This window comes from Aquarana catesbeiana, linkage group LG11, assembly GCF_042186555.1.
Source record: "Aquarana catesbeiana isolate 2022-GZ linkage group LG11, ASM4218655v1, whole genome shotgun sequence".
NCBI classification, from domain to species: domain Eukaryota; kingdom Metazoa; phylum Chordata; class Amphibia; order Anura; family Ranidae; genus Aquarana; species Aquarana catesbeiana.
In genome coordinates, this window is record NC_133334.1 from 276925487 (window position 1) to 276986665 (window position 61179).

Here is a 61179-nt window from a genome sequence, read left to right on the forward strand (position 1 = left end):
TTATACATTGTATCCTTGTCTCTCTTTCCACCCCATGTGTTCTGCCTGCTCTCTGCCTTGGGTTTCATATCTGGCTGTGAACAGAGAAGACATTTTTTCTAGAATCCTCTAATAATGAATGGTTAGAGGAACCTGTCTGGTTGATCGTTGCCTATCATTTTCTGGGATGGGAAATGTTTGGCCTGGAGGGAGTGTCCTATTATCTACCGGTAAACCCAACGCTCCCTCACTTTTCACCTTGTCACGGTGAGAATTGCTCTTCAACATTTCCTATATAAAGCCCGTCAGCCTTCATTTTCACCATTCTTAGCAGCTGCAGAGAGGACATCCTGTAGGACACCTAAGAGGAAACCATGGCTGGTGAGTCCCGGGCAGAATCTGCCATTATTTCTGTAGGGTCTGGCTGTCCAGAGACAAATTGCTGCAAGTTCACCCCTTCACTAATTGTATGATGTCTGAGATTGCAGGTGACTGTGTGTAGGGTGGCCACCTTCAAACCCGAACACTTAAGCGGCACACAGCAATTTTTTTTTTTTATATATATAGTATAAACTATACATATATTTTGCTATTAAATAACATTTCTAATCATATGAAGTTAATAACAAGAGTCCCTCTTTACATCAGAGTCCACAGAGTTCCCCTTTTACATCTGAACTCGCAGAGTTGCCTTTACACTGTAAGGGGGGACTCTGCAGACTCTGATGTAAGGGAGAACTCTGGAGACTCTGACATAAGGGATGCTCTGGGTACCCTGATCTAAGGGGGAACAGTGAGAACTTTGATGTACAGAGAGGACTCTGATGTAAGGAGAAATGCTGTGGCCTCTGGTGTAAAGGGGAACTCTGATGTAAGGGGTGCTCTGAGAACCCTGAATTACCTTAGTGTACTCACTCAGAGGGGGGAGACTTCAGTCACAGACAGGGATGGATGGGGAGCTCACTCACCCCTTGGCAATTAGCACCTCTCATTCAGATGTATCTGAGGCTGCTGGATTTCAAATTTCTGGCCCCCACTTTCCTTTTCTGAGGCCCAGCGCTGGGGTTTGGAGTGTGAGCAGACACAGAGGGGTAGGGGCAGGAAGGAGAAGAGCAGATCGAGCCCTCTCTCCTCCCCCGTCTGTGTGTGTTTGAGGGGGTTGCTAGGTTGTTGCTGGCTTTGGGCAGTGTGAAAGAGAATGTAACAGACACTCTCAGCTTAGACAACTGCAACCAACATCCCTGCTGGGAAGCCATAGTCCAGTGTGAATCATGTGTCCGGGTTTCAGGCAGTCTGAAACCCAGACGCTGGTGTCAGTGGGGGGGAATTGTACCCCATTGTTGGTGTTAGTGGGGGGAATTGTACCCCATTGTTGGTGTCAGTGTGGGGGGGTTGTACCCCATTGTTGGTGTCAGTGGGGGGGAATTGTACCCCATTGTTGGTGTCAGTGGGGGGGGGTATTGTACCGCATTGTTGATGTCAGTGGGGGGGAATTGTACCCCATTGTTGGTGTCAGTGGGGGGGGGTATTGTACCGCATTGTTGATGTCAGTGGGGGGGGGAATTGTACCCCATTGTTGGTGTCAGTGGGGGGGGAATTGTACCCCATTGTTGATGTTTTACAATGTCGCAAGTATTAAGAACTAACTGAATCTGCCGCACATTTCAGGAAAAACTACACAAAATGGGCGGCGGGGATTTTTTAAAAATCTGGCTCAAGCCATTTTAAAGGGCCATACCACCAGAATTCCGGTTGTATTAAATTCCACACAATGTTTGCGGGGGGGGGGGGGGGGGGTTGCTTACTTCTGGAATTTACAAGGGCGGACAATAAACCAAGAGGTGACTCCACCTGCCATTCACCTGCCATTCAAATATTGCTTGTGAGTGGGCTGACCCATAAGAAAAAACGTTCTGTAGCTCTCCAGTTACCAATCATAAATCTCAGCACCAGACTTCACCTAATCATTAACAAGCAAGGTTTTTATTTCCCTTTGTGGATAGGGTAGGAGGGTTACAAAATGTGTTGGGTTTCTTTTTTTTTTTTTCTGTCTGTGTCCCCACTGGGGAGATTTCCCCCTACTTCCTCTCCCAGTGACACCCAAGTGAGGAAGAACAAGGGGCACCGGGACAGAAAGATACCGACAGCAAAAACATCCTGATCAAGGTTCCAACCTTTTCCCACTGTACTAATTAAAGGTATTTTCTTAGTAAAAAAGACCCTAAGGTCAACGCTGCACTCAATAATTAGCAAATAATAAAGAGTGTGAAGCGGCCAGCACCCAAAGTTCAATACCACAAAACTTCCAGTATAATAAATAATGCAATAAGTGCGGCGCTAAAAATTGAGAAAAATAATTGAACTAAAAAAATGATTGGGAAATACTACAAGATAATGAAATAAACCCCCCCCCCCCCCAAAAATTTGAAAGTTGGAATTGAATATTAAATTTGAGAAGAGTAAATCTAAAATACAGCAGCAAGCATAATAGTGAAATACTCAAATAGTGACAATTCTAATAATAAATGAAATAGAACATAACAGTTAACAAAAAAAAAAAAGAAAAAAAATCCAAAAAAGAAAAAATAGGAAAAAAGAAAACTAAAGCAATGTCCCAAAGTGATCATTAAGAAAATCCATAAGTAATCTGCCTCCACAGGAGAAAAAGTGAATTGCAGGAAAACAGAAGCTGTGACTCCAATCTTCCTAATACGAATTAACATGTGTTCAGGTCAACACCCAAAAGTGAGGTAGCTTGCTTACCAAAAAGCCATGACTGCTGCTAACAGTCTCTCCCAGCACAGGGAATTTTGAAAGTCTCCCCAGAACTTAATGTTCTCCAGATTAGCCGTTCTTTCTATTAATGCTCAGAAATAGAAAATCGAAACTTCCATAGTGCAGTATATCAATTCAATCTTATTTATTAAAAGAAAGATTTGCACTTACAAAAACGACGTGTCATCAAGAGCGGTTAAAATCTCGTGTAAAGCTGCGGTGTCTCTATTCGCTTCTCCCTATTCCCAAATCGTTCGTCTCACCACCGTCGCGGAAGGCTGGCGTGATGACGTCACCGTCCGAGGCTCCACCCTACGCGTTTCGTCACGAATGGACGTCTTCTGGGGATTGGCCGAATGGATGTGTCATCACTACGAAGGTGTATATATATATATATATATATATATATATATACCCCTAAGGCGCCATTTTTACTACTGGCGACCGGAGCAATATCATATACGAAAAAGTAACGAATCCATCTTAAAGTGGAGTTCCACTCAAAAGTGGTACTTCCACTCATCGGATTCCTCCCCCCCTCTGGTGTCACAGTTGAAACCTTTCAGGGGGGAGGGGGTGCAGATACCTGTATATTACAGGTATCTGTACCCACTTCCGGCATAGATAGCCGCAGAATCTGCGGTTATTTACGCCACTTCCTGTTCCCCCCAACTGTCTGCTGGAAAACACACGGGTCCCAGAGACAGCAGGAACCAGCCGTATTGCGCTGCGCGACTCGCGCATGCGCAGTAGGGAACCGGGAAGTGAAGACGCATGGCTTCACTTCCTGATTCCCTTACCGAAGATGGAGGCGGCAGCACCCGAGGACCGAGAGACGGCTTGGCCTCGGGTGCCGACATCGCGGGTGCCCTGGACAGGTAAGTGTCCATGTTTTAAAAGTCAGCAGCTGCAGTATTTGTAGCTGCTGACTTTTAAAAAAAAATAATTTCGGCGGAGCTCCGCTTTAAGTGTTGGCTACTAATAGGAATAGGGGAATAGAGACAATGGATATCATCGCCATCTAGTGGCGGAAAAGCAAAACCAAAGAGGAAATTATAAAAAGGTGGCTAATGAACGCAAAGGGAGGGGGGAAGTGATGGGATTTTAATAGTGACACCATCAGCTCGATATAAATGAGACTACATGGAATATATTCATTCAATAACATGAATATGTGCAAAAAATATTAATAATCATACAAAAAAATTATATGAAAAAAAAAAAAAATAAAAGGAATTTTATTTTATTTTATTAATTCAATAATATGAATATGTGCAAAAAATATTAATAGTCATACAAAAAAATTATATGAAAAAATAAAAAAATAAAAGGAATTTTATTTTATTTTATTAATTCAATAATATGAATATGTGCAAAAAATATTAATAATCTTACAAAAAAAAATGTATACAAATATTCATCCAGCTAACCTTCCCTTCCTCCCAATGCTGCTGTCCAAAGATGCCCCCTTTGCTCCTTCATCCAGAGTGGGTGCACTCTAATACAGGAGGTGGATTAACTGGCCAGATCACCAGGTGAAAACAGGGGGGAAAAAAGCCAAAAAAAAAAAAAAGAAAACGAATGCAGCCGCCACATCTAATGATTAGTAAGCTGCAATATATGACATTTTGTGGTTTTGGGTTTATTACTGCTTGAAAGCTACACAAGCAGTAAAACACAAATGTTTCCCAGGAGCCACCATGGTCTTGATCTTCAACTGTCCGCCTTGCTCGCTGAGCCTAGGACTACAAGGGAGCTGCAATTTTTTATTTCACACGATATCTGTGCGCATTTTCAGAAAAAAAAAAAAAAAACACACATTTTTTTTTTTTAAATGCTTTTTTATTGAAAAGTTATAAACTTTTATAAAAAAAACTCATAAAAAAAAAAAAAATGTATACATAGAATATCAGATCATAGAGGACTTCCACCAGTCTAATGTCTGAGAGATCACACAAATGGGTAGGAGACCTAGCAGCGGAAACAGGGATATCCCACATTACAATCAGCAAATAAGCCATAAGGACAGTTGTGGTAAGTCACGGCTTGTACTAAAATGAATTTTAGTGCACACAAACTCTACATAATACCCAATTTTTGGTAAAAAAACAGGACGGAGTTGCATCAAGTAAATAGATACCAAACATGTTAAGTCTGAAAATTGTGTGCGCCCATGAAATAGCAAAAAAACTATGGCACCTACATTTTTTTTTATATATAGGGGATGCTTTAAAAGCCATTAAAGGTGCGGGACCTATGCACACGATTGCATTCTCTTATATTGGGGGGGGGGGGTGCTTTTAATTTGTTTTTCATTTTATTTTTATTTTTTATTATTCTTATTATTTTATATTAATATTTTTTCTATTTTATTTATTTATTTATTTATTACAATCTAAGTTTTAAAAACGTTTTAAACATTTAACATGGGGGGGGGGGTGCTTTTAATTTTTTTTCATTTTATTTTTTATTATTTTTATTATTTTATTTATTATTATTTTTTTAATTTTATTTTATTTTTTTAATTTTATTTTTACAATCTAATTGTTAAAAACGTTTTAAAAATGTAACAGTATTGCTATCACAAGAGGGGCTAAAAAGTCCGCTATGTGATAGCAGGGGCAGTTGACAGATACTCTTTCAGTCATTGTTATGCCGCGTACACACGGTCGGACTTTTCGTCTACAAAAGTCCAACGGACGCTGACGGACTAAAGCTGGCTGGTAATCCGATCGTGTGTGGGCTTCTCCGGACTTTCAACTGACTTTTTTAGCCTCAAATCCGACGGACTTTAGATTTGAAACATGCTTCAAATCTTTACGTCGTAAGTACGACGGACCCCGAAATCCGCTCGTCTGTGTGCTAGTCCGACGGACAAAAACCCATGCTAGGGCAGCTATTGGCTACTGGCTATGAACTTCCTTATTTTAGTCCGGTGTACGTCATCACGTACGAATCCGTCGGACTTTTGTGTGGTCGTGTGTAGGCAAGTCCGTTCGTAAGAAAGTCTGCCGCAAGTCCGCCGAAGGTACGTCGGAAGTATGTCGGACAGGCTGTCGGACTTTTGTAGACGAAAAGTCCGACCGTGTGTACGCGGCATTAGTTTTTCATACAGACGGGGTTTAGGTTAGTCATTGTCTTCCTACTCTACAAAAGACTGGACAAACCTCCTCTGTGCTGCAATTATCTGATGTAGAATTGTGTCAGATACGACTTCTATAATCCCCATACACACCATTAGATTTTCTGCAGATTTTTGTCTTCAGAATTACCAAAAAACATGTAGTGCAAGGGCCTGCCTGATTGCATACAAATTGAAACTCTTATGCCGCGTACACACGGTCGGACTTTTCAGCTACAAAAGTCCAACGGACGCTGACGGACTAAAGCTGGCTGGTAATCCGATCGTGTGTGGGCTTCTTCGGACTTTCAGCTGACTTTTTCAGCCTCAAATCCGACGGACTTTAGATTTGAAACATGCTTCAAATCTTTACGTCGTAACTACGACGGACCCCGAAATCCGCTCGTCTGTGTGCTAGTCCGACGGACAAAAACCCATGCTAGGGCAGCTATTGGCTACTGGCTATCACCTTCCTTATTTTAGTACGGTGTACGTCATCACGTACGAATCCGTCGGACTTTTGTGTGGTCGTGTGTAGGCAAGTCCGTTCGTTAGAAAGTCTGCCGCAAGTCCGCCAAAAGTCCGCCGGAAGTCTGTCGGACAGGCTGTCGTACTTTTGTAGATGAAAAGTCCGACCGTGTGTACGCGGCATTAAGGTTTGACCTCATATTATATGGTTTTGGTAAATCTGAAGACAAAAATCTGCAGAAAATCTAATCTACTGTGTATGGGGCCTTTAGTCTTAGTGAAGAGTTAAGCGGCCTGTGGATGGTGCCAAGTAAGCAAGTAACCATACTGTCCAAACAGACTGGGTCTAAAGAGTTATGTCAATGCATAAATTTCATACAGAACTGTTATGTCCATCTGTTCCCAGGTAAAACGGCGCTGATTGTTTTAGCTCACCAGGAGCGCACATCTTTTAATTATGCCATGAAGGAGGCAGCAGTGAGCGCTCTGAAGAAGAAAGGATGGAAAGTGATCGAGTCTGACCTCTATGCCTTGAAATTTAATCCTGTGTCATCACGGGATGATATTACAGGTACATTATTTTACATTGGAAACAATCAACTGCTTTCTAATATTACTGATTCTATTTCATGGGTAGGAACATAGGTGCGAAAAGTGAGGGCGAGTTCCCGCTACCTGTGTGGGCAGCGGTGCCGGTGCATTGAAAATAAAATGCATTGTACTCTTTACTTTCTTTCAACTTTATTGTAGTTTTACAAAGTGGCAATTCATTCCTCTATAGGCCTCGTTTACACGAGATGTACTACCGGGAGGGGGGCAGCCTTAGGGCTGGTGGGGCAAGTCCAGTCAAGTGGTCCATTGAACCACAGAATCAGCTCACCATCCATGCCCACCTGGTTTTCAATGCAGCATCACCAGTGCCCATCGGTGCAGCCTCATCAGTGCCCATCAATGCAGCCTCCCCAGTGCCCATCGGCTCAGCCTCATCATTGCCCATCAATGCAGCCTCAACAGTGCCCATCAGTGCAGCCTGATCAGTGCCCATCAATACAGCCTCACCAGTGCCCATCAGTGCCCATCAATGCAGCCTCATTAGTGCCCATCAATGCAGCCTAAACAGTGCCCATCAATGCAGCCTCATAAGTGCCCATCAACGCAGCCTCATCAGTGCCCATCAACACAGCCTGATCAGCGCTCATCATTGCAGCTTCACCAGTGCCCATCCAATGCAGCTTCACCAGTGCCCATCAGTGCAGCCTCATCGGTGCCCATCAGTGCAGCCTCATCAGTGCCCATCAATGCAGCCTCATCAGTGCCCATCAATGCAGCCTCATCAGTGCCCATCAGTGCAGCCTCATTAGTGCCCATCAGTGCAGCCTCATTAGTGCCCATCAATGCAGCCTAAACAGTGCCCATCAATGCAGCCTCATAAGTGCTCATCAATGCAGCCTCACCAGCGCCCATCCAATGCAGCCTGATCAGGGTAAATGGGGTGTATGAGGGGGGAGATGGGATGTGGGGGTCAGCTGGGGGTGTCAGGGTCTCTCACCTGGCAGCTCAGCTCAGCAGGTCTTTGCACACCATGGCGCATCAATGCAGCCTGATCAGTGCCCATCCATGCAGCCTCACCAGTGCCCATCAATGCAGCCTCACCAGTGCCCATCAGTGCAGCCTCACCGGTGCCAATCAATGCAATCTCACCAGTGCCCATCAATGAAGCCTGATCACTGGGGCAGGGTAAGTGGGATGTATTGGGTGGGAAATGGGATGTGGGGGTCAGCTGGGGGTGTCAGAGTCTCTCACCTGGCAGCTCAGCAGGTCCTTGCACACCACGGCCTCCTGGGGGGTGATGCTCCTGGGGGCAAGTTGCAGCCAGCGCCCAGCCCTGCAGCCCAAGCCAGTCACATGCATCCCGACTCCCTGGCACACCCTGCCTCTAAGACTCTGGTCTCCGTGAGTTGTAGTTTCCTCTGCGCTTGAACGTGGACTATAACTCCCAGAATACAACAGTGGCCGTGACCCCTGCACGACTTCCTAAAGAAGAAAAAAAATGGCAGCGGCCAGCCACTGCCGGACGTTTTCAACATAAGTTAGGGCTGCCTGGGGGACAATTGCCTCCTTGCCCCTGGCCCAGCCGCCCCTGGGTACTACATTATAGATTTTGGAACGAATAGATTTTTCCAATGGAAAATCACATTCACCATTCGAAAATTGGTTTGTTCAAGAAAAATTCTCCATTCTGCTCCTTCAATTTTCCTATCGCTATGGTTGAAAACGAACACGAATGTGACCCCATCGACGGTTAGAAATCAAACTAATGTAAAGGTAAATTTAGATGGCTTCTCTATAATCAGTGGAGAGGGGTTTGATTACTAAGGGCTGCTCATAGTTTCACAGGTTGCTGCTCTGCTTCTTCCCCATGTGTTCTAGAGGATTCTAGAAGTATGGTGGGAGAAAAAACAGAGCAGGCAGTCTGAATATTTATGGAACTCCAGCCAATCCAGGGGAGGTGTGCCCAGAAGGTGGTGGTGAAAGCCCATAAATAGTCTTTAAATAGAGGCCTGAGCAGCAGCAACGGTGTTCCTGGGTCCATTTTTGCTGGAGGGGACCCCTGGTATAGCTTTCTGGAAAGATCGGTAGAAAGAAGACACGGAGGTCCCAGCTAGGTTTATCTGGGGGGCCTCTTCACAGCTAAAATCTGAAACTTAAATTAGGTCTGGAGAAGCTCCCTGGAGAGAGTCAGGAGGAAGTTGGTAGGAAAGAGTCCAGCTGTCCTATGATGGTGTGAGTCTACACCTCCCTCACTAGGAAGAGCCAGGTGGATATAATTAGCACACTCTAGCTGGCCCCTAGGGACAGCATCCCCTGGAGCCCTCCTAGCAGAAGAAGAACACTGTGGAAAGGTCTCCCAGCCACTTTCTTCCAGGGACTGGCTGGGGCATGATGAACATTCATACTGTTCTTTTGACTATGCCCTAAGTTCTGGAAGCTTCTCTCCGAAATAAGTGAGAGAAATCAAAAACACAGCTAGGAAACCCTGAATTCTAGCATCAATCTTTATAGTAGCAGGCATACATTAAAGTCCCAAACTCAGGTCTTACAATGTCCCAGGAGCTGACTGATACCCAGCTTCCACAGGTAGATCCTCGGTGAAAGATATAAGAGATCCTTCTCCAGACAAGGACTTCATGACATTGCCCTCCAGTAAATTATTCTTTAGCAATCATCTCCAGGCCCTCAACCCAGCACCTGCTGAGGCCCAAAATCAATTTTTAAGAATACTCTGGAAAGGCCCCCAAACAGTTATCACCTCCCAAGCCACCTTCTGGACACACACCTTCCAGGGACTGGCTGGGGCATAATGAATATTCATACTGGTCATTTGACTCTCCCTGCCCTAAGTTCTGGAAGCTTCTCCCAAAAACAGGAAAGAGAAATCAAAAACGTAGCTAGGAAACCCTGGCCAGACAAAAACAAGAGATCACTGCTTCACTGATTACAGTGAGGCCAAAAGTGAAATTTAGACAAACTCTCTAACTAGAGGAGGGCACTACATCTGTTAAAAAAGAAAAAAGTGGCACAGAGGGCTGGGGGTGGGGGGCGGGGCGTGGGGGCGGTGGTTGGTGGATGGGGGTTGGGAGGGAAGATTTTAAGAAAACAGAACATAATTATTTATTGCTTTATTGCTGATGGGTATAAATTGCCGAAGATGGCATGGCAAAAAATGTCTAGGGGTAGATAGAAGAGGGGAACAACCGAGAATAAACCATCAGAGGTTCTAGGCCTAGGGCTGGTCTTATTTACCTTCTATAGACTTGATTGTAACCTTTTCATTATTTCCACAGGTACACCCAAGGATCCAAAACATTTCAAATACGGAGCAGAGACTGCAGCAGCATTTAAGGAAGGCCGCCTTGCCAAAGACATCATTGAAGAACAGAAAAAGATTGAAAAGGCCGACCTTATCATTTTCCAGGTATGTCTATTGAAGTATGTCTATAATGTAGCGCTACTCCCATAGGAGTCTTACCCACAAGCTTCGCCCCACAGCCAGGCACACAGGCTCATTCACAGGTTTCTCCAATGAGCAGTCTAGGGGGTGTTGTTTTTATTTTTGGAGAACTTGGATAGGGTTGAGGGAATTAGGTGGGTTACTCCAAAAACAAAACTATGTACAACTTGCGGACTTAAGTATTCGTTCAGGACAAGCTATATTAAAGTCCATGCTTGTAGCAAACCGTAGACTTCAGCTTTAAGGTAGTAGTAATAGTAGTAGTTATCTGTAACCTCTTTTCTTAGAGCCACAAGAGAAGAGTCCCTTTAAGTAGCAGATTTCCTGGACAAAGCTCTTCAGGACACCAGGCAGTGTCCCCTTTAACTAGACCCAGAAATGACTCTCTAGCACCAGAGAGGTGTGCAGAAGCACAAAGCTCTCCAAGATCTCTCAGAAGCATCTGTACTCACACAAGGCCCAAGGACAGCGGGTTGCCTCCTTCCAACTTCCAAGCGACACCTTACTCCGGTGATACCAGACTAGATCTTCAGTGGACTACCCCTCTCAGTCAGCTTTCTTTCTAGCTCCAAGGTCTCAGCATCTCAGGCCCTCAGGTCGCCCACCTGAGGCCTCACGACAGCAGACATAGCAGCATTGTTTGGAAGGCCAGCGTGCCCTCCGGGCTGGACTAATGCTCTCCAGGAAAAGACCCCAAGCTCAGTGTGCTCACAGAATACACTATATTGTCAAAAGTATTGGGATGCCTGCCTTTACACACACATAAACTTTAATGGCATCCCAGTCTTAGTCCGTAGGGTTCAATATTGAGTTGGCCCACCCTTTGTAGCTATAACAGCTTCAACTCTTCTTGGAAGGCTGTCATCAAGGTTTAGGAGTGTGTCTATGTAAATGTTTGATCCCAAAGGTGATCTATCGGGTTCAGTTCAGGACTCTGTGTAAGCCAGTCAGGTTCCTCCACCCCAAACTCGCTCATCCATGTCTTTATGGACCTTGCATTGTGCACTGGTGGGCAGTCATGTTGGAACAGGAAGGGGCCATCCCCAAACTGTTTCCACAAAGTTGGGAGCATGAAATTGTCCAAAATGTCTTGGTATCCTGATGCCTTAAGAGTTCCCTTCACTGGGACTAAGGGGCCAAACCCGACCCCTGAAAAAATAAAAAAACTTGCTCCGTATTCCCCCCTCCACCAAATGATTTGGACCAGTGCAAAAAGCAAGGTGCTTGTTTTTGGATAGAGTAGGAAAAGAGTTAGAACCCCTGTCAGGTTGAATTTGCTGTCTGTGCCCTGCGCCTTCTCTGTTTGTCCTGGTGACCGTTATCACAGTGATGGGAAATCCAAAAATGTTACATTTGTTACCGAAATAGGAATAGAGGAGAAACCTTGTTCTGGTGACAACTGTCTAAGTGGGGTTTTCCTTCACTTTGAAGAATTTCCTCCCATGTCCGTTGTGTCTCTGGGACAAGAAGTAAAGGAAAATCTCCCCCATTAGACAACCAAAAAGGAAAAAACCTGAAAGGGATGGGCATAATTGTTGGGAAGTCTAAAGCTGGCCATGCACTAGTAAAATTTAGTTTGAAATAGTTAATTTTATGGTTAGTGGGGGTCAAATTGAAATTTGTTTTTGAGCTCAGTGACAAGAAAATTCAAAGGAGCAGGATGGAAATTTTTTATTAAAATTAACTCTTTTTTTACGCCTGTAGGTGTTTTTCATTTGGGAAAGTCCATTCATTCGAAAATCGAATGTGAAAAGCAAACTAAATTTTGAAGTACCTTTGAACAACATTTGTCAAGTCATTGAATGTACTGAGAATTTTCGCACAAATTTTCGTATGAATGTCTTTCCAAAATCTAGTAGTTTATGGCCTGGCCAGATTAAAGCAGAGCTCCACCCAAAAGGGGAAACTCCGCTTGTTTGCACCCTCCCCCTCTCCAGCGCCACATTTGGCTTTTTTTTGGGGGGGAGGGGGGATACGGTAGCTGGTTTTGACAGGTACCTGCTCCCACTTCCTGCTCAGATTGCCCCCCTCCCCCCCCTCCATCCTCCGCAGTCTTCTGGGACACATCACAGATCCCAGAAGACTACGGGACCTTTCACAAGGCTTTACTTCCTGTTTCCCTTACTTGCTATGAAATATCGGCTTGGATGACGACATTGTTGGAATCCTTGACAGGTAAGTATCCTTATATTAAAAGTCAGCAGCTACAGTATTTGTTTTAAATTTTTTGGTGGGAGCCTGGAGCTCCTCTTTAAGTAAGGTTGACAAAGCTGCTTCATGCTGCACGTTGGCTTTGGTCTCCTGAATCCCGAGCTGCTCTGTAATGTATTTACCAACCCGCACCTGACTCCCCCTATTGGTTCCTATTGGTTAGTCAGGCTTCCCATCAAAGTGATGGGCAGATGGTAGTGTGCATAAGACAGCCAGAGAAGCTTGTACCCAATGCTACCCCATCTATTAGATTGTTTGCTGGTCATCTTTTATCTTTCTGTACATGTTTATTTGTGGATATTTGTAGATATTTATTTATTTGCACTATATAATAATGAAAGCTATGTGTTATATGTTACAGTTTCCCCTGTATTGGTTTGGGATGCCCGCTATAATGAAAGGATGGTTTGAGCGAGTTTTCCTTTTGGGTTTTGCCTACAGTTTTCAGACCATGTACTCTGAAGGACCATTCAAGGTAAGAAAAAGTGAACATCGGCCATTGAAATTAATATAGGGAACCTGTCTGAGACTTCGTTTTAACTGTCCAAGTCTGGGGTGTCCAACCTGTGGCTCGAGGGCCGCACGCAGCCCCAGGCGCCCATGAATGCGGCCCGACACAAAATCGTAAACTTACTTAAAAGTGCTGATTTTTTGGAATTTACATTTACACTTAGCGAACACATGCAGCCGAAGAAAAATCTGACAGAATCTCTTTGTTGGACTTTTTGGAAGCTTTATCTTCCCATTGAAAAATCTCCCACTCTTCACAATCGCAGCTTATTCATGTCATCAGTTTTCAGCAGCACCTATATTTTTGAGAAACTATTTTCAAGGATGAATCACATGAAGGGCAAAATTAGAGCCAAAATATCTGATGAGAAGCTTGAGGATTTGTTTAGAATTGCTACTCCTTCCATCCAACCAGATATTGATGTGTTAGTTTATCAGAAACATTGTTAATTTTAAAATTAAGTTTTATTACTCAGACACATTATCTATATCAGGGATCATTAACTTGGGATCTGCTCATCAGCTCTCCTTATTATTAATGTATTTTATGGGATTGCACGCAACCCACGCCCAAATTTTTTTTTTATTCAACCAAAAATATTCAAGTAAATATTAATATCTATTAATTTAACAATGTTTCTGATAAACTAACACATCAATATCTGGTTGGATGGAAGGAGTAGCAATTCTCAACTAATGGTTTTACACCTTCATTTGAGTCCAGCTGTGTTTGATTATACTGATTGGACTTGATTGGGAAAGCCACACACCTGTCTATATAAGACCTTACAGCTCACAGTGCTTGTCAGAGCAAATGAGAATCATGAGGTCAAAGGAACTGCCTGAAGAGCTCAGAGACAGAATTGTGGCAAGGCACAGATCTGGCCAAGGTTACAAAAAAATTCTGCTGCACTTAAGGTTCCTAAGAGCACAGTGGCCTCCATAATCCTTAAATGGAAGACGTTTGGGACGACCAGAACCCTTCCTAGAGCTGGCCGTCCGGCCAAACTGAGCTATCCGGGGAAAAGAGCCTTGGAGAGAGAGGTAAAGAAGAACCCAAAGATCACTGTGGCTGAGCTCCAGAGATGCAGTCAGGAAATGGGAGAAAGTTGTAGAAAGTCAACCATCACTGCAGCCCTCCACCAGTCGGGGCTTTATGGCAGAGTGGCCCGACGGAAGTCTCTCCTTAGTGCAAGACACATGAAAGCCTGCATGGAATTTGCTAAAAAAACACCTGAAGGACTCCAAGATGGTGAAAAATAAGATTCTCTGGTCTGATGAGACAAAGATAAAACTTTTTGGCCTTAACCCTTAGCGGTATGTGTGGAGAAAACCAGGCACTGCTCATCACCTGTCCAATACAGTCCCAACAGTGCAGCATGGTGGTGGCAGCATCATGCTATGGGGGTGTTTTTTAGCTGCAGGGACAGGACGACTGGTTACAATCGAGGGAAAGATGAATGTGGGCAAGTACAGGGATATCCTGGACGAAAACCTTCTCCAGAGTGCTCAGGACCTCAGCCTGGGCCGAAGGTTTACCTTCCAACAAGACAATGACCCAGAGTGCTCAGGACCTCAGCCTGGGCCGAAGGTTTACCTTCCAACAAGACAATGATCCTAAGCACACAGCTAAAATAAGGAAGGAGTGGCTTCACAACAACTCCGTGACTGTTCTTGAATGGCCCAGCCAGAGCCCTGACTTAAACCCAATTGAGCATCTCTGGAGAGACCTAAAAATGGCCGTCCACCAACGTTTACCATCCAACCTGACAGAACTGGAGAGGATCTGCAAGGAGGAATGGCAGAGGATCCCCAAATCCAGGTGTGAAAAACTTGTTGCATCTCCCAAAAAGACTCATCAAAAGGGGCTTCTACTAAATACTGAGCAAAGGGTCTGAATACTTAGGACCATGTGATATTTCAGTTTTTCTTTTTTAATAAATCTGCAAAAATGTCAACAATTCTGTGTTTTTCTGTCAATATGGGGTGCTGTGTGTACAATATGAGGTGCTGTGTGTACAATATGGGGGGCTGTGTGTACAATATGGGGGGCTGTGTGTACAATATGGGGGGCTGTGTGTACAATATGGGGGGCTGTGTGTACAATATGGGGTGCTGTGTGTACATTAATGAGTAAAAAAAATAAACTTAAATGATTTTAGCAAATGGCTGCAATATAACAAAGAGTGAAAAATGTAAGGGGGTCTGAATACTTTCTGTCCCCACTGTAGTTACATAGTAAAAGAGGAAAAGAGATTTCTTCTCCAAATACGGAAAGGTTTCTTCACAGTAAGAGCTGTGAAAATGTGGAATAGACTCCCTCCAGAGGTGGTTCTGGCCAGCTCAGTAGATTGCTTTAAGAAAGGCCTGGATTATTTCCTAAATGTACATAATATAACTGGGTACTGACATTTATAGGTAAAGTTGATCCAGGGAAAATCCGATTGCCTCTCTGGGATCAGGAAGGAATTTTTTCTCCTGCTGGAGCAAATTGGATCAATTGGTTTTTTCGCCTTCCTCTGGATCAACTGTGTGTATAGGATTGGGTATATGGGATTGTAAGATATATATATATATTTTTTTTTTTATGGTTAAACTAGATGGACTTGTGTCTTTTTTCAACCTGACTAACTATGTAACTATAGTAGGTGAGGTTGAAAAAAGAAACAAGTCCATCAAGTCCAACCTATTTGTGCAATTATATGTCAGTATTACATTGTATATCCCTGTATGTTGTGGTCGTTCAGGTGTTTAGCTAATAGTTTCTTGAAACTATCGATGCTCCCCCCGCTGAGACCACCGCCTGTGGAAGGGAATTCCACATCCTTGCCGCCCTTACAGTAAAGAACCCTCTACGTAGTTTAAGGTTGAACCTCTTTTCTTCTAATTTTAATGTGACTTTGTGCAACTTGGGTCGCATCAGAAGTCGCACTAGTGTGAACCGGAGGCTTAAAAATTTTATGTTGCTAATATTTTGCTATTAAAATGTTGCTAATAAAACCTTCCTTTATATAAAGACACATACTTCAATAGAGGGTGCCCGATGAAGTACGATAGAGTCTGGTGTACATGGTTAGATGAAGTGGAAACAGCTTGCTGAGTCTCTAAAATAACATGATGGGGGTTGAGAATAATAAAAGTATTGGGGGGTTGGGGTTTTGTTTTTATATTGCTACAACTGGGATTGGGGACTTGACGTCTCAAGTGACCTCTAAAGAGATACAAGAAGCGAGCCATGGGTTTAGCTCAATCTATGATAAATACAAATTATAGTATTCAGCCATGTGATGTGTATGATACCTTGTATAGGCACCATAGTTTTTGAGTTGTGTATGTATTGTTTGTCTTGAAAAATGCAATAAAAATATTTAAAAAAAAATGTTGCTAATAAAGCAAAAAAAAAAAATATATGAATGTCCTTGAATTTTCTCTTGTTCATATACAAGTCCAAGCTTGGCTATATTGCATCAGTCCACCCCACTCTCTTTTGTTGATGTACAAAGCTGGTCCTATTATATTTAAACCTGTCCTGGACGTTTGATTTGGGTGATATGTGGCCAGATTTAGATGTGGTCATTTCCCAAAGAGAAGGGGACCTGGACAATGCAACACCACTAATAACAAGTATGGAAGCCTCATGTTTTATTGGACACTAGATGACCCCTCTATGTAGGATCTGGAACAGAGAATAGTGGACTGCATGGGGTACCCTGAGATTTGGTTTTCATTTTTCTCTTTTCATGTAATAATTACAGAATAAGAAAGCGTTGCTTTCATTCACAACTGGAGGGGCCCAATCAATGACCACAACTTCAGGGTTGAATGGAGACATAAATGTCAGTCTATGGCCACTCCAGGTAAGACATTGTCTTTTTTATGTTACACATAAGAACAATAACCCATCCTGATGTCCCGTCCTGTCCAGGGTTGGCGATGTATTGAAGGACTTGGGTTCTGTGGCTGGTTAGAGAATAATGGCTCAATCCAACTTGCCAATACAATCTTGCAAAGATTAATGGGAAATGGCAACATTCTAAGTGCAAAAATGTCTGATGTTGACCGATACCAATCACATACATCAGTCAAAATCCTTTTCCAGCTTAAAAATCATTCTCCATAGAAAGTCTTTTTTTTGTTTTTAAAGAAATCTAAATCAGTAAACTTGACTGCCTAAAGGGCAATGGCAATCCTAAAAAATATCTGTAACTGTTCAGTGTGCAAACCAGGGGCGGCCTATCCATGCGTCCGGCCCCTATGCAGGAGGCCGGATGCATGCATTTCAATGGGGGGGGGGGCTTGAAGCACTATATTAGAGCCAGAGGCTCTAATAGGCTTCAAAATAGGGTGGGATGGGGCGCAGAGAATGCCAACGAGCCCACCCAGGCTGTTTGTAACACTGGACCTCCTCCCGGCCAATCAGGAAGCAGGTCTTGAGACCCATTACCCGATTGGCTGAAAGAAAAGACGAGCTTATTGGATGCCTAGGAGGAGGGGAGGAGCCCCACAAGGAAGCCTGTGTGATGGAGAAGATGATGCAGGAGCCGCTGCCCGATGCCTGCCACCTAGATGGGTTAAGTGCTGGACTGACCGGTGTTCTGCCGAGAAAGTTCCGCTCGGCGGATAAGTTCCCCCCTCTACTGCGCCTGCGCAGTAGGATCCGGCGGAAATAGCCGAAGCGGAACAGCTGAAAATCAGCTGTACACAGCGCCTGTAAGAGGGCCCCTCGCGGGCTCGCTTCGCTCGCCACGCTTCGGGCACGACCCCGCTTCGCTCGGCTCTTTTAGATTCCCCCTCTAGGTCCACTTGGATGGTGGGGAAGGAACCTGGACCTAGGGCGCAGGCGCCGTGTACAGCTGATTGAAGCGTTTGAGCTTCGGCTATCTCCGGCGGCTGACAGTAGTTCGTACTGCGCAGGCGCTGCGCCTGCGCGGTACAGGGGGGGAACTTATCCGCCGAGGAAACTTTCTCGGCAAGACACCGGCAGGCAGCGGGTGGGCGGGGGAGGTGCCCCCAGGGGAGAGGGGGATGTTTGGGCCCCCCCTCCAAAAAAACACCAGCCGCCACTGGTGCAAACAATCAGGAACAAGACTCTAAACACATACATAAAACGGCTGCAAACTTGAAAGCCTAACTCCAGTGAGCTTTTTTTTCTTTTTTTTTTTTTTTTATAGTTTTAGGCCTCATGTACACTAGGATATTTTTACAGCTGCTCCAAGGGGTGTTTTTTTTACAGCTTAAAAATGCCTCTCCATGTTGTTCTATGTGTCCATGCACACAGTGGTGGCCCATCCATTAGGAGCGCAGGAGCGCCACCCCCCTAATCCATGCGCCCGGCCCCTAATCTACATGCAGGGCACCTGATGCATGGATTTCAATGATTTTCAATGATTTGGAAGCACATGATTAGAGCCAGAGGCTCTAGTTGGTTTACAAAAAAAGGGTGGGCTCGGGGCGCAGAGGTGATGAAAAGCCAAGCACATGTTTCCATTCAGATGTAACTCCTGACGCCCACCAGCTTTCTGCTCATCCATGCTGCCTTTGTCATTGCCTCCTCAGTGTGATCCTCCCTCATTCCTCTGGCCCCTGCCACCCAGTGTGTCTCTCCACTCACCCAGCTCGGCTTTCCCTGCAGCTACATTATGTGAGAGGGATGGATTGTTAGGATGTTGGGCCCCTCAACACTGACAGGGCCCTGGGCAGGTGCCCCTTTTGCCTTTCCTTAAAGATGGCCCTGTGTCAAACATTCCCATAGACACCCTCCTAAACCTTGTGGACGGCCTTCCCAGAAGAGTTGAAGCTGTTATAGCTGCAAAGGGCGGGCCAACTCAATATTGAACCCTACGGACTAAGACTGGGAGGCCATTAAAGTTCATGTGCGTGTAAAGGCAGGCGTCCCAATAGTTTTGGTAATATAGTGTAGATGGCCTTGTATGCAGAAGGCCATGCAATCACTCATAGCAAAGAAACGAGAACAAGGTGTTTTATACATATACCCATTACTGATGAGGGGGTAATTTATGTGAAAAAAATAATTAACCAAAAGATAATGTTGTCTCAGCCCAGTTGTGGCCAATGAAAAACAAAAGACAACATGCAGGTTGTTGGCCTCATTGGTTGGAGGTTTCACCCAGTCACCTACTTCTTCACCAGGGTAGTCGTTCATACTTTATTATACCATAGAAAGATATAACACATCAGACCACCATCCTTATGAACAGGCAGTTACGTTGAAATGCTTTATAACTGGGTCAAGTTATTGAGCTCCATCCAGACACTGTTCTAGGCAGCAGAAAAAAACAATAGGCAACCTCAAGATTTCATGCATCACATCTTCATGACCCAACAGTTATTGCTATAACTCACCATATTATCTCATTCTGTCTGCAGAACGGTATTCTGAATTTCTGTGGCTTTAAAGTCCTGGAGCCCCAAATCTCATACGGCGTGGCTCACGTGCCCCAGGAGGCCCGTGTGGAGATACTGAAGAGCTGGGAGAAGCGGCTGGAGACTATCTGGGATGAAAAGCCCATCAAATTCCTTCCACTTCAAGACTTTGAAGGCTTTTCTGGTGGATTTTCACTGAAGAAAGAAGTGGAGGAGTCGCTGAGGGAATCCAAGTATGCTCCAACGGTGGGGCAGAACCTGGGGAAGCCTCTACCGCCTGACAGCCAGGTGAAAGCATAATGCTCCAGGCTGTAAAAAGACTATATTATGGCACACTCAGGGGATGCGGTACTGTGCCACCAGTGGGACTGGGGTAATAGTACAAAGCTGTGACTATGTACTTTGTTTATGAGTGTCGGAAGGAAGGATGGTTCCTTAGCCAACAGCAACCAATCCCAATTTCCCTTTTCATGTTTCCAGTGCAAAATGAGAACATGAAATGGTGAATTTGATTGGTTGCTATGTGTAAAAGAAGACTTCCTCTGGACATTTATAAGCCTGAGAACTTTTACAATGGCCAACCTTGGCAGTTCTCTTACCATATCTTCTATATTTTCTACTGTATATCTGTATTGTGCAACCAAATATTTGTACAGCGATGCACCAGATTGTCCGAAATGTCAATACCTCATTGTATCTGTCCTCATAGATGTTACGTTTTTTAGGCGATGACAATAAAAAGAAATATTTCAACACAAAAAATGTTTTTATTTAATCAATAATACACGTTTTTCAGTTTTACAAAAATCCCACTACAGTAAAAAGGCATAATAAAAGGTTGAAGTGCAACTGGAATCTGCTGCATTCTGTATGCAGTATCTCACATAAGTGAGTACACCCCTCACCTTTTTGTAAATCTTTTCTTCTATCTTTTCATGTGACAACACTGAAGAAATGACACTTGTCTACAATGTAAAGTAGTGAGTGTACAGCTTGTATAACAGTGTAAATTTGCTGTCCCCTCAAAATAACTCAACACACAGCCATTAATGTCTAAACCGCTGGCAACAAAAGTGAGTACACCCCTAAGTGAAAATGTCCGAATTGGGCCAAATTAGCCATTTTCCCTCCCTGGTGTCATGTGACTCGTTAGTGTTACAAGGTCTCAGGTGTGAATGGGGAGCAGGTGTGTTAAATTTGGTGTTATCGCTCTCACTCTCTCATACTGGTCACTGGAAGTTCAACATGGCACCTCATGGCAAAGAACTCTCTGAGGATCTGAAAAAAAAAGAATTGTTCCTCTACATAAAGATGGCCTAGGCCAGTGATGGTGAACCTTGGCACCCCAGATGTTTTGGAACTACATTTCCCATGATGCTCATGCACTCTGCAGTGTAGCTGAGTATCATTGGAAATATAGTTCCAAAACATCTGGGGTGCCAAGGTTCACCATCACTGGCCTAGGCTATAAGAAGATTGCCAAGACCCTGAAATGAGCTGCAGAACGGTGGCCAAGACCATACAGCGGTATAACAGGACAGGTTCCACTCAGAACAGGCCTCACCATGGTCCACCAAAGAAGTTGGGGTCACGTGATCAGCGTCATATCCAGAGGTTGTCCCAGAAGGAAGCCTCTTCTAAAGATGGTGCACAAGCTGTACACTCACTACTTCACATTGTAGCAAAGTGTCATTTCTTCAGTGTTGTTACATGAAAAGAGAGAATAAAATATTTACAAAATCTGAGGGGTGTACTCACTTTTGTGACATACTGTATGACAAGAATACTTAACTAAAGATGCTGTTTCTGCCAAGGGTCCCGTTTGCTGTTACGCAACATGGCCAGAAGATCAGATCAGACGCTTGCATGGTTACAAGCTTTGGTAGGAGACAACCCTATTCCAGTTTGGCTGTGTTCTTTAGACTTGAATCTAAGGAAAAGACCACCCCCGGCCAACACCTTACCTGTATCTGTCATTACGTTTAATTAATGTTATACTTTTAAGTATTTGTGTTTTCTCTCTTTGCACATATCAAACACAACCCCAAAAAATGTGACAAAACACTTTGACATTTAAAGTCATGTTTTATATATATATACTATATATATATAGGCTTACCAGATCACCAGCGATCGTCCTTACTCAGGAAGCTTATTGGGATCTCTGATCCTCAGATGGAAATCCGGAAATGTTCTCCCGCCAGCCCCACTGTGTTCCCCTTATGGTGACAAGATGATCCAGCTCACTGTCTCCCATGGGATGGATCGATGAATCCTCAGAGTTTAAATGGGTAAAAAACAGGGAGACTCCTCATGGTGTAGTATGGTGTCAGCCTTTTTATTTTAAAATCAGTGGACTCACATATAAAACAAAAAATGCTGCTGGCTGTAAATCTCTCCACTATAGCCAGTGCTATCCTTCAAACAGTCATGTTGGCATGCATTAAAAACGGGATCAACTCCAGAGATAAAACGATAATTCTCCCGCTCTACAAGACTCTGGTCCGGCCACACCTGGAGTATACTGTCCAGTTCTGGGCACCAGTCCTCAGGAAGGATGTACTGGAAATGGAGTGAGTACAAAGAAGGGCAACAAAGCTAATAAAGGGTCTGGAGGATCTTAGTTATGAGGAAAGGTTGCGAGCTCTGAACATTTTCTCTGGAGAAGAGACGCCTGAGAGGGGATATGATTTCAATGTACAAATACCGGACTGGTGACCCCACAATAGAAATAAAACTTTTTCACAGAAGAGAGTTTAACAAGACACGTGGCCACTCATTAAAATTAGAAGAAAAGAGGTTTAACCTTAAACTACGTAGAGGGTTCTTTACTGTAAGAGCGGCAAGGATGTGGAATTCCCTTCCACAGGCGGTGGTCTCAGCGGGGAGCATCGATAGCTTCAAGAAACTATTAGATAAGCACCTGAATGACCGCAACATACAGGGATATACAATGTAATACTGACATATAATCACACACATAGGTTGGACTTGATGGACTTGTGTCTTTTTTCAACCTCACTTACTATGTAACTATATGTAATAAATTTTAAAAAAGCCTCCGTGCAGCAGCGTGTGCGCCAACGTCCCTACGATCGTTTCGTTATATGTAACATTATCAGGGGTACGCCCCAGTAGTTTTTTCAGGTTTTTTTCTGCCCTAGGCCTAACTAAACTCGTGTACCCCCTAATTTAAATATGACCCACCCCTTCCTGTCAAGGCCACACCCCTTGCTGTTTAAGAGCCGCCCTGAAATTTTCGAGTGGGGACACTAGTTCTGAGGGCCTGGGGGGGGGGACAATGGATTCCCTTAATTTGCATAGATTTCCTCTCACTTCCTGTTTGGCTATGGGGCAGGAAGTGAAGGGAAATCTCTGCAATGGGACAGGGAATGGTGAAAAATAAACAGCGCAAGCCGTCGGGGACTCTTTCCGTGCTGCCCCCCCTGCAAAGTGCTGCCCTAGGCCTGGGCCTTGTCGGCCTAGGCCAGGATACAGCGTTGGTGGGCCCACACGCTCGCGGCTGCACTTTAAATAATTCTCTTGGGAAAGGAAAAGCTCCACCATAGGTTAACTGAAAAAAAAATGGATGTAGGGGTGTTTTATACTAACCTGCTCTGTAATAGTTTTGCACAGAGCAGCCCCGATCCTCATCTTCCCGGGTCCCCCACTGACACTCCTGGCCCCTCCCTCCTGCCCCCATAGCAAGCAACTTGCTGTGGGGGGGCCACCTGAGCAGGCTCGCTCCGGAGCTGCTGCTCTGTCCATTCAGACACAGAGTGTGGCTTGGCCCTGCCCTTGCTCGCAGTCTCATTGGCTCACTGGCTGTGATTGATGGTAGCAGGAGGCAATGGCTCCCGCTGCTGTCTCAGCCAATGAGGAGTTGAGGAAAAGCTTAAAGATGACGCAGGTTTATTTTACTGGTATTGTTATCTTATGGTATTAATGTGTCGGTGTAAATCAGGGATTTGCAATTAGCGGACCTCCAGCTGTTGCAGAACTACAAGTCCCATGAGGCATAGCAAGACTCTGACAGCCACAAGCCATGGCACCCAGAGTCAGAGGCATGATGGGACTTGTAGTTTTGCTACAGCTGGAGGTCTGCTAATTGCATATCCCTGGTGTAAATGATCTGGTTCCTGGGCAGGCGGCTTCTACACCATATGGTAAGAATTACCCCTGAGCTTGTGAGAGTGTTTGCTGGGTAAATGGGTAGTATTGTAGATGGTGAAAGGTATGAAAAAGATGGTAATGCGCGTCCCGCTGCCTCAGCTGACCAGGGGTGGTCTGGAGAAGACTGTGTGGAAGGAGGTGGATGGAGGACACGTGATCAACCGCTTACATCAAAACATATTTGGTTTAATCATGTATAATGGCAGGGGCGTAACTAGAAATAGCAGGGCCCCATAGCAAAATGTTGTATGGGGCCCCCCTGCAAACAGCCCCCCCCCCCCCCCCCCAGCTGCCCTAATGTCAATGCAGCGTGACCTGTGCCACATATAGCGTGACCTGTGCACAATGCAGCGTGACCTGTGCCCAATGCAGTGTGACCTGTGCCCAATGCAGCATGACCTGTCCCCATACAATGTGACCCGTGCCCCATACAGCGTGACCTGTGCCCAATGCAGCATGACCTGTGCCCAATGCAGCATGACCTGTCCCCATACAGCGTGACCTGTGCCCCATACAACGTGACCTGTGCCCCATGCAGCGTGACCTGTGCCCCATACAGCGTAACCTGTGCCCCATACAGCGTAACCTGTGCCCCATGCAGCGTGACCTGTGCCCCATGCAGCGTGACCTGTGCCCAATGCAGTGTGACCTGTGCCCAATACAGCATTGCCTGTGCCCAATACAGCCTGGTCTGCCTGTGCCCCATACAGCCTCACCTGTGCAGAGGAAGAGGCAAGCCACCCGGATCAGCAGAGAGCGGGATTAGCTGTAATAGCTTTCATTTGAATTTCCCGTCTTCCCAGGGCTCATCGTCACATAGCCCCACCTCTTGGCCTGACGCCTTTGATGACGTCACATGTCCCGCATTTGATTGGCGTTCTGTCTATCAAAGGCGCCGGGCCAAGAGGTGGAGCTATGTGACGTGAGCCCCGGGAACACTGGAAGTTCTAATGAAAGCTATTACATCGGGCAATTCAGCTCTCTGCTGATCCGGGTGGCTTGCCTCTTCCTCTGCACAGGTGAGGCTGTATGGGGCACAGGCAGACTAGGCTGTGTTGGGCACAGGCAACGCTGTATTGGGCACAGGTCACGCTGTATTGGGCACAGGTCACGCTGCATGGGGCACAGGTCACAGCTTGCCTCTTACTCTCCTCTCTCTTCCCCTGGCTGGGAGACTGTGCCTGCGGTGCTCTCATCCTCACTGGGCCCCACTTGGCTGCGGGCCCCATAGCGCCCGCATGGGTCGATATGGTGGTAGTTACGCCCCTGTATAATGGGATACAAACAAACAAATATAACCATCTGAATAATACAAATATTACTTTCATAAAAACAGGTGACAAAATATACACTTAAAGGTTAAAATGGGGATATGCCCATGTAGAGGCAGATGTTTAAAAAAGGCTGACGCGTTTCGAGGGTGACCTCTTCATCAGGGCCTGAGAGAACGGGAACTCAGTCTGTGTGAGCCCAGTAGGCCGACATGTGTACATGGGGAGGAGTGGCTATCAGGAGGGTATATCCTGTGATGTATAGTTACTTATTCTGAACTCCATAACAGTCCACATCCAAACGTTCTAGGTGGAATATAGCTCAAAAACAGGATAGTGAGGAGCACATGGTAAGTGTGCGCTGTACACTACAGACTGGAGACATATACGTGTCGGCCTACTGGGCTCACACAGACTGTGTTCCCGATCTCTCAGGCTCTGATGAAGAGGTCACCCTCGAAATGCGTCAGCCTTTTTTAATCATCTGCCTCTACATGGGCATATCCCCATTTTAACCTTTAAGTGTATATTTTGTCACCTGTTTTTATGAAAGTAATATTTGTATTATTCGGATGGTTATATTTGTTTGTTTGTATTCCATTATACATGATTAAACCAAATATGTTTTGATGTAAGCGGTTGATCACGCGCCCTCCATCCACCTCCTACCACACAGGGTTCTACACCCCCGAGGATCTCCATGGTCTCCTTGGCTTGTAGTGTAATGTAAGAAGGGTTGAAATGTAAGCTCCACGCCACTGCTAAGAGGTCCAGATACATTCAAGAAATAGCCAATGCTTTATGGGGGGTCTATGTACCCCCTTCATGGGAGCTTGACTGGCAACCAAGTGAACAAACCAGTAGTGAACTGGACCTACAATGGTATTTATTCCAGTGTGAGTTGAAAGCAAAGGCTTTTGGTTTGTTCACTTGGTAGCCAGTCAAGCCCCGGTGAAGGGGACACATAAGATACAAGACCAATGACCCTACACAAGAAGAAAGAGCAGCAGTGAGTGGTCTGGAGATGTCTCACGCTGGATTGTTGTACTGATCTGAAAGAAATGAACTCAGGATACCACGAATCAGTACAATCCGTGACACACATTCACATCCACAAGCAACTTAGTGAAGCAGAAATCTCATTCTATATCTACTAACAATAGATGGAATCAGAAGCGTCATGTTGATAAATACATTCAGTAACACATGACAGGGGTCTACACTTGGGCCTGGAACAAGGGGTGGGCAGGAGGGACAGCTGCCCTGGGCGCTGGATGACTTTGTCCCTGCACTGCCTATACTGAACTGATAGGTGGTCTGAATGACTCCTTCAGCAGGAAAAAAAAAGTTATTTTTTCTGTTTATAAGTAAAAAAAAAAAAATGGTGACTGGCCTACACAGAGATGAAAGACATCCTCGTACACAGGTTGTGCCTGTTTATCTGCAGCCCTCTCTTCTCTACAGCCATTCAACATGTAGAATGTATACAGCTTATCTCTGCAGAGCTCAGTAAGGACTGCTTGGAGGGAAGGGACACCCCCCCCCTCTTCACACAGCACACAGGAACAGAGCTGAGGCTGCCAATCACAGGCGGTGTGCTGGAGCTCCCTCCCCTGTCACCTTTTTTCTCTTGGTGTCAGGAAAACTTCTCAGAAGTGACTCATGCAGATAGCAGAGGAAAGAGGCAGCAGACAGAAATGACACCTGCTCTGGGTTGAGACGACAAGTACACACTACAGAGCAGAGGTAGGCAACCCAGTGGCGTACTAAGTGGGGGGCGGGGGGGCGGGCCGCCCCGGGTGCCACACACTGGGGGGGTGTCAGGCCGGCGCCCCCCACTCTCCGCAACTGAAGCAGAGACAACGGGCGAATTTAAGCAGCGCAGCGGCACGGCGCGGTGACAGGCAGTGTCAGGTAAGAACACAATACACACATGGAGAACCTTTAGTGGCTTTGCAAATGTGGGGGGGGGTGTTTGCCGCACCCGACTGACACCCGTGTGACACCTGTTGGCGCACCCGGGACCTGCAATTATCCCCTTCTCTCATGGTCGCGCTGCGGCTCTGATCTGTCTCGGCTGTCTCACACAGCTGAGCAGAGTGAAGCCGCCAGCGCCGCCTCCCCCCTCCTCGGTGTAGTCTACACGTGTCTGTGCATCATGTCCCAGGCTGATCATCTGAGCCGAGGCCCAAAGTACAATATTGTTGAAATGGGGGCGTGTCCAGGACAACCTGAGTTCAGATGAAGTTGGATGAACGATGTGGGCCATCAGACTGAGGACCTCTAGTGGTAGGAAAAAAAAACTGTGGGAAAAATCCCTGGATTGAAGGTGAATATCGCAGCAGAGTTGATTTTTTTTTCTATCTTTTAACCACTTCCGGACCGTCTCATTCACGCCGATATACGCCGGCACTTTAAAGAGGAATATCATTGTTATGGCAGCAGCTAGCTACCACAACCCCGGTATCCTCTTCTTCGGTGAGCGGTCCAGTTTCAGATAAAAGTGGTCTCTGCGGCGCGGATTTGCCGCAAAATCACTTTTATCATTGGTGGGACAGGCCCCCCCCCCTCCCTAACAGGGAGAAGGATCCGATCGCCTCCGCCGCTGCCGGTGGCTCCGGTAAGCGGCGGAGGCGATCGGATCATTCTCCCTGTTAGGTATGGGAGAAGGGCGGAAGTGACGACAAAATGTCACTTCCGCCCATAGCTCCTAAAAGGGACATTTTAATTTTTTTAAATAACATTTTATTTTTATTTTTTATTGCATTTTAGTGTAAATATGAGATCTGAAGTGTTTTTGACCCCCAGATCTCATATTAAAGAGGTCCTGTCATGCTTCTTTTCTATGACAATTCCTTGTAATAGGAATAAAAGCGACACATTTTTTTTTAAAGAACAGTGTAAAAATAAAAAATAAAAAGTAAAATAAATAAGAAAAAAAAACAAAAATTTTTTTAACGCTCCCCGTCCCGCCGAGCTTGCGCGCAGAAGCAAACGCATACGTAGGTCACGTCCGCATATGAAACCGGTGTTCAAACCACACATGTGAGGTATTGCCGCGATCGTAAGAGCGGGAGCAATAATTCTAGCCCTAGACCTCCTCTGTAACTCGAAACATGCAACCTGTAGAATTTTTAAACGTCCCCCCTTTGGAGATTTTTAAGGGTGAAAGTTTGTCGCCATTCCACGAGCGGGCGCGCGATTTTGAAGCATGACATGTTGGTTATCAATTTGCTCGGCGTAACATTGTCTTTCACAATATAAAAAATAATTGGGCTAACTTTACTGCTTTCTTATTTTTAATGCAAAAAAGTGTATTTTTCCCAAAAAAGTGCGCTTGTAAGACCGCTGCGCAAATTTGGTGTGACAGAAAGTATTACAACGAGCGCCATCTTATTCTCTAGGGTGTTAGAAAGATTTAAAAAAACTATATTGTTTGGGGGTTCTAAGTAATTTTCTAGCAAAAAAAAAAAAACAAAACTGATTTTAACTTAATCATAAGGCTCGGTCCTGACCTGGACATTTTATAGCTAGGCAACGCCTATCCTCATATTGATTGGTGGTTCCAAATTAATTATAACGACTGCAGTAGGTAACAGACTCAAAAGATACACTCCGCATCTTTCCAAATAACTGTTCTGCTTTATTATGACGCAATTGAAGGTTTTTATACACAGGATTACGTAGGTATCACATTAATATTACAATTGTACTTGTGTGGTAACAAGGGGCGTAACATAGGCAGGCTAATTCTAATCAGGAATCGAAAAAGAATGCAAACATGTTCTGAAAACATTATTAGTGCCCTGTGCACAGTGAGGGCAGTGTGCAATACATAACAAATGGAATACAATTATATACAAAATACTTACAAATTTCCATTACAGTCCTTAAGTGGTTAATTTGCTATTCGCTTTTATTTTGTTATTTTTTTGGCTGGAGTTCTGCTTTAAATGTGCATGGTGGGTGTAGTAAGGTTAACAGTATATTTTCAACTATGACTATGCTGAAAAGTGAATTGCGGCAATATGAAACTGGATGAATTTCTTTTTTTTTTTATATAATTTGAAAAAGAAGATTATTATAATGAGTATTATAATTATTTATTAAAATCTTCTAAAATGAAAAACTACATTTTTTAAAAAAAAATCATCATATAATATATAATATAAGATCATATAATTTATAATATTTGAAAATTTTCAGTTGTTGTTGATTGACATATCCGTGTTTGATCGCTGTACATCAGAGGGCTGAATACGCTACACACTGGCTCCCTCTAATGTTGAACACAGAGAATGCTCAACAGTGGCCCGACCAGATCTATTGCATTCCCTCTCAAAAAGGGACCTCAATTAATGGCACAGGTATTGATGGACTTCAAATATGCGCTTGGGGCGAATTCATTTGATCCTCAGGGCAGTAAGAAGTTGTCACATACTTCTGTCGTTGCTCTTTAACCACTTAAAGTGGGGTTCCACCCAAAAAAAAAAAACTACATGAAAAATTAAAAAAAAAAAATACAAAAAAACATTTGGATATTTTTTTTTTTTTACTGACATCTAAATGCCTGTTGCTAGGGGGTCCCCCGTAGTCTGCCTCTTCCAGTGCCTGGGCTCAGCTCTGCTCCCTCCCACTTGTCAATCATCTGGGACCCATTACAGGTCCCAGGTGACTGAGCGGCCAATCACGGCGCGCGGTGCCGCGCGCGCATGTGCAGTGGGTGCCAGGCTGTGAAGCCACAGCCCGTCGCCCACAGTTGCAATGCCGGCGCCGCTGAACGGAGGGGGAGACGATCGGGGCTTCGATCCCCCCGCATCGCTGGACCCAGGGACAGGTAAGTGTCCAATTAAAAGTCAGCAGCTGCAGTATTTGTAGCTGCTGACTTTTAATTTTTTTTTTTTTTTTTTTTACTGGACCTCGGGTGGAACTCCTCTTTAAGGACCAGAAGGATTTGCCCCCTTAATGACCAGGCCATTTTTTTGCAATACGGCACTGCGTCTCTTTAACTGACAATTGTGCGGTCGTGCGACGTTGTACCCAAACAAAATTTATGTCCTTTTTTTCTCCAGAAATAGAATTTTCTTTTGGTGGTATTTGATCATCTCTGCGGTTTTTATTTTTTGTGCTATAATCAAAAAAATACCGACAATTTAAAAAAAAAAACAAACAAACAATATTTTTTACTTTTTGCTGTAATAAATATCCCAAAAAAAAAAAGCAAAAAAAACGAAATTTCTTCATCAGTTTAGGCCAATACGTATTCTTCTACATATTTTTGGCAAAAAAAAATCACAATAAGCGTATATTGATTGGTTTGCGCAAAAGTTATAGTGTCTACAAAATAGGGGATATATTTATGGCATTTTAAATTTTTTTTTTACGAGTAATGGTGGTGATCTACAATTTTTAGCGGGACTGCGATATTGCAGCGGACAGATTGGACACCTTTGACACTTTTTTGGGACCATTGACATTCATACAGGAATCAGTGCTATTAAAATGCACTGATTATTGTATACATGTCACTGGCAGTGAAGGGGTTAACACTAGGGGGTGATCAAGGGGTTAAATGTGTTCCCTCGTGTGTGTTCTAACTGTGGGGGGAGGGGACTGACTAAAGGAGGAGACAGATCGCTGTTCCTAATTACTAGGAACAGCAGATCTGTCTCTCCTCCCCTGTCAGAACGGGGATTTGTGTGTCTACACACACAGATCTCCGTTCTGGCTCTTGTGCCTGCGATCGCGGGTGGCCGAGGGACATTGCGTCCCCCCCCCACCGTGCAGCGGGCGCACGTGCCCGCTATGACTCTTAAAGAAACCGACGTACAGGTACGGTGATTCGCGGGAACGAGCCAACATGCCGCTGTATAATGACGGTGGCTGGTCGTCAAGTGGTTAAGGCTCCATTCACATTTGTGCGACTTCAAAACCGTGCGATTTCCACTGCGACTTTACAGTGCGTCTTGATGCAACTTTGGATGAGTGCAACTTTGGCTTTGACCATGCGGCTGTGTGTGCTCTACAAAGTTGCATGTATATCATTCTGGTGCAACTTTAAGGGTTTACATTGAAGTCCATGGACCTCACGTCGCATGAAATTCAGACCAGAGTAGTGCAGGAACTACTTTTAAGTCACACAGATATGAATGGTACTCATTGGAAAACATGGGGAGCGACTTGTTATGCGACTTTGGGGGTCAAGAGTCGCATGACAAACCGCACAAGTGTGAATGGGGCCTAACGCCTCGTTTACAGTTGTGTTCCACTCTGAAGAGAGATCTGCATTTGCATGGCTCTTCAGAGAGGATTTGGAAGGCGGTGAGGAGGAGGTGCATCGCCTTCTCACCACTTGTCTGAACCCCCTAAATACCGGACTTCAGCTGCGTTCATTGCGTGCCGTTGTGGCGCGGCCCCCTTCCCTTGAATATGCCACCTTTTTCGGGTGGTAGTACCTGCCATATGCGAGATTGGCTATCTTAACAATCAATCAAAATGCACTTCCTGTGTGTGGCACGTCGGGTGATTGGATTGTTGACTAGAGATCACTCATTCTGATCGGAAGGGATTGTTAGGAAAATAAATCGATTGTTTATCAAAGTGCATATGGCCACCATTAAGACCTGATTGGGGAGATTAGGTAGGTCCCCATAATGTAAAGTTAAGGTAAATCTAAGATACCTAAGGCATTTTTCTGCTTTTTACATTGGTGACCTTTTGAATTGTACAAAAACGCTGCAAAATCACAGTAAAAATTGTGGCAAAAATCTGTAAAATCACGCGACTTTCCACCTGAAAATGATACCCTCAGGTGTGAATGCAGCCTCAGGCCCCTTTCACACTTTTGACACTTGTCCTGCGACTTGGGACTGCAAAGTCGCATGATAAGTCCTACTCCCCATGATTTCCAATGAGTACCATTCATATCTGTGCGACTTCAAGTCGCACGACTTCAATGTAGTCCCTGTACTACTTCATAGCTCGCAACTGTCCCTGATTTCGAGGGACTGTCCCTGATTTGGAGCAATGTCCCTCCGGCCCTCTTTACCTCTCATTTGCCCCTCATTTTGGTCTGATCTATATAGTTATATAAAAAAAGCACTTTTTATCTTTCAAAAAGTGTTTCCCAGAGCTAAACCTTCCATCCAAATTCTAAATTGCTGCATTTGTACATTTCAAAATCCAATATAAAGGAATAGTAGTGGAAAAAATAAGTCCTTATGGATTTAAAGAACCTTTTTTTTGGTTTATTCTCCTTTAAGGGGGTGTGCCAGGGGGGGCGTTTATTGCGTTCTCCGGTATTGAATGCATTTATTGCAGAAGCTGAGGTAATCATTTACCTACAATCACATTTTTGTTTTATGATTGGGAGGAGTCGGGTGGAACTATCCCGGGGACTCTATATATGAACTGTGGATTGAATATTACAATATCTTCTGCTAAACATTATAAGAAAATAACCCGAGAATTGGGAAGAATCTCCATAACTGACCCCCACATACTGCCCTACTGATCCTCATTTCCAGGGACTGTCCATCTTCCAGAACCAGATCCTTCTGTCTCTCCTTTTCTATTGGCTGTTCTTCATTTTGAACTGATGTTTAGAACATTATAAAATAAAAGTATTATTTGGAGACCAACTGTATTGGGTCTTTCATCTATCCTATAATTCAGGGGTCTCTAAACATCCTCAACAAAGGGCCCGTTTACTGTCCTTTACCATTTCAGTGGGAGGAATAGGGCCCCATCCATAGGTGTGCACACGGGGTGTGCCGGGTGTGCCTAGGCACACCCTAATCACCCCCTGTTCGTGTAGCTGTATGCCAGCTGTCTCCCGAGTTCTCCTGTGAAATGCTGCAAGAATGTACAGCGCTTTCACATTGAGCAGATCGCCAGGCTTGTAAGAGCCGCTCAGTGCCATAAACTGTCATGTAATGTCCCTGCTTGCAAAGACCATCTGTCAAAACTCGGGGGTGATGTCGGGGGTGGGCGGGGCCAAACAGCTATCATACACCAGCCAATGGGATAGGGGCTGGGCGGGCCACTCCGTATGCGTGACCCCGCCCCTTTTAAAGCAGTTCAACCATTGGCTGGTGTTTGAAAGCGAGGCCACATACACAGTGAAACTTCCCTTCTTCTCTATCAGTGCCAATCAATGCCACTTGTCAGTGCCAATCAGTATCATCCAATGCCACCTATCAGTGCCACCTGTCAGTGCCAATCAGTGCCAACCAATGCCACTTATCAGTGCTAATCAGTGCCATCTGTCAGTGCCAGTGCCACCTGTCAGTGCCAATCAATGCCACCTATCAGTGCCAATCAGTGTCACCTGTCAGTGATAATCAGTGCCACCTATCAGTGCCAACTAATGCTACCTATCAGTGCCAATCAGTGCCACCTGTCAGTACCAATCAGTGCCAACCAATGCCACCTGTCAGTGCCAATCAGTGCTGCCAATCAGTGCCAGCCAATGCCACCTATCAGTACCAATTAGTGCTTCCAATCAGTGCTGCCAATCAGTGCCAGCCAATGCCACCTATCATTGCCAATCAGTGCCTATCAGAGCTGTCTATCAGTGCCTATCAGTGTTGCCTATCAGTGCGGCCTATCAGTGCCAACCAATGCCACCAATCAGTGCCCATCAGTGCTGCCTATCAGTGCTGCTAATCAGTACTGCCTATCAGTGCCAACCAATGCCACCTATCAGTGCTGCCTATCAGTGCAAATCAGTGCTTCCACTCAGTGCCACCTATCAGTGCCAATCAGTGCCCATCAGTGCTGCCTATCAGTGCTGCCTATCAGTGTCCATCAATGCTGCCGTTCAGTGTTGCCTGTCAGTGCCAATCAGTGCTCATCAGTGCTGCCTATTGGTGCTGCCTATCAGTGCCCATCCTTGCTGCCTATCAGTGCTGCCCATCAGTGCTGTCAATCAGTGCCAATAAACGCTGCCTATCAGTGCCAACCAGTGCTGCCCATCAGTGCCAATCAGTGCTGCCTATCAGTGCTTCCCATTAGTGCCAATCAGTGCCATCTATCAGCGCCACTAAGCAGTGCCTATCAGTAGCCATCAGTGCTGCCAATCAGTGGTACCTATCAGTGGCCATCAGTGCTGCCAATCAGTGTCACCTATCAGTGCCAATCAGTGCCCATCAGTGCTGCCTATCAGTCCCCATGAGTGCTGCCAATCAGTGCCCATCAGTGCACTGATTGCAGGGATGGGGAGATGAACTCAGCAAACAGGCACATTGTCCAATAGGGGTCGGCCTGGTGGGGCACAACTGAAATCTGTTGATGTTTTATTAATGCCACATGCCAATATTTAGTATAATAGGTAATCAATCACCGCACTACTATTTACTGTGATCTCTGTACATTGCAGGGATTGTAACAAACTTTGTTGCAGATTCCGACCTTTTGTTATTCTGAAGAAAGAGTTGTTTGTTTGTCTGTGTCCATGTGCAAAGTGAATGTGACTGGGAGTAACTTTATAATTATCAATCAGCTGATGCACTTGCAGGTGAGGAAGAGGGAAGGGAGAGGAGAGGAGAAGGAGAGGGAGAGGGAAGGAGAGGAGAGGAGGAGAGGGAGAGAAGAGGCAGAGAAGAGGGAGAGGAGAGGGAGAGTAGAGGAGGAGAGGAAGAGGGAGAGAAGAGGGAGAGGGAGAGGAAGAAAAGAGGGAGAGGAGAGGGGGAGAGGGAAGGGAGAGGAGGGAGAGGTAAGGGAGAGTAGAGGTAAGGGAGAGGGAAGGAGAGAGAAGAGAGAGGAGAGGGAGAGGAAAGGGAGAAGGGGAGAGGGAAGGGAGAGAGAGAGAGAAGAGGAGAGGGAATGGAGAGGGAAGGAAGAGGGGAGGAGACGGAAGGGAAAGAAGAGGAAAGGGAGAGGGAGAGGAAAGGGAGAAGAGAGGGGAGAGGAGAGGAGCGGAGAGGAGGGTGATGTAAGAGAGAGGGGAGGGAAGGGAGAGGGGAGGGAGAGAAAAGGGAGAAGAGAAGAGAGGGAAGGAAGAGGGAGATGAGAGAGAAGGGAGAAGGAGAGGAGAGGAGGGGAGAGGGGAGGAGAGGGAAGGAAGAGGGGAGGAGAGGGAAGGGAGAGAAGAGGAAAGGGAGAAGAGAGGGAGAGGAAAGGGAGAAGAGAGGGAGAGGAGAGGGGGAGGAAAGGGAGAAGAGAGGGATAGGAAAGGTAGGGGAGAGGAAATGAGAGGGGAGGAGAGGGAGAGGAGAGGGAGAGGAAGGGTGAGATGAGAAGAGCAAAAATTACACCCCAAGGAGAGGTAGAGGAGAAGAGGAGAGGGAGAGCAGAGGAGAGGAAAGGGGAGAGGAGAGGGACAGGAGAAGAGGGGGAGAAGGAGAGAGGAGAGGGAGAGGAGGGGATAGAGGGAGGAGAGGATAGAAAGAGCAGAGGAGAGGGTGAGGAAAGAAGAGGAGAGGAGAAGAGAAGAGAGTGAGAAGGAGAAGAGGGGAGGGGAGGAGGGAAGTGGATAGAGAGAGGGAGTGGAGAGGACAGGGGAGGGAGAGGGAGAGGAGAGTGAGAAGGAGAGTATAGAGAGAGGAAAGGAGAGGGAGAGGAGGCCAGAGGAGGGGAGAGGAGAAGAGGGGGAGAAGGAGAGAGGAGAGGGGAGAGGGGAGAGGGAGAGAGGAGGGGATAGAGGGAGGAGAGGATAGAAAGAGCAGAGGAGAGGGTGAGGAAAAAAGAGGAGAGGGAGAGGAGAAGAGAAGAGAGTGAGAAGGAGAAGAGGGGAGGGGAGGAGGGAAGTGGATAGAGAGAGGGGGTGGAGAGGACAGGGGAGGGAGAGGAAGAGGAGAGTGAGAAGGAGAGTATAGAGAGAGGAAAGGAGAGGGAGAGGAGGCCAGAGGAGGGGAGAGGAGAGGATAGAGAGAGGAGAGGAAAGGAGAGGGAGGAGGGGGAGAGGAGAATAGAGGGAGAGGAGAGAAGGTGATAGAGGGGGTGAGGAAGAGGAGGGAAGAGGAGAGGAATAGAAGAAAGGAGGAGAGGGAGAGAAGAGAGGGGGAGGGAAGAGAAAAGGAAAGGTAATTTTGAATAACATTCAAGCACAATATGACTTGTGTAGCAATTGTATATTATAATTCTTTCTTTTTATTATCCCTTTAGGCAAATGTTTGCATACAGCTGGTGGAGAATGCTGACTTGCAGGATCAATATTCTGTACAATGATCGCACTTTGCTCCAGATATATGATACTTTAACGTTTGGCAGAGAGGTTTGGCAGAGAGGTTTGGGCCCAGTCCCCTCCCCGGGGAAGAACGTATCAGAAGAGGGATCAGAATTGAATAGCGCTGTGTATGGGACTGGGTTCAGCCACAACGACTTCCTTGCCTGAACGACACCGCAGTGCTCACTCCCCGGACAGGAAGTTCATCGGAGTGATTCAGCCTGCGAGCTCGGGAGGTGGGTCTATCCAGGGTGGTTCGAAAACAGCCGGAGAGACGAAGCACACAGTGGGCCCAGCACAGCTCTTTCTGATTGGCTGCAGGCAAGTAAAATGACATTTCAGGGACAGGCTGGAAACAGAGCTGGGTCGGCTGTTTCATGCAGACACTTGGATCTCTGCCAGCTCTCCGGGGGTGAAGGGGGGCTTCTGAGCACCAGTAATCCCCCTAAATGCCGAAAGCTGACTACACACCTTACAATCTGATTGTATGTTCTCTTAGATTTAGCTTTAACGGATTAAAAAAAAAAAAAAATCTCACAATCCAGAGGTGAGAAAACATTGACAGACACTGGGCCGGATCGGAGCTGTCGTTTAATGCCGACCTTTCACCTTTTATATAACTTTAACCCAGTGGTTGTCAACTTATGAGCTAAAGAGATGTGACCCCTGACATCACCAAAGGGCCACACATAATATTCAGTATATGGAGAGGAGTGTCAGAGACTGCAGATCTAATAGAGGAGATGAGGATCAGAGAGTGAGGACAGGATACAATGTTGGTGAGGAGATGCTGCAGAAGACAATACGAAGGTGAGAAGATGTTACATGAGGACAGTAGAGATCAATGCTGTTACCCCCAATCAGTGTCCCTAATACAGACTGATGAGGTCCAAGGGCCACACATCTTATACAAGGGCCACAGGTTGAGCTTGGGGGCTTTAAATTATTACACTCCTACCCCCCCCCCCCCCCCCGCATATCAGATAAATCTTAGTATTTCACCTTAGTTATAGCTTTAAGGGCTCATCCACATTGATGGTTTAAAGATGGTAAAACCCCACAGTTGAGCCTTGTTATTGCCCCCACCCCCACCCAACTGCAGAGGCAGCGGCCAGGGGTACACCCATACTGCAGGTACTATGCCCCCCGTAGCGCCTGCCGAGTGCAACTTATTCAAGGCTATAGGGCTTCTCTGCAAGCGCCCCACAACCACATGCAATGCACACGGTTGTGGCGGGCTAGTGTAGGGATCAAGGGGTTAAAGCAGGTGTTGAGAGGCAATACAACACCTTCTGGCTGCCTGTTTGCTCTCTGAAGAGTGGTCCAAGCGCGGATTACTCTTCAGAGACCAAAACAAGTGTGAAGGAGCCCTAACTCACTGCACTTCTACCCCCTTCATGTTGAATTTGAACCATTTTTTTTTTTTTTTCTTCGAAATGCCATTTTGAAGCTCTTCCACTGTCCTCCTTCCTCCTTTGCTTGAGTGAGTGGATGAAAAATGTATTTTATTTTATTTAGCCTTTAGTCACAGCGCCCTGCTGCACTGCCCACCTATGGCCTAATGATTGGGGGTTCTCCTTACACCCTATAGAAGCCGACCTAACTCCTGGAACTGAGACCTACTGTCTCCTGGCTATGTCCTCTGACCCCTCGATGAGACCCTCTGTCTCTTGGCTTCTGGCTGGGCCCTCTGACCCCAGGTGAGACGTTCTGTCTCTTGGCTTCTGGCTGGGCCCTCTGACCCCAGGTGAGACGTTCTGTCTCTTGGCTTCTGGCTGGGCCCTCTGACCCCAGGTGAGACGTTCTGTCTCTTGGCTTCTGGCTGGGCCCTCTGACCCCAGGTGAGACGTTCTGTCTCTTGGCTTCTGGTTGGGCCCTCTGACCCCAGGTGAGACATTCTGTCTCCTGGCTTCTGACTGGGCCCTCTGACCCCTTGATGAGACCCTCTGTCTCTTGGCTTCTGGCTGGTCCCTCTGACCCCAGGTGAGACGTTCTGTCTCTTAGCTTCTGGCTGGTCCCTCTGACCCCAGGTGAGACGTTCTGTCTCTTGGCTTCTGGCTGGTCCCTCTGACTCCTTGACAAGACCCTCTGTCACTTGGCTTCTGGCTGGGCCCTCTGACCCCTAGATGAGACCCTCTGTCTCTTGGCTTTTGGTTGGGCCCTCTGACCCTTCGATGAGATCCTGCAAGACAAAGGCATAATGAGCTAGTATGCATAGCATACTAGCTCATTATGTAATACTCACCTGAGATCGAAGCCCTCGCTGCGGTGCCCATACACAGCACCGGCCTGCGACATTTCTCCCCAGAGTTACTTCCGGGTATCGCGGCTCCAGCGCTGTGATTGGCCAGAGCCGCGATTACGTCACTCCCGCGCAGGAGCATGGGAGCTGCCGCTAACAGCACACTCACTGAAGCAAACGGCACGTACCAGCCGTTTGCTTCAGTGCGCGTGTGCCGATGACGTCGGCACATGCAGATACAGATACAGATGCACGGTTTAGGAGATGTCCGGGGTAGCTACAGCTAAGCCTTATTATAGGCTTACCTGTAGTCAAAAGTCATCTGTTATGTCGCGTAAACACGACCGCGCATGCGCGGGAGTGACGTAATCGCGGCTTCGGCCAATCACAGTGCCAGAGCCAAGATACCCGGAAGTAATTCAGATACACCTGAATCTCCTTATAATGAAAATTTTTGTCCAAATTTCGATTCGTAATGAAACAAATCATACATGTCTAATAGCTAGTGGGTACTGCAAGTTCTAAACATTCATTATATTTTTTATAAAAGTATGTTGAGGGCTCAGATGAGCTCCTCGTCTTTTATATAGAACTTTACACAAAAAATAACACAAAGCTGTAAAGAAGGCCGAGATCACTTTTATAGTTGTGTTATAATTCTTATTTTTTTAGTACTCTTTTGTTCTTATCTCGTTAAATATTCTTTTTTTTGGCTCTGCATGTTTTTTTCATGATTCCATCTGTCTGCACATCCACAATAAAGGGAGCTCATGAATAACACATAAACTACACCTACATGGACTAGATAGAGTTACCTTTCCAATATATGACCATATCCTGATAGACGATCCCCGGGTCCATTCTCTCTCTTCTTCTCTCTGGTGCCCAGGAGTCGGGTCAGGTACGTCCTTTTTCTTATTTCATACTCGCCAAGCTACCCCGGCCAGCCCCGTGACAAGGTCACTTCTTACAATTCATATCTAGCTCCATTTTGCGGCATATTTAGTATATATTGCAGATAAATGTCTATGGCTGGTCCTCATGCTAGCTACAAGGCTGCTGTCTCCTTTACTATTTCTTCTCCTTATTGTTTCTTTTTTGTGTTTAGTTTTCTTTTTTTTTCTTTTTTTTTTGTATGTACGTTTTTTTTTTTTGGAAAACCGACAAAACATTTAATAAAAACTCTCTGGGCCCGTTCACACCCCATTCAGTGCAGGCCTTTTCTTTCTGCATCCAAAAAAGCTATGAAAAGTAGGTGATATCTGGGTTCCAATGGCATAGTTCACACCAGTGCAGTGCATTTTGGTACTTTTCAGTTCCAGAAAAAAAAAGTACAACATGCTGTTTTTTTTTCCCTGAACAGAACTGTACTGGAATGCGGTAAAAAGCATCCAAAAAAGGCGTTAAAAATGCAAATGCAGAACTGCATCCGGAACGGATCTGGAGGATGTTTTTGTGATATGAACGGGCACTTTGATCAAAAAGAAAAAAAAAAATGCACTGGGTGGACGAGGGGAAATGACCTTTAACCACTTAAGGACCGCCCCATAGCAGATACACTGCTACAGGGCAGCCCTCCTGTGCAAAATGACGTGTATATACATATATATACGTGATTCTGCACTTCCTCCTAAGGGGCGCACGCGCGTGCTGCTAGCAGCCTGCTTCTGTGTATTCACAACAAAAGATGATCTGCGGGCGATGGTTAATGGATGTCCACCGGCACCCCCTGATAGTCGGGCAGAGACACAGAATGGAGCTCTGCCTATGTAAACAGGGCAGAGCTCCGTTCTAACGGGGGGGGTGGGGGGGATGGATTTATTCAGGGAATAAAATCCATCCCTTCCCTTAGTAAAAGCACCTCATACAGTACACTAAAGCACTGGTTGGGCACACAGTTAACCCTTTGATCGCCCTAGATGTTTAACCCCTTCCCAGCCAGTGTCATTAGTACAGTGACAGTGTATATTTTTAGCAGTGATCACTGTATTGGCGTCACTGGTTCCCACAAAATGTCAAAAGTGTCAGTTAGTGTCAGACTGTCCCGCTATAAGTTGCTGATCTCCTACATTACTAGTATAAAAATACATAAATAAATAAAAATTCCAGTATTTATCCCATAGTTTGTAGACGCTATAACTTTTGCGCAAAGCAATCAATATTTTTACTTTTGCGCAATACTTTTGCGCAAAGCAATCACCCCCGTCAAATCATTCCCCGCATCTATCACCTTTTGTACCACCACCCTCTCCCTTTAGAATGTAAACTCTACGAGTCGGGCCCTCCTGTCCCTTCTGTATTGAACTGTAATTGTAATTGTGCTGCCCTCCCTTCCACATTGTAAAGCGCTGCGTAAACTGTTGGCACTATATAAATCTTGAATAATAATAATAATAATATACGCTTATTGGATTTTTTTTTGCCAAAAATATGTAGCAGAATACATATTGCCCTAAATTTATGAAGAAATTTGATTTTTTTTAATGTTTGTATTGGATATGCTTTATAGCAGAAAGTAAAAAGATTTTTTTTTTTTTAATTGTTACTCTTTTTTTGTTTATAGCGTGAAAAAAAATATATATATTCACAGAGGTGATCAAATACCACCAAATGAAAGCTCTATTTGTGGGGGGAAAAAAAGGACATCAATTTTATTTGGGTACAGCGTCGCACAACCGCGCAATTGTCAGTTAAAATAACACAGTGCCGTATCGCAAAAAAAATAAATAAATGGCCTGGTCATGAAAGGGGGGGTAAATCTTCTAGAGGTCAAGTGGTTTAAAGACCTGCAGGAATCCTTCGGACTCATGCAACACACTGAAAAATTCTACCATATACAATTGACCCGATGAGAAGATACATCTGCTACTAATACTAATCATTTACATCAACAAGTTGATTGCAAAATAGTAATTCTTTTTGTATTATCTTTTATTTCTGCAGGTAATACTGAGTGTTGACTTTACTCTTCCCAATTATGGTGCGTATATTAATATATATATATATATATATATATATATATATATATATATATATATATATATATACGGGTGGTCTGGAAATGAAATATATCTATGTATTGTGGGGTTTTTTTTTGTTTTTTTTTCTTACATACTAAATAACGGTTATAAATTAACTGATAGCTTTCAACACAATAGATTAAGAAATAACAGATCAAAGTAAAACATTGTAGGTATCTAATATTATCATAAGCAAATGCAAAAAAATCTGGAGACTATTTGGGTTTCCTATGGTTTCGGTAGCTCAATCCTAGCAGGTACCTAAAATGTTGTCTATAATATATTATGACATACTGCATGGGTGATACAAGTTAGCTTGCTGTCCATGTTACATAGTTTCATAGTTAGTAAGGTTTAATAAAGACACCAGTCCATCCAGTTCAACCTGTGTCCGTATGGGTGTTTTTTGTATGTTTTTTTTTTTTTTTTTAAGAAGTACAGCCAAAGCTCGTTTGGCTGTACTTCTCCTGTGGATCACAGGAGTGCAATTTGTTCTACACTCCTGAGACCTGATTTCAGCTGACAGCGAACTAAAGCCCGCTGACGGCTGCCGTCACAGAGCCTGTCCAGGCTGGGGAGAGATCGTGACCATATGGCCAGGATCTACACAGGAGCTTGGACCGGCACCTGGCTCAACCTCTCACTGAGCCGCTAAGAGCCGGAGCCAACGGCTCCCACCCCCCTCAACAGCCCAGCGCTCCAGTGAGTTCCCTTCCACATAACATAAAATAAACAGTGGCAAGAAAGGTAGGCTTAATGCCCAGCTGCCACACATATGCGTCCACGGCGACATGAGGTTTGGGTGCTGATAGCGCACTACCAGCACATTGACCACGCTCACCAACAGCTCTTAGTGAAGCAGTGCCGGGACAAGGTCATCTAGAGCCCAGGGCGACCATGCCATATTGTGCCCCCCCTCCAAGATGTATGAGCACTATGTGTCAGCAAAAATCCTGTCCTCCCCCCAAAAAAACAACCATTATTCTGCATGCTCACCCCCAAGCATAAATTCCCCCTCCTCCCAGCACAAATTTTTGCCCCTTATCCTCCCCCGGTCAAATCCTCTATATTCCCATTTGCCCCATCACAAATCCACCCCCCCTCACAAAAAATAAATAAAAATCACCCCCCCCCCCCCCAAGCACAAATCCTCTTCTCACTCCAAATCCCCTGCTTCCAGTAACAAATTCCCCTCCCCTAATCTTTATCCTAGCACAAATCCCCCCCAACAAATGACCCCCTCCTAGCTCAAATACCCTCCAATCCAATCCCCCCCCTCAAAAAAAATATTTCCCCTCTACCATTATACTTTTATAGCACAAGCCCCCCAAATCCCCCCTCCTAGCACAAATCCTCTTCCCCATCCCCCTTGGCAAGACAAATCACCACTCCTAGCACACCTCCCCAAATTTGCCCTCCTAGAACAATTCTTATCCTCTGCTGACCCTTAAATTCCCCCCTCCCAACACAAACCCCCCCCCCAATCTCCTTGTGGTGCCCCTCCACAGCTCACATGATGCCACAGTGCCCAGGGCAGCTGCCCCTCCTGCCTACCCCTTGTCCGGGCCCTGTGGTGAAGCCTTTGGATGGGGAGCCAGAGAGATCTGACTGGCTGTGAGAGCCAATCACAGCGGTTTCATGATACAGAAGCTGTGCTGACTCCCAGGTTTTCCCAGGTAAAGGACACTAAAAGGGTGATAAGGGTTTCATTTTGCACTTTTGGGCTGGAACCGGAGAACATAATAACTAATAATAACCACCATCTACTTTCCAGTTTTCTCAGTCTGATTTGTTTTTCTATTATCAGGCTGCTATGTCGGGGAAGACTGTTGAGGTTGAAGGCTCAGAAGGAAGTCCTGGTGAAGATGTGCGATTGCCTTATCCTAAAGCATCTGTGAATCTGCCTTATCCTGAAACATCTGTGAATCTGCCTTATCCTGAAACATCTATGAATCTGCCTTATCCTGAAACATCTGTGAGTCTGCACTTCAAAATGGTTCACTACATAAATAAAATGGGAAAGGTTTAGGTGTTTCCTTCCAGCTATTGGATAGGTAGAACCAAGAGTCAGGAGACTTGATGTATGAATGTGTTCTTTCCAAGGTGTGAAGTTCGAAGTAGCCTCCAGTCATCTGTGAGTCCAAACATACGGGCTTGTGTACAGGTCTGCACATCAAAATGGTTCAGTATACAAGTTTAATTTTAGGGTTAGGGGTTTCCTTCCAACTATTGGATAGGAAGAACCAGGAGGCAAGAGGCCCAATGTATCAATGTGTTCTTCGCATGATGTGGAGTTCCGAATAAATCGGCCTTTAGTCCCATTCAAACCAGTCCTGATAGTTGGAAACCAGTAGTGGTGGGAAAACAATTCCAGTACTTTGTAGGAGCACTTTGATGCATCCAAACCTAGTGGAAATCTTGCCCTATAGGCATCATCCTAAAAAGGGAATGCTATGAACATCTGTCTTTCTTATGAAACATCTATGTTCTGCAGACAGGGCCGTCTTTAAGGCAGGGCAAAAGGGGCAGCTGCCCTGGGCCCTGTCATGGTTGTGGGGCCCAAAGCAGCTGCCTCATACTTGCCAGCTATCCTGGTTTAAATTTCCTTGTCCCTTGAAGGGACACCTGTGCTGTGTCCTGATATCTCAGTGTGAAGTTCTGTACTAATGCAGCCCAGCCTTATTGCCTTGTACTTACCTGCAGACCCCATGTTTACATGTAAATAATCGTGATTGATATGTAAATTGGGGCAGTGTGGGGTGTGCAGAGGTAGGCGAGAAGGAATTACAGTTTGGAGTGCACAGGTGAGCAGAGAGGGGATGTATAGAAGTAAGGAAGGTGGGCGCAAAGATGAGCAGAGGAGGCAGGCAGAGTTAAAGGAAAGGGGGGGGGTTGGAGTGGAGAGGATAGGGAAGGTTTGGGGTGCAGAGGTTAGCAGGGGTTTTAGGATGCAAAGGTGTATTGACATGGTAGATAAAGATGTAGGTCGCATGTGGGGCAGCCTATTCACTTCAATGGGCTGCTCTATGCAATAGAAATGCAGAAAAAAGTCCCTGACCAAAAGGTAAAGGGCAGCACATTTCTGTGGTCTCAGGAAAGCGATTTTGCATGTGTTCTCAACACACACAAATGTGAATGCAGGCTAAAGGTCTCAGTTACATTGGTGATCAGTGTAAATCTTCTCATTACATTGGTGGTTACTGTGAATGCTCCTGTTACATTAGTGGTCAGTGTAAATCCCCATTACATTAGTGGTCAGTGTAAATCCCCATTACATTAGTGGTCAGTGTAAATCCCCATTACATTAGTGGTTAGTGTAAATCCCCATTACATTAGTGGTTACTGTAAATCCCCATTACATTAGTGGTTAGTGTAAATCCCCATTACATTAGTGGTTACTGTAAATCCCCATTACATTAGTGGTTAGTGTAAATCCCCATTACATTAGTGGTTAGTGTAAATCCCCATTACATTAGTGGTCAGTGTAAATCCCCATTACATTAGTGGTCAGTGTAAGTCCCCATTACATTGGTGGTCAGTGCAAAAACCCCATTACATTGGTGGCCAGTGTAGAAACTCCTCTTTATATTGGTAGTCGATAAAAAAATCCTAACTTGCATTTGTGGTCAGTTTAGAATCCTCCCCTACATTGCTGGTCTATGTAGAAGCCCCCTTTAAATTGGTGGTCAGCGTAAATTTCCAGTTACAATGGTGGTGAGTGTAAATCTCCCCTTACATTGGTGGCCAGTGTAGAAATGCCCCTTTATTGGTTGTTGGTGTAAAATCTCCCATTACATTGGTTGTCAGTGTACATACTGCATTACATTGGTGATCAGTGTACATTTCCCTTTACATTGGTGGTAAGTGCAGAATTGCCCTTACACTGGTGGTCAGTGTAAATCCCCCCTTTACATTGGTGGTCAGTGTAAATCCCCCCCTAACATTGGTGGTCAGTGTAAATCCCCCTTTACATTGGTGGTCAGTGTAAATCCTTCTTTACATTGGTGGTCAGTGTAAATCCCCCTATACATTGGTGGTCAGTGTAAATCCCCCTTTACATTGGTGGTCAGTGTAAATCTCCCCTAACATTGGTGGTCAGTGTAAATCCTCCTTTACATTGGTGGTCAGTGTAAATCCCCCTTTACATTGGTGGCCAGTGTAAATCCCCCTTTTACATTGGTGGTCAAACTTACATACCTGTTTATACCTTGTGTTTGCTTTGCTTAGCTTCAAAAATGATACCCCGTGTTGCTTTAGTGGTGTTTCGAAGCATCTTCAAAGCCTTCATAGAACTCTATGATAAAGTTCGCTTGAAGCACCTGCGGCTTTTGAGGTTGAGGTTTGAGGCTTTAATTCAGCTTTAGCTTTGCTTTGTTTTGGAGAAATTGCAGGTATGAGATATCCACACACAAACAGGGCATCTGTCAAGCATCAACAAAGCTTCAAAAGAGCATCACCGACGATTTACCGACGCATCACCGACGCTTTACCGACGCATCACCGACGCTTTACCGACGCATCACTGACGCTTTACCGACGCATCACCGACGCTTTACCGACGCTTTACCGACGCATCACCGACGCTTCATCAAAGCATCACTAAAGCATCAAAAACACATAATTAAAGCATGTTGAAGTGGTAGGCGCTTTAATGTATGTTGATGCCAAAGCAAGCGTAAATGAGCCCTTACAGTGCAGAGGCCAGATGGAATTCTAAAAGGTGTGTACAACATCCATTATGAATTCCCACGTTATGTTTTGCACAGAAAATACCATTGGAGCACTGTGAAGATACGTTATGAGTTGTTTGCTCAAACACTGTGAAGATACTTCAGATACTTCAGATACTTCAGAAGCACTTCATTGGTACACCATGAAGATACAAGAACACTTTAATGATGCATTGTGAAGATTATTTAAGAGCACTTTGTTGAAGCACTGTGAGGATACTTTAGGAGCACTTTACTTAAGATACTGTAAGAGCACTTTATTGACAACACCGTGAAGATCTGATCAGAATGAAACAGAGGTAAGAAGCAGGCAACTAGCATTTTTAGACGGAGGTCAGCAATGGCAGTCCATTACAGGCTTACTTTAGGGCACAGCTGATCCCTGCACATTGTCCCGCTTTTATAAATAAAAAAAGGATATTTCAGTTTTATTTTTCTCAAATTTGCTGTTCTCAAAGAATTTCCTTTGCAATCTCTTGCAGGCCCTTCCAGATGTGGGAAAAATAATGAAAGACTTGGGCATTGAATCCACTATTCCAAAAGAAATTCCAGAAGGCAGTCCAGTAAGTATCCCAAAATGTGAAACTTATTTCTCCCTAATTCTCCCTTCTCCCTGATAGTCCCGACCAGATCCTCAGTGAGATCCCTTAATCAGTTCCAGCAAGTTTCAGCAGAACATGCCCCTCAGCTCTTAACATAGCTGGGACCTCGATGAGCACATGTAGAAGTGCAGCTGGACTGCCCAGAATGTCAGCAGCCCCTCCAGGCTGGGAACTTCTCCTCCTGGACAAGAACAGGGCTACCTCAGGCCCCAGACTATTTATGCACTCCGTGGCCACCTACTGGGCATCCTCCATCAGGGACTGGCTGAGACAACATAAATATTCAGGCTGTGGATCTGCCTCTTCCCACTACATTCTAGAATTCTCTAGAAGGCAGGGGAAAGCAGTCGAACCCCCAGCCAGTGAAGCCTAGAACAGTCCAAAACAATCACAATCTGCTCCACTGATTACAGGGGAGCCAAAAAAACTAAAATGACCAATCTAGGAGAGTGCTATAAACCTATAAAGAAATACTAGATGGTGATTTTAGTAAACCAAAGGATAGGTCTTTATAAAGCTGACTGCAAGGAAGACCTACCACATCTCTGAATCTGAGATTGGAGAGAGGAGGAGGATAGGCACATATCCCGCAGTAGGTCAAAGTCCTTAATAGGCTGTAGTGATGTAGAATAAGGCCCCATTCACACTAGCGCGTTTTTTGATGCATTTTGCATTTTGCAGAAATGCACGGGAATTTTTTAACATGGGTTCCTATGGAACATGTTCACATCAATGCTTTTTTGTATCTCCGCGTTTTTGGAAAGGGTCGGGGACTTTTTCTCATGCAAAATGCAGCGTTTTGCATGTAATGGTTTTCAATGGACAAGCATCAAAAACGCAAGTGCACCTTTTTTGCAGCGTTTTTGGTGCGTTTTTGGTGCGTTTTTGCCGTTTTTTTTTTTTTTTTTTTATTTTTATTTTTTTTTGTAATTTTTTTGTAAGACTGTAAAAAAAAATGAAAAAAAAAAAAAAAAAAAAACGCAAAACGCAAATCGCGGCAAAAACGCAGCAAAAACGCCGCTAAAACGCGGCAAAAACGCGGCTCAAAAACGCGGCAAGCATGAAAAAAAAAACTCCAAAAACGCTCAAAAGCAACATGCATAGGTGTGAATCGAGCCTTAGGGTTCTCTAATATTGGAGAAAAATTAAAGGGAGAACCTGACTGGCCCAAAGAACTGTTAACTCTTCATTCCATTTTTAAAGTACACCTTCATTTCGCCCATTCCAGGTAAGTTCCTTTCTTTGATAGCACTTCCCCCATTCTGCTGATATCTACCAGCATTTCCCCTTTGTGTTACCGCCTTACCTCCCAATATCTTCCGAATGATTTTCTTTACTCTTTACCAGACTGATGCGTCAGTAAAGCCTGGTGGACTTGGCTTTGAAGGCTTTTTTGGAAGACCCGGTGAAGATGTGGGATTTCCTTGCTGTGAAACATCAGTAAGTCCAAATGTATTGCATTGAACTTGGCTCCACACATCAAGATGGCATAAAGGCTCAATGCAGGGGAGGACTGGGCTGAGGGTCAGGTAGGCATTTGCCCCCCAGATCAGTTTAAATTGCACAGTATATGTTGGGTTGGTGGCTCTGGGTGGGAACATCCAGTTTCAGATGGACTGAACCTTTAAATTAACTTTTGTATAAAGTGTTCCAGTAGATCTAAAGCTAATGAAGGAAGGTATCTTAATTAGGTCAAGCACTTGCTTCAGTAAAGCCTCACTGCCTGTACCTTTGGATGCCACCCTGAAGTTTGGGGGGAACAGGAATGGGCTAAAACTAGACATAATGGCCAAATAAAAATGTCTATGCTGCTATTTTTTGTCTATCTTCTAGAACTTTGTATCATTTTATTTCAGGGGGAGTTTCCAAATGTGGATAAAATCATGAAAGATTTAAGTATCGAGTCACCTAGCTGTCAGAAACCTCCAGCAAACATGCCGGTAAGTTCTGTACACTGAAGTCATTCAGGCAAGGCCTTATGTAGCCATCAGGCAGCGCTAGACAAATCTGAATGGAGATGCACCCTTGTACAAGCTCCGCCCCTTGTGTCATGTGATCACACCTTGTAAACTTTAGACGTCAGCGAGCCTGAGATTCCCGGAGGGCAGGGACCAAGAGGTGGCAATAAAAAGAGTGAAGAATGTAGGGATAGCAATGGCGTGGTTCAGTAATGGCAGGCCTGCATGGGATTACATTATAGTAGTATGATCCTCTACACCAGGGGTCTCCAAACTATGCCCCTACAGTTGTTCAGGAACTCCAATTCCCATCATGCCCAGTCATGTCTGTGAATCTCAGAGTTTTTTACAATGCCTCATGGGACGTGTAGTTCCGCAACACCTGGAGGGCCGTAGTTTGGAGATCCCTGCTCTACACAAAAAAACTCTGACTTGACAATAGGTGGGGAAAAAAATGCAGTTTTTATAACTATAATAACTATATAATATATATATAATAACTATATAATAACTATAACTTCATATAATAACTATATAATAACTTTATAACTTATAACACAGACCATAATCTGGCAAACATCACATATGGACAACAAACAAGCAATCTCCACAAGACACAGGGTAACAAATGGGCAATTGTGACAATATGTGGGCCACAAATGGGCAATTGTGACAATATGTGGGCCACAAATGGGCAATTGTGACAATATGTGGGCCACAAATGGGCAATTGTGACAATATGTGGGCCACAAATGGGCAATTGTGACAATATGTGGGCCACAAATGGGCAATTGTGACAATATGATCACATGTTGACCCCAACGCGTTTCACTTATAACATTAATCTTTATCAGGGGTAGAGCACAAGATTCTCTGTAAGGTAATAACAGACATTTAAATAGTGAAATATATAATTGGCACTCCCGCCAAACACATTTTGCGTTAAGTTTGCTCTGTTTATTATCTAAAGGTCCTAAGTTTATGATTGTTTGAAAAGGAGCGCTACTTGAGGGTGCTCGATTCTCATTCCTGTTTTTGTCACTTGTGCTTTATACAACATTGATACTTCAATAAAAATATTGAAAATTAAACAGTGAAATATAGAAAAAAAATTATATTTCACAATTTAAATCACTATATTTATATTACAGAGAGTTTACATTACAGAGAATGTACTGCTCTACCCCTAATGAAGACTATTGTTTTAAGTGTAACGAGTTGGGATCTAGATGTGGTCATCTGTCAACTATGTGACATATTGGTCTATCACATAAAATACCAATAAAACATATTTACAGTATGTGTTTGGTTGTAACATGACAAAATGTGAAAAATTACAAGGGGTATGAATACTTTTTCAAGGCACCGTAATATCTTTGCAACTCCTACAATACAATAGGCAGCAAAGGGACAGCCACTGCAATGCTTGGGGGGAAAAACAGGCAATTGTTATAGTACATAGGCAACCAATGGGAATCCATCAAAATACATAGGCAAAAAATGGGTAATCACTGCAATATGCAGGCAACAATCCAACAGTCTGCAGTGCCAACTTTCTGCTCCGACTTCTGAAGACGGCGATCCGTCCAATCAGTGGCTGAGCTGGAGAGGAAACTTCTGGAAGACTCAGTAATCCAGCTGTGTAAAAGCCGGGGAGTTCCCAGCTATGCATGTGTTTATTCTAATATAAAACAATGCTAGTACTGCCTTGCTTCATGCTGATAGCATATTCTGCCTTCCGTTTCCTGAGTGTGCACAACAGAATCAAAAATCAGATCCCCGTAGGTAAACACAGATAGATGCTCCCTTTTTTTTGTACATCAAGTGAAGGGAACAGACTGCACACCTCTGGTCTACTGGGCCCCCTGTTAGGAGGTAGGAGGTGAAATGTTAATACAAGTTGAAGATCAGATAATGAAATATCATTGGATATTGAGAATTACCATATTTTTGTCTCTCTTTTGTCACAGGCGGCACCCAATGTTTTGGACTCTCCCCCCCAATGCTTGTTTGGTGAGTACCACATTTTGGATACAGCTAGAAAAACTATCCACAGTAGACATGTGCAATTCGTTTAGTTCCAAATTCGTTTTTTTAACAAATTTTGACAAATTCGTTAATTCCGAATTTTCGACGAATGAAACGAAAATGAAAACTAACAAATTTTTTGTCAGTGCACATGTCTAATCCACAGTATCCAAATATATATATATATAGATTAGATTACATGGCTAAAATGGTTTTATTACTAAAAGCTGGTCAGTTTTTATGGGTAAAACATATCACTGTCAGTCCTTTAAAGGGTAACTCCACTTTCGCGGTTAAAAAAAAAATGCAAACAAAGAAAAAATAATCTAGCGTATACAATTGCCACACAAGTCATATTGTAATCGAATGTTATTAAAAATTCCCTTTCCTTTTCAATCTGCGGCTGTTTTCATTTTCTGTAAAGTGCAAAATGGCCACCTGGAGGCGCTCTGTACACAGATGGTATACAGAGCGCCCCCCCCCTCAAGAAATGTCATTTCCTGCTTGTGTGATTGGCTCACTGATTTTCCCAGAAGTCTGCACTAAGATACAAGTCAGATTTTGGGCATCCCCTGCAACACATGTCATTTTTGGTGAGATACTCCCAATAGGAAATCACGGCTAAAGGAATGCAGGCCCAGCAGCTTTCCTCATTAGAGCCCTGCAGGTGCAGCAGCTGACTGATAATTATGAAACCACTCCCATTAGATTCACTTTCCAACAAACATGCCGGTTATCGGCATTCCTTTCATCACGCGCTGAGGAGAGGAGTGCCAATTAGTGCCCACCAGTGCTGTCTCTCAGTGCCTATTAGTGATGCCTATCAGTGCCGCTTTTGAGTGCCCCCTCATGCAGCCTATCAGTGCCAATCAATGCCACCTATCAGTGCCCATCAGTGTTGCATATCAGTGCAGCCTCATCAGTGTTTATCAGTGCAGCCTCATCAGTGCCCATCAGTGCAGCCACATCAGTGCCCATCAGTGTCTCCTCATCAGTGCCCATCAGTGTCTCCTCATTAGTGCCCATCAGTGCAGCCTCATCAGTGTCTCCTCATCAGTGCCCATCAGTGCAGCCTCATCAGTGCCCATCAGTGCAGCCTTATCAGTGCCCATCAGTGCAGCCTTATCAGTGCCCATCAGTGCAGCCTCATCAGTGCCCATCAATGCAGCCTTATCAGTGCCCATCAGTGCAGCCTCATCAGTGCCCATCAGTATCTCCTCATCAGTACCCATCAGTGCAGCCTCATCAGTGCCCATCAGTGTCTCCTCATCAGTGTCCATCAGTGATTCCTCATCAGCACCCATCAGTGTCTCCTCATCAGTGGCCATCAGTGCCTCCTCATCAGTGTCTCCTCATCAGTGCCCATCAGTGCAGCCTCATCAGTGCACATCAGTGTCTCCTCATCAGCACCCATCAGTGCAGCCTATCAGTGCCCATCAGTGCAGCCTCATCAGTGTCTCCTCATCAGTCCCCATCAGTGTCTCCTCATCAGTGCCCATCAGTGAAGGAGAAAAATTACTTATTTGCAAAAATTTTATAACAGAAACTAAGAAAACTTTTTTTTTTCCCCATAAATGTATTGAACGGGTTGTAACATACATAGAATACATATCACATGTATAACAATTATAGAACAAAGAGCATAGGATAATTGTTGTATAATATGATCGGTCATATAACAAATCATATATTTGCAGATTCACAAAATATTGTTTACATAGTAGGTGAGGTTGAAAAAAGACACAAGTCCATCAAGTCCAACCTATGCAAAAAAAAAAAAAAAAAAAATCCCAGTGGTGATTACATACCACCAAAATAAATTTTTATCTGTTTCCAAAAAAAATGATAAAAATTGTGTATGGGTACAGCATTACATGACCGCACACTTATCATTCAAAGTGTGACAGCGCTGAAAGTTGAATTTTGGCCTTGGCAGGAAGGGGGTAAAATTTCCCAGTAGGCAAGTGATTTAAAAACTGACCACACTAGGCATGAGAGCACCCCATGGTCAGCTCCTTAGCTCTCTAGCTGTGCTGGGAACTCAGTGCGATCTCCTCCAATGATCAGATTTGTCCTGACACCCGCCCCCCCTTTCCCACACAGCCATTCACTGTGAAGACCGGTGTGCTGCTGTTTTTTCTCCCCCAACTCTCTGTGCAGCTGAGGGAATGTGATTGCTTAGGAAGCTCTTTGAAAAATGTTGCTGAAGGTAGACTAAGGCTCGATTCACATCTATGCATGTTGCTTTTGAGTGTTTTTGGAGTTTTTTTTTGTGATGCTTGCCATGTTTTTGAGCAGCGTTTTTGTAGCGTTTTTGATGCATTTTTGCCGCGTTTTGCGTTTTTTTTTTTTTTTTTTTTTTTACAGTTTTTTTTTTAGACTGTATACAGTCTAAAAAAAAAAAATTAAAAAAAAAACCGCCAAAAACGCTGTAAAAACGCTGCACTTGCGTTTTTTATGCTGGTCCATTGAATTCTATTACATGCAAAACGCTGCATTTTGCATGAAAAAAAGTCCCCGACCCTTTCCAAAAATGCAGAGGTACAAAAAGGCATTGATGTGAACATGTTCCATAGGAACCCATGTTAAAAAAATTCCCATGCATTTCTGCAAAATGCATCAAAAAATGCGCTAGTGTGAATGGAGCCTTAGGCCTGGTTCACACCGTTTTGCAGAAACACACTGCAGTCCGTTTAGCATGGTTTCCTATGGATGTAATTCACATCTGTGCATTTTTATTGAAAAAGCCAGAGACTTTTTTTTTTCTGGTTTTTGGTTCCATAGACTTCAATGGATCAAAAATGTGTATTGGAAAACGCAAACCACGCCTGCAATATGCAAACTGCAACCTGCATAGGTGTGAACCAGGCCTTATACTTTAAGACTGAAATCTAAAACACAGTTTTCATGTAGCTTTGTAATAGTTTTTAGTAAATGTATTTTTACACACAGTGCAGCTAATATAAGTACCTGAATCTGTCTTGGTATTAGCCTCCTGCCATCCCCTGTACAGCATCCCAAGGAACATGCAGACAGGAGGAGAGAGCAGAGTGAGCAGAAATGATAATTTGGGAAATGACTAGTTTTTGGCATGTTGCACTTTGTCTCTGGAATTGTAATACTTTGTCATTTACATTGTGTGCTTTTTTTTTTTTTGTAGACGTTGGTTTTGGTTTTAAAGAGGAGGTACTGAATGAACCCAAAGACCCTCAGAAGACGAAGAACCCGTCTGATGCGGCACCGGCCACCCCGGAGAAGAAACCCGCCGTAGATGACCCAACGAAGAAGGCAGAAGCTGGGAAACAATCCTGATTTTTATTACTGTGCACTGCTTACAATAAAACCAAAGACTTTGGAATTTCTTCCCCTTAAAATGTATGTAAAGCGAAAACTTTTTTTTTTTAGATATATATCATTTTGAATAGACTAGGGAAGGGTTAGGACCCCTGTTAGGTTCAGGCAGATTTCTCTTTTACTTCCTGTCCTGGAGACACAACAGGAAGTGAGAGGAGATCTCTACAACGTGAGGGTGGCCGTTGTCACCAAAACAGGTTTCCTATTAGAAGATTTTCTTTTACTTCCTGCTCCTGTGACAACTCAAAAATATTGGGTTTCCCATCGCTTTTTTTTTTTTTTTTTTTTTGGTTTGGCTACCTGAAAAAATAAAGATAGTAAAAGGCTGACAGGGGCTCTAACCCTTCCACATTCTATCCAAAACTAAAAAAAAAAAAAAAAAAGGTTTGGTTTTACATACACTTTAATGTTCACCAAATATCTGGCAAACTTGAAATTTCCTCCTTCCTAATACATAGATTAACCCTAAGTAGCGGAGGTAATAAAAAAAAAACTCTGCTACAAATGCGCCACTATAAATTATTAGGGTGGTTGTAAACCTCTGAAAAGGAAAAATGAACAAAGCATATCCTTCTATAGTGTGTTCTAGCCTCAATCCGAAGCACCTCCTCTGATTTCTGTCTCCTCTCTCATTCCTCTGCTATCTGCATGAGTCAGTTCTGACAGGTAATGCCAACGCCAGACAATCCTGGGAGAAAAGCCCCCCCCCCCCCCCAGCACACAGCAAGTGATTGACAGCCTCAGCTGTGCATATTTCCCTATGAGACTGTGTAGAGAAAGGAGGGGGGGGTGTGCCCATTACCTCCACTCAGGTCTCAGATTACACTCAGCTCCCTGCTCCATGATATGCTGTATGTGACATTAGATCCCCACCCCCTTGCCTGCTGGAGCTAAGGAATGCTGTGTAAATTCCGTATTTTGAATGGCTTTAGAGAAGAGAGGGCTGCAGATAATCATATACAACTTTTGTAGGAGGATTTTTGTAAGGCCTCATGCACACTGCTGCTGTTAAACGCATGTTTTTTTGTGAGTTTAGGAGTTTTTTTTTTATGCCCTTATACACCACTAATGTTATCCTATGTGTTAATGCACACATTGTTAGCAGTTTAGTAGCAAGGGAGTTTAGAGGATGTTTTCTGAACACCCAAAAATCACATTTAGGAGAGGCAATTTTGACCACAAAAATGCTGAACGCTGGTAAACGCACAAAAACGTGCATAAACCCAAACGACACGCTAGGCGCGTTTAAGCACTTCAGCGTTTATTTAAATGGCCAGAATACATTAAAATTCTGGCCAATGAAATAAATGAACACCCACACTCTGCTAAACTCACCTAAACTGCTTTGAAAAAAATGCAGCTTAGGTGAGTTTATAACCTCTTCGGTCAGGATTAACAGCGTTTACAAGAAACCATGAGGTCTAAGAGGGCTGCAGATTAATAGGTACAACTTACACGGCAGGGGTTTGTAGGTTTGCTGCAGATAAACAGGTACAACTTATGTGGGAGCAGTTTGTAGAAGGGCAGCAGATAAACAGGTACAACTTACGTGGGAGGGGTTTGTAGGATGGCTGCAGATAAACAGGTACAACTTATGTGGGAGCAGTTTGTAGAAGGGCAGCAGATAAACAGGTACAACTTATGTTGGAGGAGTTTGTAGAAGGGCAGCAGATAAACAGGTACAACTTACGTGGGAGGAGTTTGTAGGATGACTGCAGATAAACAGAAACAACTTATGTAGGAGGATTTGTTAAATCTCTGTGTATCACCCGAGTCCAGTCACTTTGCTGTGTATACGGAAGGGTTTACAACCACTTTAATTTTAGTTTTTTCTTTTTTTTGAGATGCAAAAAAAAAATATACAGATTTCCCAAAAAGTTTGGCCTTGGCCATTACAATGAAAACCATTCGGTGGCAGGGTAAATCCTCCCTCTCATTTTTTCCATCCCTAATGTACTGACTGATAATATCACCTATTTTATTTATGAACATGTATGTATGTATGTATGTTCAGTTTTTGTTTGTTTTTGTTCAGTTGTTTAAATCAGAAATTCCAGATAAAATACCAAAAGGTAAAAAGAAGAGCCCAATATAAAAATAAAATAACAAAATCAGCTTTAGCTTCAATCCATGAGAATACCCCCGCAATACTTTTTTTTTGGGTGTCCTAAGACTGATGGCCAGCATTACTCAACCTGCTCCTTCTGAGCCCGGGTCATTCTGCCCCAAGAGTGTGACTGGACAGTGAACAGAGAAGTAGCACAGCGATGAGCTCAACTCTTTGTCACTCTGCTCTCACCGCTATTAGCATGCTTCTTGTCAGCGCATGAACCGACTGGCTCTTTTCTGAGGACAGAAAAGGTAAATGACCATACCTTCACTGGCCACTCCTTTATTGCACCAAATATTGTATGCAAAACACTGGCCTGAAAGTCTGCATTTGCATAGGGATTTAGTAGTATGCCCCGCCCCCGAGGGACAGGGCTTGGGCTTTGGTGATAGGCTAATCAGCCACCAAACACTGCCTGTGTGAACTTTTTTTTTTTTTTTTTTCTGCAGTTTTTATTATGTTATACTGCTTGGCAAAATTATTTATTATGTGTTCTTCTACTCTCAGATTTTTGTTTCTCCTTATTTGCTGTTCCCGGTTTTATTCTTGTGTTTAAACCGACATTTAAATAAAGGATTTAAAAACAAAGAACAAAAGGATCTCACTGGTGGGTGAAAATAATAAATGATCGCTGGTGATGTCAATAATTAGGATTATATCTGTGGACCTGCAATGTGCATTAATGTATTCTTTGCATTGCCATTTATTGCATCTGCAGTGAAGGGCACCACAATGCACATCGTGTTTGTCTGCTGCATTGCTAGAAATGCTACAGTTGCATTGTTTCACGCACTAAGGAGCATTGCCAGAACATTCAAAACAAAGAGATTGTTATAATACAGTCGCCTTAATGCAGAAAATTATAATCTGTTAATGCAACACATAAGGGTCTATTTATAATATTTGTATATATACAGTATCTCACACAAGTAAGTACACCCCTCAGTGACATTTTTGTAAATCTTTTCTTCTATCTTTTCATGTGACAACACTGAAGAAATGACACTTGGCTACAATGTAAAGTAGTGAGTGTACAGCTTGTATAACAGTGTAAATTTGCTGTCCCCTCAAAATAACTCAACACACAGCCATTAATGTCTAAACCACCGGCAACAAAAGTCAGTACACCCCTAAGTGAAAATGTCCAAATTGTGCCCAAAGTGTCAATATTTTGTGTGGCCGCCATTATTTTCCAGCACTGCCTTAACCCTCTTGGGCATGGAGATCACCAGAGCTTCACAGGTTGTCATTGGAGTCCTCTTCCCCTCCTCCATGATGACATCACAGAGCTGGTGGATTGTTGGAGACCTTGCGCTCCTCCACCTTCCGTTTGAGGATGTCCCACAGATGATCAATAGGGTTTAGGTCTGGAGACATGTTTGGCCAGTCCATCACCTTTACCCTCAGCTTCTTTACCAAGGCAGTGGTCGTCTTGGAGGTGTGTTTGGGGTGGTTATCATGTTGGAATACTGCCCTGCGGTCCAGTCTCTGAAGGGAGGGGATCATGCTCTGCTTCAGTATGTCACAGTACATGTTGGCATTCATGGTTCCCTCAGTGAACTGTAGCTCCCCAGTGCCGGCAGCACTCATGCAGCCCCAGACCATGACACTCCCACCACCATGCTTGACTGTAGACAAGACACACTTGTCTTTGTACTCCTCACCTGGTTGCCCCCACACACGCTTGTCACCATCTGAACCAAATAAGTTTATCTTGGTCTCATCAGACCACAGGACATGGTTCCAGTAATCCATGTCCTTAGTCTGCTCGTCTTCAGCAAACTGTTTTCAGGCTTTCTTGTGCATCATCTTTAGAAGAGGGACGACATGGGACAAAATAGCACTAAACTATGGTTATACATGGCAATGACCACAGCACATGGGCAACACACTGGTAGTAATGGCATACTGGTAATCTTGGCAATATGTGATGAAACACTGGCAATTTTGGAAATATTTGGGCAACAAATAGGCACAACATACTGGTAGTTGTGAAAGCAGGTGAGCAACAGAAGTGGGTAACTTAGTGGCAATCCTGATAATATGTAGGCAACAAATAGATATTATGTGTGCAAAAATGGGTAGTCATAACCCCAGCACTCTGTACATTACATACTCCTGTCTGACCCCAACACTCTGTACATTACATACTCCTGTCCCCAAAACTCTGTACATTACATACTCCTGTCCCCCACACTCTGTACATTACATGCTCCTGACGCCCACACTATGTACATTACATACTTCTGTCCCCTGTGCTCTGTACATTACATATTCCTGTCCCCACACTCTGTACATTACATCCTCCTGTCCCCCCCCCCACTCTGTACATTACATACTCCTGCCCCCCCCCCCCCACCACTCTGTACATTACATACTTCTGTCCCCTGCGCTCTGTACATTACATATTCCTGTCCCCACACTCTGTACATTACATCCTCCTGTCCCCCCCCCCCCCCCCACTCTGTACATTACATACTCCTGTCCTGACCCCAACACTCTGTACATTAAATACTCCTGTCCCCCACACTCTGTACATTACATATTCCTGTCCCCCACACTCTGTACATTACATCCTCCTGTCCCCCCCCACTCTGTACATTTCATCCTCCTGTCCCCCACACTCTGTACATTACATCCTCCTGCCCCCCCCACTCTGTACATTACATACTCCTGTCCTCCACACTCTGTACATTACATACTCCTGACACCTGCGCAGGGCAGTCCTTAATATTAATTGGACCCTGGGAAAACATTTTCTTAGGCTCCCCACCAAGCAATTTCGCTCTCTACCCCACCATCCCAAAAACAAACAAACAAACACGCACATAGACTTATCTCAAACAACTTTAATAATGTTAACATAAAGAACTGGTCCAGACTCACTGATTGGTCCAGGCTCAGTGATTGGTTGGTAGAGGTTATTGCACATCCTTACCGCTCACTGATTGGTTGCTAGAGGATACTGCACATCATTACCGCTCACACATTGGTTGCTAGAGGTTACTGCACATCTTTTCCGCCCACCCATTGGTTAATGGCGCTTACTGCGCATCATTACCACTCAGCCATTGGTTGCTAGAGGTTACTGCCCATCGTTACCACTCACCCATTGGTTGCTAGAGGTTACTGCACATCCTTGCCACTCACCCATTGGTTGCTAGAGGTGATTGCACATCCTTACCGCTCAGTGGTTGCTATAGGTTACTGCACATCATTACTGCTCACACATTGGTTGCTAGAGGTTACTGCACATCATTACCGCTCAACCATTGGTTGCTAGAGGTTACTGCACATCGTTGCCGCTCATCCATTGGTTGCTAGAGGTTACTGCACATCATAACTGCTCACTGGTTGCTAGAGGTTACTGCACATCATTACCACTCACTCATTAGTTGCTAGAGGTTACAGCACATCATTATCACTCACTGATTGGTTGCTAGAGGTTACTGCACATCATTATTGCTCACCCATTGGTTGCTAAAGGTTACTGCACAGCATTACCACTCACTGATTGGTTGCTAGAGGTTTCTGCACATTATTACTGTTCACTGATTGGTTGCTATAGGTTACTGCACATTATTACTGCTCACTGATTGGTTGCAATAGGTTACTACTTATCATTATCGCTCACTGTAATGGGGAACCACCAGTACACGACCAGCCCCCATGCCCCCCATTGGAATACCAAGATGTAATTTAGATGGCAATTATTGTTACTATCACTGATAGTTGGGGGGCAGAGCAGTATTGTGGTGTGTAATGCGACTGTTGGGATACAGTTGGTTGGATGGCGGGATGCAGTTTGAGGTGATAGTGGCATTATTGGGGATGATAGGCTGAGATCATATCTCCTCTAAAATGTTACGGGGGTAGGGTGATAGGATGCCAGCAGTGGGGTACAGGAGACAGGGGGTGGGGTTGTAAGAAGCTGGCAGTGGAGAACGGGTGGATGATAATGACAGGTGGTAGGAGGCTGGCAATGGGGTTCAGGGGGGATGATGATGACAGGTGGTGGGGTGGTAGGAAGCTGGCAGTGGGGTACAGGGGGATGATGATGATGGGGGGTGGGGAGGTAGGAAGCTGGTAGTGTTATACTAAGCAGCATAGGAGAGGGAAAAGAGCCAGAGGAGGGGAGGACATGGGCCACCTACTAACCCCCGAGACCTTGCGCTGCTTGCAAAACTAGTTGCGGGAAGTGCGGGTTTAAGGGGCAGCTGCTTTAGGCCCCACAAAATATTTGGGCCTGGAGCAGCTGCCCCTTTTGCCTCACGATAAAGACGGCCCTGGTCATGCGAGAGACTAGGAGAAAAGGATTCTCTCTCCAATATTAAAACAAACTTGTAAAAAAAAGTGATTTTAGGGGAGATTTTAAAAATGCTCATAAATTATTATTTTTTTTTTTTACAAATTATTGTTAATTTTTGTATCATCTTGGGGGCAGCCTTGAAAGAGTTATTTTCAATATGAAATATGCAAGGTCATGCGGACTATTACAAGCAAAATAAAGGACTCCATAAATGTGCAACTTTTTTACTTTTTAACATTTTTAATAAATACAGTAAATTTGCCTAGTAAAATGGGAGTTTTGGTTAAGGAAATAAAGATTTTTGTATTTTTTTAGCATATTTATAAAAGGTCCCAAATTAATATTGTATGTGAGAGTAAGTTTCCTTCAGATAATCAATATCTCCCCATTTTTTCTCTTTGAAACTTAGCAAAGTATTAGGCATTCAGAAGGGAGATACTTTACCCCCCACATATAAAAAATAGCAATAAAACCTCTACTTGCAATGTTTTTCTTCAGACTATTTCCTTGTCAAGTTAAATTTCTCCAGAATGCTATTTATTATTGAATATTGAAATCTGCACACCCACAATAAGGTAATGAATGAGTCCCACCCACAGTCCAGCGTTACCTATAGAGTTCTATGAACATATCCTGATTACTGGAGATTCCTGTCTGGCTGTCCAGGACCAGGTAAGTCAATAACTCCATTCTATACCTGCCAAGCTACACGGAATAATTATAACTTTAGCCTGTTGTAAGTAACTTAACATAAA

At 44.4% G+C, this 61179-nt stretch overlaps 2 protein-coding genes across 5 annotated transcripts; both read left to right on the plus strand.

Annotated features, from left to right (window-relative positions):
* Nucleotides 1-211: 211 nt before the first annotated feature.
* Nucleotides 212-20222, plus strand: LOC141112811 (NAD(P)H dehydrogenase [quinone] 1-like). The gene is made up of 6 exons (XM_073605874.1): nucleotides 212-360; nucleotides 6750-6914; nucleotides 10189-10319; nucleotides 12928-13041; nucleotides 16832-16933; nucleotides 19464-20222. The coding sequence occupies exons 1-6, from the start codon at nucleotides 354-356 to the stop codon at nucleotides 19758-19760; spliced, it is 816 nt and encodes a 271-aa protein (XP_073461975.1). The 5' UTR covers nucleotides 212-353; the 3' UTR covers nucleotides 19761-20222.
* Nucleotides 20223-24522: 4300 nt separating this feature from the next.
* Nucleotides 24523-56711, plus strand: LOC141112812 (uncharacterized). 4 transcript variants are annotated; one of them, XM_073605876.1, is made up of 9 exons: nucleotides 24523-24652; nucleotides 36011-36392; nucleotides 41257-41293; nucleotides 43141-43308; nucleotides 46546-46626; nucleotides 48013-48105; nucleotides 48522-48605; nucleotides 50594-50636; nucleotides 53812-56711. In XM_073605876.1, the coding sequence occupies exons 3-9, from the start codon at nucleotides 41291-41293 to the stop codon at nucleotides 53961-53963; spliced, it is 624 nt and encodes a 207-aa protein (XP_073461977.1). In that variant the 5' UTR covers nucleotides 24523-24652; nucleotides 36011-36392; nucleotides 41257-41290; the 3' UTR covers nucleotides 53964-56711. The 4 variants fall into 4 exon arrangements, with proteins under 4 accessions (XP_073461977.1, XP_073461980.1, XP_073461976.1 ...); XM_073605875.1 differs by lacking the exon at nucleotides 24523-24652 and adding an exon at nucleotides 35711-35928; XM_073605879.1 differs by lacking the exons at nucleotides 24523-24652; nucleotides 41257-41293 and adding an exon at nucleotides 35710-35928.
* The last annotated feature ends 4468 nt before the right edge of the window (nucleotides 56712-61179 follow it).

Excerpts from the sequence above, each read along its gene's own strand:
- LOC141112811 (XM_073605874.1), top strand. Across the intron at positions 10,320-12,927 it reads CCGACCTTATCATTTTCCAG|TTTCCCCTGTATTGGTTTGG; the intron begins GTATGTCTATTG and ends TATATGTTACAG. Across the intron at positions 16,934-19,463 it reads TCAGTCTATGGCCACTCCAG|AACGGTATTCTGAATTTCTG; the intron begins GTAAGACATTGT and ends TTCTGTCTGCAG.
- LOC141112812 (XM_073605876.1), top strand. Across the intron at positions 43,309-46,545 it reads TGCCTTATCCTGAAACATCT|GCCCTTCCAGATGTGGGAAA; the intron begins GTGAGTCTGCAC and ends AATCTCTTGCAG. Across the intron at positions 48,106-48,521 it reads TTCCTTGCTGTGAAACATCA|GGGGAGTTTCCAAATGTGGA; the intron begins GTAAGTCCAAAT and ends ATTTTATTTCAG.